The sequence below is a fragment of the Ostrea edulis genome, chromosome 1 (assembly GCF_947568905.1).
Source record: "Ostrea edulis chromosome 1, xbOstEdul1.1, whole genome shotgun sequence".
Classification (NCBI taxonomy): Eukaryota; Metazoa; Mollusca; class Bivalvia; order Ostreida; family Ostreidae; genus Ostrea; species Ostrea edulis.
This window is the reverse complement of record NC_079164.1, coordinates 25,831,460-25,903,548: the sequence shown is the minus strand read 5'-3', so window position 1 is coordinate 25,903,548 and position 72,089 is coordinate 25,831,460. Positions and strand designations below refer to the sequence as shown.

General features: G+C 35.1%; 4 protein-coding genes across 6 annotated transcripts in view; all 4 read right to left on the bottom strand.

Annotated features, from left to right (window-relative positions):
* The window catches only part of LOC130055208 (uncharacterized), a 1,466-nt gene extending 866 nt beyond the window's left edge, over nt 1-600 (bottom strand). Inside the window, exon 1 of the mRNA XM_056139170.1 lies at nt 502-600. Within this exon, the coding sequence (XP_055995145.1) occupies nt 502-581 (80 nt within the window). The 5' untranslated portion in view covers nt 582-600. The remainder of the gene's footprint in view (nt 1-501) is intronic.
* Nucleotides 601-16,525: 15,925 nt separating this feature from the next.
* On the bottom strand, nt 16,526-24,012 carry LOC125663986 (uncharacterized). Of its 2 annotated transcripts, none has more exons than XM_056162622.1 (6): nt 22,366-24,012; nt 22,022-22,071; nt 21,692-21,913; nt 18,732-18,867; nt 17,784-17,874; nt 16,526-16,866 (listed from the first exon to the last, which is right to left on the bottom strand). In XM_056162622.1, exons 1-6 carry the CDS (start codon nt 22,440-22,442, stop codon nt 16,729-16,731), a joined length of 714 nt encoding a protein of 237 aa, XP_056018597.1. In that variant the 5' UTR covers nt 22,443-24,012; the 3' UTR covers nt 16,526-16,728. The 2 variants fall into 2 exon arrangements, with proteins under 2 accessions (XP_056018597.1, XP_056018246.1); XM_056162271.1 differs by having other exon boundaries at nt 17,784-17,818; nt 22,366-24,010.
* Nucleotides 24,013-26,113: 2,101 nt separating this feature from the next.
* On the bottom strand, nt 26,114-41,326 carry LOC130046631 (uncharacterized). Of its 2 annotated transcripts, XR_008802061.1 has the most exons (7): nt 41,043-41,289; nt 40,161-40,213; nt 39,864-40,022; nt 31,847-31,994; nt 31,728-31,759; nt 29,309-29,521; nt 26,883-27,010 (listed from the first exon to the last, which is right to left on the bottom strand). XR_008802061.1 is itself a non-coding variant. In XM_056160535.1 (6 exons), the coding sequence occupies exons 1-6, from the start codon at nt 41,123-41,125 to the stop codon at nt 26,586-26,588; spliced, it is 900 nt and encodes a 299-aa protein (XP_056016510.1). In that variant the 5' UTR covers nt 41,126-41,326; the 3' UTR covers nt 26,114-26,585. The 2 variants fall into 2 exon arrangements, 1 of the variants encoding a protein (XP_056016510.1); XM_056160535.1 differs by lacking the exon at nt 29,309-29,521 and having other exon boundaries at nt 26,114-27,010; nt 41,043-41,326.
* Nucleotides 41,327-47,320: 5,994 nt separating this feature from the next.
* On the bottom strand, nt 47,321-60,361 carry LOC130053916 (N-acetylglucosamine-1-phosphodiester alpha-N-acetylglucosaminidase-like). The gene is made up of 5 exons (XM_056161767.1): nt 60,187-60,361; nt 59,890-60,048; nt 50,378-50,531; nt 49,429-49,463; nt 47,321-48,514 (listed from the first exon to the last, which is right to left on the bottom strand). The coding sequence occupies exons 1-5, from the start codon at nt 60,320-60,322 to the stop codon at nt 48,150-48,152; spliced, it is 849 nt and encodes a 282-aa protein (XP_056017742.1). The 5' UTR covers nt 60,323-60,361; the 3' UTR covers nt 47,321-48,149.
* Nucleotides 60,362-72,089: the final 11,728 nt, after the last annotated feature.

Below are 72,089 nucleotides of genomic sequence, written 5' to 3'. Positions count from 1 at the left end.
ATATATATATATATATATATATATATATATATATATATACATGTATATAGATAGATAGATAGATATATAGATAAATAGATAGATAGATAGATAGATAGATGCATTAACATATCCTTTGATATACATGTATGGACGTATCCAATGAAACGATGCTCAGTACTGTTACAGTTCTTTTGTCCAAGTAAATACTCCTAGAATAAGACTCTTTCAACCGCCCACAAAAATACACCCGATAAGAGCCCTACAGCCATCCCCACATAAAATTACATACGGTAATTCCCAGGGAAATACATCAAAAGAGTCTCTCAGGGTATAAATCTAAATACAACAGATTAATTTTAAGTTATCTGTCAGCCTCTATAGAAGAGTACATTAGATAAAAATTTATCAAGGATGCTACACATAAGACTACGGGGCACCTCTCTAACACAAAAGTGTTATTGTTACCTGCAAGACATTGACAAATTGACTACTGTCAAAGTACAAAAAGAGAAATCTTACCAATTCTGATCAGGACAATCGTCCGTACTTTCAGTACATATTGTAAAGAAACTGATTAGTATCAAATAAGTGGTAATCATCTTTCAATCGGGTCATCAAGTATTGTGATGCTTGTCGCATTTGATATCACGTTTATCAATTTTCAAATACATTATGAAATACTTTCTCTATGTGTGATGTACATCAATCTTGTTTAACATGTATACGAATCGAAGGCTATTTTTGTCCCTGTTGAGGGGGATTGGATAACCTACATGTGCTTTTCTTTGTATCTTCGTCTCATATTAGATTTTCGGGATGAAAGGTTTCCGCATTTTATTTTTCATATTGAAACGAGGAAATTGATAATTATTGGCCATAAAACGTGTCCATCTCCAAGGACTGGTGTATTTCTACTATAAATGATATTTATATGGTAGGCGTTCAAATCCGTGGTTACCATACACGGGTTAAGAGAGGTGCACAGAAAACCTTTAATGTTTAAAAAGGATATCTTACAAGCTCACACATAATTGCACCCAAACATGATGAACTCTGTCATTTGAAGGACTTTGAATTAATCATGTTGGGAAACAATATACAAAGATATATTGGATGTAAATATATACATATACATGTAGACTTCAAATATGATATCAAATGCCTTTCATATATGGGACACTAAATTAACATGAACTCTAATTGAAGATATCTTTAATTATTCAAATAATTAATGATATTATGAAATTTAATAATCGAATTTAATGGAATTGTTGATAGAATTAATTATTCTGCTGAATTAACATTAATTATTCTGTTGAATTGATACGCGCTATGAATGAATTGTTGCTCTCTTCTAGTGAACTGATTATATCAACAATTCAATTCATATGTGTTATAATTTAATTGAAGAGAACAATAGCTCAATTAATTTGCTCATTATTCAACTAATGAGCACAATATTTGAATTATTGCTCTACTGATTCGCGCAATACGTCTTTTTGAGAGAGAGAGAGAGAGAGAGAGAGAGAGAGAGAGAGAGAGAGAGAGAGAGAGAGAGAGAGAGATTATTTAATACGAGATATATTCAGTTCAACAGTAATTTCACCCTCACTTGATGTCATCAGATTTTGCAAAATCAATGATTTATTCAGATCTATGCATGATAGGAACATTATTTTTGTTAGTGTCTTCTCCGATAGGTATTGTTAAAAATCTTGTTAAAAATAAACTATTTCAGAAGTCCAAATTATGGTGTGTCAAGGGGTCCGTGTTTGTCCAACTATCTATTTTGTATTGCTATTAGGAGTTATGAGATTGATCACTGTTCGTTATCTTCACCTTTCATGCAAGAGCTTGTTCTGCGTATAGTCAGTTTTTAAATCGAGGTAAGTTACTGACAAACAAGTTGATGGACAGGGATTTCAACAGTCTCGATTGAAGTCAGCATTTCGAAAATTCTATGGTCGTTATAACGATCTAGTTCGTCAGTACAACATCGCATTGGGTCAAATGGTGTCTGACTGTTTCATACGGATTGTTAAGCCGTTCTTGGCACACTGATTTTGACTGCGGATAACTCCGTTTACCTGATCAGGATATAGGGCTCACGGCGGGTGTGACCGGTCAACAGGGGATGCTTACTCCTCCTAGGCACCTGATCCCACCTCTGGTGTGTCCAGAGGTCCGTGTTTACCCAACTATCTATTTTGCATTGCTTATAGGAATTATGAGATTGATCACTGTTCGTTATCTTCACCTTGCATGTTAAAAAATATTGAACCCAAGGGATATAACTCTTTTCATTGATTTCTATATCAAGTCTATTATGCGATATATTTCCTTTATATATTTTATTTTACAGACATTTTGTATATTTTTTGTGAAGAAACAGTTTCAGGAAATTGTTAGGAATTCTTTGATATCATCAGAACCAGTTTTTATGAAATTTTGATAACATTATTTAAAGAAAATAGCAACTTTTTGACGGTGATATGATTCTGTTTATGTTATCTTCACCTTGCATGTATATCTCGCATCTTAAAAAGTGTGGTGACCTATGTATTTTATTTGATAATTTATTAGTTTTAACTCTAATAAATGGAAATAAATACACTTTTCAAACTTGAAGCAGACAAAACTGCGAGCATGGAGTTACCTTAACTCTTCCTATATCGCACCAGGCAGTTTGATCGGTATAGCGCGTAAAACGATGTCTACGCAAAAGGAGTGCCTCTTAATCTTTGATAGAGCGGTCATAAGATAAATGATGTATATATCAGATTTGATTTTAAGTTTGCTTTATTTTTAATTACATGCATAGGTAGGTACCCGGTATAAGTACATAATTAAGTAAATAGACGCATTGAAAGATGTCTTTTGATGAAAGATGAAGATAACGAACAATGATCAATGCAAGGTGAAGATAACGAACAGTGATCAATCTCATAACTCCTATAAGCAATACAAAATAGATAGTTGGGCAAACACGGATCCCTAGACACACCAGAGGTGGGATCAGGTGCCTAGGAGGAGTAAGCATTCCTTGTTGACCGGTCACACCCGCCGTGAGCCCTATATCATGATCAGGTAATCGGAGTTATCCGCAGTCAAAAACTAGTCTGTAGCAGAAATATCCATAGCTTAATAATAGCTGAATATCTATTAGAATAGTTCATAAAACATGATTAAAACATCCAAGATATAGATCTACAAGTATATGTTAACAAGTAGAAAATGGTTCATTGTTCTACTAATAGACAATTGTATAAATAGTCTGTAACAGAAATATCCAAAGCTGACAGATCAGAGAGATCCTCCGGTGTAATGTATCAAAGTATCTGTGTGAATACTTAGTAACTAATAAAACAAACTATCTAACCCTCTTTAATTGAAATGACTTTGGGCAAATTATTTCTAACTTTGGAATCACTCATTTCTTAAACATGCGATTTTCTTTAAATATACGTGCTGTTATTGTCACTTAAGATATATCCTGGTTTCCCAAAATAAAGATAGCCTTTGAAATTTTAATGTTTTTGAATTGATTTATTCATTAAATATTGTTTAACGTCCCTCTCGAGGATCTTTCACTCATAATCATATGGAGAGGTCACCATTGCCGTTGAAGGGCTGCAAAATTTAGGCCTATGCTTGGCGCTTACAGCCTTTGAGCAGGGAGGGATCTCTATCGTGCCAAAACTGCTGTGACACCGCCCCATTTAGTCGCCCCTTCGACAAGCAAGGGATACTGAGTACCTACTCTTACCCGAATCCCCACGGGATGGAATTGATCATCTAAAACAAATAAATGTATATTTTCATTGTCCAAATCTATGACGAATACACATTGTAGAAAGTTTTTCTTTGTTTTACGTCGAGAAATTGTTCACTCCTGTAGAGACATCGCTGGGTGAAGTACCACAAAGTTAGACCTATGCACGTCACTCGGGGTCGTGGCAGTGAGGATTCTTTATCGTGACAACTTCCGCGGCGAAATGAGGGGGCGGATATAGGGGGTAGTCCTCTCCCCCTCCTCTGAATTGTAATAATTTGCATTTCATTTGGGTACTGAAGCGTATTGCATGCCAGATTACTATCCATATGCACTGCAACGGTTATAATACCTATACATATAACAGGCTGAAATTAATTTGGATTCAAGACCTGGACAGATACAAGCAGGATAGCAGAAAGGGCAGAATGGAGAGGAATTGTTCACTATTCTCTACAGGGAGAGAAGGAAATAAGTCAAGTAAGTCAAATATAACAGGCTTACTGCTCTGACCATGCTTTCCGCAAACTGAATGTAGCCTCAGTAGATTAAAATTAAAACCGGCATCGAATACGTATAGCCGGTGCGATCAGTTTGATGCAAATTAGTGGCGAAAAGGTGAAAGCGAAAGAAGTTATAGACAAGGAGTTTAAGAATCTCCCCACTAAACTTCTTTCTCTCCCTCCCACTGGGTTTATCCATATTTTATAAACTCTTTGTGTTTTTTATAATTCAATAAATTTTAGTTGTGAAGTATAAATAAAACGATTTTATGTACGTTACAGCAGCAGATATTGTATCAAATGTTTTTCGGTGAAATTGATTGTCCCCGACACACTTCAAACCTGTTTCTTCTTTCAACAGAAGTTATATCAAATAGACGTACGCAATGTGGCTATACTGTTGGGTTTTCTCCCTTGTAATTGTGCGGCACAGTGTACAGCAATGTTTGGCGTGAGAGGAAGATATTTCAGACGTGAAGGACTGACAACTTTCAACACGACACAAATTAAATTGCGTTTTTCCTGTTTCTGATAGGAAATATAAAAAAAAACAGACGCCGACAAAATGTGTTTTAAGGTTTATTGCATGGATGTTATTCATCAACCTTAACAAACTACCGGTATGTTCTGAAGTCACAGGTTCTGAGTTTACCGGGTGAGTGTCTGTTTGATTAATTGATTGAATATTGTTTAACGTCCCTCTCGAGAATATTTCACTCATATGGAGACGTCACCATTGCCGGTGAAGGGCTGCAACATCTAGGGCTATGCTCGGCGCTTGCAGTTTTTGAGCAGGGAGAGATTTTAATCGTGCCACACCTACTGTGACACGGGGCCTCGTTTTTTTGCGTTTTCATCCGAAGGACCGGCCCATTTGGTCGCCTCTTACGACAAGCAAGGGGTAATGAGGACCTATTCTAACCCTAATCTCCCTGGGTAAATCCTTTACGATATAAATTTTAAATCTTCTGAAATTTATATCGTTGTTTTATATCAAATCTCCTAACTGATTGGTATGATCAAAGTAAAAGAGCATGCACGTTTGCTTCGTTTTAATTAGATAATACTAAAATGTCTATAGCTCTCTCATATGAACGAGGAAAACGTGAAGATATTCACAGCATAGATAAATAAGATAAATGTCTACAAATTGGTGGAACAAAAAATATCAACCCACACACGCATATTTTAAACATGTTTTAAATTTGCATTTCTGAAAATGATCATAACGGTTTTCGTTTCTGATCAAAATGATTTGAAATGGATGTTCTCAATGTATCCTGGTACTCCGTAACTGCATGCTATGGTCAAAAACACATGTGCTAAATTCTGATAAGACGATTTTAAATAACAACTATAAGTAAAGTCTACATAATATATACATTAGATGATAGTTTGTCTCGATCATAAGAGTAAAGCACTTCATAAAAATTCACCCCGGTTACAGAGTTTTTTTTAAAATTTTGGATTGACGACAGGTGTATCAATTATTACATGCAGATGTGATGTTTTTATGGAATGAACACATCAAATAATACAAAATGATATTCGTCCATTTCGTTCAAATTACAAATTTCACATAATCGATGTTGTTTTGCTGTACTCTTCTATTCTAAGCTAACTGTCTACCACCACAACGTGGAAGGAGACATAGAAATACCGGTGTCCGTGCGTCCGTCCGTCCCACTTGACTTTGTGGATGCAACTCCTCTGAAACTGCTCAACGATTTTGTTCAAATTTTGTAGGATTATTAGTCACCATATTGCACCGCCATATTAATTCGACAAATTTTACAGGAGGTATGGGACTTTGTTGAATTTGTACATGCTACACTATAGGAACACTTTGTGGACGTAACTCCTCAGAGACCACTGTACGGATTTTGTTCAAATTTTGTAGGATTGTTAGTCACCATATGTACAATTGATCATATTCCGCCATCATTTTGATTCGACAAATTTTACAGGAGTTATGGAATTTTTGTGCTTCAACTTTTTTTCTGGCGGTGGGGGACATAGCTACGCGTATCAGTCTTGTTTTCCGGAATATATTTTGTCAGATAAAACTGAATGCTAGCATTATCAATAAGGTGTTGATATACAGAATATATGTAGATGAATTATCAAAAATTCATCACGTGACTCCATTACGTTGTCAGTTAACCGACTGTTTAAGACATTCTGAAAATAAAATTTCATTATCAACATAGTGGTTAAACCATACATCACCAAATCCTTTCGACAATAATAAACGCTAACTTGACACCGCCATTAATGCATGCAGGTCTTATGATTGGGAAAAAAACATGTCATCATACATGGACTACAGAATACAATTTTTAGTTTTGAGAAATTTTAATCAGTATTTAATAATTTTTATCATACGTCAATTATACAATGGCATATGACCACCATCTCAGACCTATACGCCTCTTTCATACAAACGCTCCCTGATGATGATGTAGGAATATAACTAGGGAATCCCGAGTTCTCTCGATCCCGGCAACCAATTCCAACCTCAAAGATGAGCTTCGATAGTGACTGTTTCTTTGTCAAGTGCCTGGCTACGATAACCAAGGATCTCTCGGATGTGACCTTCAAAAACCGAGGTCCCGTATCACGGTAGGCATTGACACGATAAAGAGCCCCCACTGCCACGGCGCTGAGCGCCAATCATAGGTCTAATGTGTGGTATTTTACCTACAGATTGTGACAATCCTTCATGAATGATTTAAAAACAAAATGAATATATATTAGACAAAACAATAGAGAAACACATACTTCTATGTTTTATCATGTATTCATCTTTCATCTTCACCTTTCAGTAGGAATATAAAGACATGCCATAGTTTTACTATATTGCATATTGAGATTTTTCAGGTTTGGACTGCTTGCTGTCTCGTGTGTAACAGAAGATGACAACTAATGGGGCCAACATACATATGTATAGCATAATCAAGTACATCTGCACATATATTTACTTTTGTAACGTGCCGGGCGTTTGCAGAGCATCTAGGCTCGTGCCCGGTTCATCCGAGTTTTGATGTACAATGATGAATCTGATAAATTTCACCTATCTGGTGTTTATCTCTCTAATTGCAAGAGGTACAACTAGTCGCAAAATATACATACATCATTAACACCTGTTTAGTGTTTAACCAAATACACGAGGTACAAAAAATTGCAATATACATAACATTCTTTACACCTGCCTCGTGTGTAACATTTAACTCCTATGTACAGCTGGCACTTGTCAGATTTATGACTGTTTATAGCCACTGGCCTTACCTCTTGCCACCTGCCTATAACAACTTAAGCTTGCCACTTGCATATGCCACATACCTAACCCACTTGCATATACATCTTGTCAGTAAGTCACTTGTACCTGCCAGTTGCATATGTCATTTCTCTTTACAACCTATCATTGGGTTAAATGCTGTCTGATGTGTTTCATACTGGTTGTTAAGCCGTTCTTGGCACGCTGATTTTGATTACGGATAACTCCGTTTACCTGATCAAGACATAGGGCTCACGGCAGGTGTGACCGGTCAGCAGGGGATGCTTACTCCCACGTCTGGTGTGTCCAGGTGTCCATGTTTGCTCAACTCTTTTGTATTGCTTATAGGAGTTATGAGATTGATCACTGTTCGTTATCTTCACCTTTATAGGAGTTATGAGATTGATCAATGTTCGTTATCTTCACCTTTCTTTAACCACTGGGATTAATATGACAGTCACTTGACTGTTTACGTTTCATAAACCAGTATCATTGCTATTGACACTTGATTGGATATTCAATTTATACCCGATATAGTATCTTAATCGATTTAGTTACATAGAAGTCCTTTAACAATCGCCTTAAATGGCTGCTCACTATATATGTCTCCGTATGTACCCATATCAACAGGCTATACGATTTGTCATATCTTAATTGAATTAGGAGCTCAAAAGTTTTCATGACTATCCACAACATGTATAGTTATTTCTGTTGTTGTTAGGGCAATATAATCAATGCACATATTAATCCCGATATTTGTGCTGATCTATGTTTACAATTATATTGTCAAAGGGAGATAATTCACTGTCTGTTTCACTTTGCTGATCGTTTGTGGATTTCATAGTTTACTAGGATATACGAACATGTACAAATGAATTATTTTAAAAATTAGTTATATCGATTTCTACAATTTACTTCCAAAATGTAAATGATTACAAGTTGTGGGTTATCTAGCATAAATCTGTAGTTTTGACTACTGGGAATACATAGGGATACACAGGGAATGTCCGACTATTCAAATGCAAATTGTTGATACAGCCATGAGAAATTATCATATTTAATATTTTCTGTAAAGTTTGTTTTAGTAACTTGTAATAATCTGAAAGAAAACGTGGCACACACATGTAGCGAGGGAAAGATAGTCAAAAATAATTTTGCCAATTTCATTAAAGAATATTTTCATTCTTCTCTGATAGTCGGTCGTCCAGTGAACATGCATGCTCATCTGACTCAAAATATTTTCTGTCGACACAGAAACAACAGTACCATAGTTATATATGATGAATATTCGTCAAAGAATGGAATGCACGTCATTGTTATACTGGTTACAGAGCTCATAGTCGTCGTATCCATCTTCCTTATACTTCTGATACACTTTCTCAGGAAAAGGTAAGAAGGCTGAATCCAGAAGTCTTTCATCTGTGTACAGATATATGAAAAATGTTTCAAAACGTTTCATTTGCTTAATGTCTTACAAAGCAAGCTTTCCGATGTATATTTTAAATCATATTTCATACAGGGACTCAAAATTCATTCTAAAAATTTCAGTTTTTTAGTGTTGTTTCCTAACAATAATGATTTCAACTTCTCCATCGTCAACTTCCCATAATTATGTAGCAATATTCCATTATCACTTACATATGGTGTTTACATCTTTTAACTGATTCGATACGCAAGAGCTTGTTCTGTGTATGGTCAGTATTTAAATCGAGGCAGGCTACTGACAAACAAGTTGATGATGCAGGGGTTTCAATAGTCTCGTTTAAAGTCAGCATTTCGCAAATTCTATAGTCGTTATAACGATTTAGTTTGCCAACACAACCTATCATTGGATGAAATGCTGCCTGACGTGTTTCACGCCGATTGTTAGGCCGTTCTTGGCATCTCGATTTTGACTACGGATAACTCCGTTTACCTGATCAAGATATAGGGCTCACGTCGGGTCGTCAGGGGATGCTAACTCCTCCTAGACACCTGATCCCACCTCTGGTATATCCAGGGGTTCGTATTTGCTCAACACTCTGTTTTGTATAGCTTATAGGAGTTATGAAATTGATCACTGTTCGTTATCTTTGCTTTCCTTAAAATGAAAATTGAAGAATGCTTCAAAGAGTAAAATCATTTGTTAATATATGGTATCAATATTACCAATTGATTTATCAATAAGTACAAAACACGTGATATCAAGCTGTGGGGAAATTTACAGAGACATGTTTAGATGTTCGACATATATTGATTAATTGACTGAGGTTTTACGCAGTGTTGGTAATATTTCAGCCATTTTACGGCAGTTCACTTATTGAACTATGTTTGGTTGTGAGTGTTTGAGTTTCTCCACCAGGGAATATATATATATATATATATATATATATATATATATATATATACAATGTTGTTTACTTTGATATCTTTATTAATTGTAATGATAACCATTTCCTCATGATTGTGATACACGTAGGATCGTGATAAGTATAGTTCGACTGGGAATTCTGTTTGATGCGAAGATTCTATGCAACGTTTACAGTAAATGCTAATAAATAACTATGTTTTTAAAGAACAAGCACGACTAATCATTTGTTTCTTTATAGACAGCAGAACTGCACGTGAACAGTTGAAATCAGAGACAAAACATGTAACATCAGGGGACGCCACTCAATGTTGGTGGAATGCAATTGACTTTATAAATATTCTGTAGCATTGTGAATAAATGAGCTAAAGATATTTAGACGTGTACACGATATTTAGATTGATATGAAAGGTACCCGATGATATTTATCTGTCATATCTTCCTTGCTGGTCACCTGTTGTGAGAGGCCACAGTGAACAGATGGTTTCAGTCTCACAAGACTACCTTGTACCGTTTAATTCTTTGAAGAAACTGTTTATGCCAGACCTTTGTAAAACATGAAATGACACAATAAACACGAACGAATATATTGTGTTTTTTGAGGAATCTTGTGAAATTAAGGATTTTCTTCTTCTTAATGATGGTATTAAGGTAGCTCACTACACTAAAACTTATACTCTGTATGACACCACGTCACAAGATGATGATTTAAATGTTTTGTGAAATCATTTGTATCGAACAATTTGTTTTTCTATCTTCGTAGGTCAGTGGTTAAAGCATTGGGCTGGTGAACCAGAGATCTTTTATTCAAATTGTGTTGAAATTATTTTTTTGGAAATCGTGTTTTTATCCAGATTTGTATATTTTTTGGCATATATACATATTGTATATCATCATATCTTTTTATAATTAAATCAATTCGTACTGATTTGAGAGACCGTTTCTGAGTGTAGTGAGCCACCTTAAGTATAAAAGTTATACATATATAATTAGTAATATATAGTAATATATATATAGTTACAAAGGAGGAATACTTTATAAAATTGTTTAATCCCAAACTTGATAGAAAATAAATGTTTAAAATTGAAACTACATTGAACTGAACTCTGTAATTGATTTCCAAGTATTGTCTGATATTGTGTGTATTATACCGCTACCAGTGTGATTTATTATGATGTCACAAAGGACAATTACTTACGTCGTGATATGTTGACGTTACTTAGCAATATTTTTTCATTTTATAACTGTCTGAAGAGGCAGTTTAAAAAGCCGAAAGCGCTAACAGTGAAATGTTATTCGAGTTTTGTGTTTCTTGACTTTTATTATTGGATGTATTTACTGTATCAAATACCGAATTCTTTTTTACAAACTATATATATATATATCTATATCTATAAAAGAAATACTAGGAATATTTCTTTAAAAGCAAGTATTTGGTAAGACAAACGACTAAATATAGAAATATCTTTACTAACTTTAGTCCTGATATTTCATTGCAATTAGAGAAACGTTAGTTTTCTTTCAACTACCCTCTTCCCTTCCCAATAAACCAAAGCTATACTCTGTTGATGCCCCAACATTGCCTCCTGCATTCTATTTAATGACGCTTTTCAAAGTGTTTGTGACAATCATCGACTCGATGTTATTCTGTTACTTTTCTTACGCATAATGAACCATTTTTTGTAGGGAAAATCTTATTTAACTTGATATTGTGATCTACAATAAACTCAATTGATTGTAACTGTATTGAAAGGGCTTGTCAAACGTCGTTCGCTATCATGTTTTCTTACAATGGTCCAAATATTGCAAATCTTTGAAGACACCGACCATGTACGTACATGTATGCATGCTGTTAACACAACATCGCTATAATGGTCTTTAATTAAACGATGTACACAACATACATGCATCCCAACTATTTTCAATCAATCTCCTTTTTCTTCAAATGAACGTCGACTTAATTCAGAAGAAGTTTCAGCAAGTTGTATTTGGTTTCAACCAGATCTTCTACCACGTCAACTGAAAACTTCATCAAATCCACGGGAGATAAATCCGGGCTGTAAATTTATGATAAAATCAATTCAGAAGTCCTGGTATATTGTAGACAATGACCTAGTATATGGTTTAGGTACATAGCGGATATCGTAGTTCTAAAGTGGTGGATGAAAATCGTACATGTAAGTTGCTGCTCTATCAAATCATTTATTGTCATCTATTTCTGATTTCAAAACATTTAATGCTTACATAACGGTACATTCAGTCATTCACTGTCATGATGGTCTAGATGCTGGGCATAATTATGAACTGTCACACAGGCTATGTATTCTATATGCCACAGTGACTAATCTGATCTACAAATGTTTGATTACGAGAGGTGTGACCAACTATATGATTATTATATCATAAACCTTGCACACGAGGAGAAAGAATTCTTGCTGTGGCCTTCAAATCGACATATAGATATTTCAGTGACGTTTTATCTATGACTAATTCGATATATCTCAGTGAACTGGAAATAAAAGACACTACAGAGTCTCCCATTTCAGAATCGTACTTAGAGATGTTATTTAACATAGATGTTAACGGCAAACTAACAACTCCACTTTATGACAAACGAGGTTACTTCAGCTTTAACATCGCTAACTTCCTATATTTATGTAGCAGTATTCCATTGCCACCTGCAAATCGTGTTCATATCTCTCGATTGATTCGATACGCATGGACATGTTTTGGGTATGATCTGTTTTTTAAATCGATGCAGGCTACTGACAAGTAAGATGATGTTACAAGGGTTTCCAAGGTTTGGTTTAAAGTCTGCAATTAGCATATTCTATGATCGTTACAATGATGTGAATCTACAAATACAACGTGTCATTAGGTCGAATGTTGTCGGACGTGTTTCAAACCAATTGTCAGGCCGTTCTTGACATGCTACTACAACGTAGATAATGTTGGGAATCTGACTAGTCTAAATGCAAATAACGTAAATGTGATTCGTTGATATACACAAATCCATAGTCATGAATTTCGTTGATACAAAAGTCCAAGTATTTACAAAGTATCACTTGAATTACTTTTACCTTTTGTCAAGAAACAATTAGGTCCACGTCATATTCGCATTGGCAGTCTTGATTACGTTATTTCAGGAAGCCAAAACTAGTCCATACTAGGATTTTTCAACACTAGAATACAGATTGGAATTCTAAGAGTATAGATGCTGCCCATTACCAGCTCTTTAAATCACCGCAGGTTACAAAATGAATATCCTTCCGAATAATGACGTCAGTTCCTTCAGCTTGAATGTTATAACAAAGGTATATATGCCTTTAGCATAAACAAGATTCTTCGTCATCAAAAAAATCATATATTGTATCATTTCAAAATTCATGTCCTGTAAATATACTTCTATTATCACATCCAAACTTTTTAATTACAAACATAAGATAATCTTAAACGTAATCCATCTACATGTTCTTGTTCTTCTTTCAACGTTGGTTTAGCTGGACATGTCATTACTGGTGATATCGACATAGTTGAAAACGACGAACTGAATTCACTTGTTTTAAAAGGTCTTAAATCTTCATCTTTCATAGCTCCGATTTTTCTGTTCACAACAGAACTTCATCTCTGGTATGAATTATATCGAAGATAATGCCAGATGATAAGGTAAATGTAAAAAGAAAAGCTTAGCTCCTTGTCAGAATGGATTGAGGCAAGACAAATATTGAAATCTCTGAGACACATCAAAACAAAGTACATACCATTTATCGTTCTGGGATTAGTAAACCAAAGGTAATAAAGGAACAAAATAGGTTGCACGAAGAATTTGTATTCGTTCCAGCTGACCAGAGACATATATAGCAGATATTAGTAATTTCCTCCAGTTTCGTTTTATCTTACGATCCTCTGTTGTTTTGGTAAAAATGTACACACTGATATACCATAAAAGTTCAGGTTAAAGATTTTTAGAGATATATATAAATATACATGTAAGTTTTTATTATTTCAATTAATACGTTTGATTTTTATTTATTATTAAATAAATATTATGAATTAACGATTTTATATGGAGCTTGTACAACAAGTACTCCCCGGAATGACAGTGTATAAAATATAGAAGCAACTCATTATAACATTCCAGATATCACAATGTAAGTAAATAAATGAATTGATTAGAATAATTTTTGTTGGTTTCAATATGCTACAGCCGCAAATATTTATATGCATGTATATTCGGTTATTGCTTTGCTTAAGATCCACGAGGTGCAATCAGAGTTGCAGACATGCGCAGTATAGCTAGTCCAGCGAGTAATATTGCCATCATCATGTGACATATATACGGGGTATGTCTTGCCATTTCATTCTATGACACATTCAGCACATTTGTGAAGCAAGTTTGGTTCTGCAATCTATTGAAACTCAAAATCTAATAATATTCATTTACTCAATCTGTTTTCCATCATGAGGGTGAATTTAAGCATTTTCAATGCAAATTTTCCAATGAGCAAGGGCAAATTGTGGATTTCAATTTAGAGGAGGGTGGAAAAAATATGTTGGTCGCTTTTAAGGTATTCCAAGTATAATGAAAGGATAATGAACAAATTTGAAGAATTTAGATCAACATAAATATTTATTGTTAAATAATGATGAAAGGGAAGCAGATGAAATTCACATGACTGGTAAATGATTAGAAGCTGACCTTTTTGCACTTAAGACTTTTTTTGGAAGAGTTGTCTGCCCTTTGTAAAAATTAGAAATATCTAATTTTCTAAAACTGTGTGTAGTCAATGATTAATTTTATTTTATATTTTCATTAAGAGAAAGTGTATGTAGCTTTCTACCAAGAGATTTGTATGAAAATATAATTTCTTTTAAAAATATTGTAATAAAACATGCTTTTCCCATATACTTCAATGTTAAATTCTAGGTGAAATAAATCAAGCGGTAAACAAAATTTTGAAACTCCCTATGGTGGATTATTTTTATTTGATGAACCCTTCAAAATGATACCATGATTACAAAAATTCCACCATCCATTTATTAGATATGAAATATGGTCATTATACGTTGAATACCTTAAGTCCCCATATCGTCCTGATGAGAACAAGAGGGCTTAACTGCATTTTAATAATAAAATATCTTGTGTAAAACTAATAGAATTTTCACATACACATGATGCTCTTATATGATTTGAGAATAAATAATGTTTCACTTTTCAAACTTCATCCAATCATGTTTGATAACCATGTTTGCTTCCTGTGTCTGGCATCTTATTCATAAACAGACTTAGAAAACGTCCGTATTTTTCATATGTATTTTGTAAACTTCCTCAATAGACATGATGAGGCACTTGTCAGTTTTATAATAGTTCGAAGCGCATCGGTTGATTTGAAAATCATTTATTTTAAGTTCTACTACAATTCCAACCGGACACATCCAATATCGAAACCTAAATATGGATATTTGATGCACTTTTAATTTGTTGTTGTTGAAAAATCTGAAGTGCTCTTACATAAATGATATGACATGTGCGGTGAATCAGGTTATACCCATCAAAGAAAATCGGGTGGTGTGGGGTTTTGTCATGGTGATAATATGTTTCCCTTGCAGTGAAATAGGTTGGGCAAATGCTATTTATATATTGGTCGACCGCAGATCAGTTTGTCTGATCTCCGCAGCGGTGCAGAGAACTCCTCAAAAGAGACGCTGAAAAGCCGATCCTTTATAAGTAAAAGGCTACGTTAGGGCTGAATAAGCCTTATGGTGTAGGTTGGCTAGCTGATTAACCATAGTAGCTTTGACACTTTGCAATAAAGTCTGAAAAAGTCTGTACCCAGTGTCAAAGTGAGCTGGAGACATCAGCTGGTAAGAGACATCAGGTCGCTTGCCTGAACCATTGGTAAAAGCCAATTGTCCGGGAACTTTGGATTTAAGAAATTGAAGTGTTATGTTAAATTAAATCCCTGTTGAATAACCACCGTAAATTTATTGAATAAGTTCATTTCTTGCTTTGTAGACAACATACATTTTTGTAAAACATATGTACTGCGAAATCCCAGGTGTAACCGGGTACGTGTCCACTGATAAATATCGACCCTCTGCTGAACACACGTTACATTGGTATTAGTTAATGCTTTTTTAAAGTGAGTACTGAATTTGAATTGTTTCTTGATTTTGTGTAAAATATTTCATCTTACAATTTTCGTGTTTCATGGAAGTAGTTTAGAATATTTTGAAATTTTAGCGGCCAGTTTGATGATTTGCATCAAAATTAGGTTGTTGAACATATATATTAACAGTAAACTAACAACTCAATTTTATGGTAAATGGGAAACATATGATGTCAGCTTCTCTATCATCAACATACCATATTCATATAACAATATTTCATCATCACCTACATATGGTGCTCATGTCTCTCAACTGATTCGATACTCAAGACCATGTTATGCGTATAATCAGGTTTTTTAAATCGAGGTAGACTAACGACAAATATTTTGATGTTACAATGCATTGTTTCAACAGTCTCGTTTAAAACCAGCATTTCGCAAATTATGTAAAATGTAGGCAGGGAAAGAGCTGGGAATTAACGGTAAACGTTAAAAGAGACATCTCATGCTTTAATTACATCAAACATGCCTTAATTTTCTTTGATTGCAATCTTTATTTAATCGTCAGATACAAGTTTCTGAACATTTTGTAATGGTATCGTCATAATCGCCAGATGACTGACTACTGGTTGCATCTTTTTTGGCAGTCTTTACAGTCGGTGTTAGATAATCATCGGATCCTCCACTTTTATAACTGACGCTGGTATCGTATCCCTTACTGTGTAATGATACTGATGTTAAGCTCTTCCTTTCCTCCGCTTCGTCATAGTGAACATCGGCATACAGACGAAAGGATCTTTCGCTGATGGTAAGGTACGAATGGAAATCTGGATTTTGTTCCGCGGTCTCAGACATCTCCTCGCTGTTCTTTGTTTCTAAACGATAGTTAGAATTGATGACACTCTTTATTCATGATACATATTTATCGTTATGATAATTTTACAAATATACAGTATTAATCCGTATTACAAAGTTGTATTTTTAAAATCAAAAACTTTATCTATTTTAAAGATTTATTTTGCGAATGGCATAATTTCAATTCAATCAATTTGGAATTTCATAAATTCTCATATTGTGTCTCTACATATTTATAGAAATATTAGAGTCTTTCTTAGAAACGGGGCGAAATTGCAACACTTTGTTATGAATAGATACATATTGCGAATGTTCAACAATCTATATGATATCTACTCAGTCACAGATTTAAAAATGTTTTGTTGATTATTACATAATTAATGATTGTTCTTTATCTTATCAGCAAATTTGAATCGGAAGTTGGCGATAAATATGGCATATTTACACTAGCCCAAACACTGAAGAATAGTGTCGCAGATGATGTTGTCATAATACAACAGAATAGGATTATGATGTCATAAAGAGAGAAAAGTTGGCGACTTTTAATGTTATTGATGATATCCCTCATTAATGAATCTGAAAAGTTTTAAACATTTTATCGCTGAATTATTCCGTTTGTGAGCCTGCTTCTTTGATTTCGCGGCAATTGACATTTCGTGTACCATACTAGATTTTGCATCTTACTGTTCATTAGTTTATGGTAACAATGACTACAGTGAGTTTATTTCAATAATGCTATCATTTCAGTAACAGCATGACAGCTTGATTAGCCTGCAAATGTTTGGGTGAGGCTTCATTGAAAGAATGGCATAACGTGGTCATCCAAGCTCACTTTTACTGAAACCACATGGCCAATCAGTGATTGAAATTTGCACGCTCCATCAAGCGAAGTGGCACGCTGTTATTTCAACGATAATAAAAATATTAGGACACTTACTCGTAGCTGTTTTTGTCCCCCTTTCCGAGTTTCGTCTACAGACAAATACAGTAGAAATGAATACATGTATCTATGCGTTGTTATTACAGCACTAAATAAAAATATAGTGAAAATAAATATATGTATCTATGTATTGCTAAATCTTAATTTCTTGTTGAGTCACCTTCCCGAAAGACAGAACAAAAATTTCAAATTCCTAGAGCCTTTTTAAAAATACATTGACATTTGATGTTTGTCACTTTTACAACTTGTCCTCCATATGAATTGATAATCATCTTAAATTTCTGATGGTTTTTATTAAACCTAAATTTCAGTCATACACACACACAATGAAACAAACACTGATGCACCCGAATTGCGACGTAGTCGATAAGGGCCAAGGTTAAAGTTTTTCAAAAGTATGTCAAACCCCAAAGTCAAGATTACAAACTTAGAAACGAAAACTATTATTACAAAGAAGACACATGTGAAATAGCAAAGCCTTAGCCCAGTCCGTTCAAAAGTTATGACCAAGGTTAAAGTTTCAAAAGCAGGTAATAGGGCAAGGTCATGAGGTAAAAACAAAATTGCTACTTAAAGAAAGGTCTTTTCAAAAGGAATATACATGTGGAATATAAAAGCTATATTACTAAACATTCAAAAGTTGTGGCTTTGGTCTAAATTTTTCAAAAGCAATTCAAACGGTCACGAGGTCAAATTCTTTGATAACCAAAGAAAGGTTATGTCACAAGGAATACATTACACTTGTAACATATGAAAGCTCTATCAGCATCTATTCAAATGTTATGACTAGTGTTAACGTTTTGCAGACAAACAGATGGACAAACCAAAAAATGTGTGCCTCCGAATCTTCAATTGGGGGCATAAAAAGAGAGATAAAAGTTTTACTACAATAGACAGAGATATTGTCACACAACAACTGATATTATAATAGATAATTATCATTACCTTACTACAATAACTATGCAGGAAATGCTCAGCGTAACCACTAAAACCAATGAGGCTGCCAAGGCAATAATAACAACGTTGAACACCGTTAATGGCGCTGCACTATTCTTCAGCACTGGTGTCGTATCTTGAGCATCTAGATAAATAAACAAATCAGTAGACGGATGATATAGTTGTGGTACATGTACGATACTGTCTGAATCATCATAGAGAAGCAATCACTCATTGTCGTTATATAGGAATCAGTTTGAAATATTTAATAATGCCATATACAGAATGATTTGCATTGCATATGACTCGATGTAATGAGTGATTATACGACCATCCATCTACAATTGTATGCTGACTGATAAACTGTGGCTGGTTCAAATTGACATTTCTTTTCAATCAAGGATATCACTTGGCATTATGCGTATCGTGTCACTTTGGGTGGTTCAAACTGGGATTGGCATAACATGAGTAAACTTAACACAATATTTAATCTGCATTGCGTTCAGACTACGGTTTTCAGTAAGATTAACTTAAACCACTACGGATTGAAATGGGTTCATGTTATCAATATTTATTCTACTCGAATGTGCTCTGCGACTATATATACCCGAAGTGGTGTAAATCAAATTCCAAAGAACTTTTAGTAAACTTGAAATCACAAAACTTTTCTTAAATCAACATCGAAACGTATGGCTTTTCAACTCTTTACACGACCATTCCTCACGACTAGAATTTTTGACATCATAGACAGTTGCTTTGTTAACAAAAATGGAAAACGCAAATATTCCTATCTAGTGATCAGTCATCCAAAAAATTATTTTGTAAAACGCCACTCTGATTCCAGGCACAAGTACACTGAAGTTGAAATTTTTAAAAAAAATATGCTAGAGTTCCTCATTGACAATATCTTCATGGTCTCTGGTGATCAGGTCTTCCAAGAGTCGGTTGGAATCCCCCTGGACACGAATTGTACTCCTTTGTTAGCTGACCTGTTTCTATTTTTTCCAATGAAGCAGAATTTATTCAAAAACTTCAACGTGAGAAAAAAAAATCTCTTGCTGTGGCCTTCAATTCGACATTTAGATATATGGACGATGTATTATCTATTAATGTAAAACTTATACGGTTAACAATTATAATTTTCATTCAGTCGATTCGATATACCCAGTGAACTCGAAATAAACGACACCACAGAGTCGTCCAATTCTGTTTCCTACTTAGATATTTTATTGAAAGTAGATATTAACAACAAATTAATAACTCAATTTTATGACAAAGGGGATGATTTCAACTTCTCCATCGTCAACTTCCCATATTTATGTAGCAATATTCCATTATCACCTGCAAATGGTGTTTACATCTCTCAACTGATTCGATACACAAGAGCTTGTTCTGTGTATGGTCAGTTTTTAAATCAAAGCAGTCTACTGACAAATTTGTTGATGATGCAGGAGTTCCAACAGTCTCGTTTAAAATCAACATTTCGCAAATTCTATGGTCCTTATAACGATTTAGTTGGAGTCAAATGCTGTCTGACGTGTTTCATGCCGATTGTTAGGGCGTTCTTGGCACACTGATTTTGACTACGGATAACTCTGTTTACCTGATCAAGATACAGGGATCACGGCAGGTGTGACAGAAATATCTTCTATGAAACATGCCAATCATTAATTTCATTTTAACATAATAATTTACACTGTATCTTATCTAGGTTAAGTTAACCCATTGCAGGTGTTTTGAAGTGGGTGAAATTAGTTAACACATTGTGAATTCTGCGAGTTGCCTGAGCTAATAAACTGGGAAGTGTGAACCCAGTCTTCGAGTCATTGTGTCTCTCGCTTACGACATTTAAATAAATATAGACCGTTATTCATTTAAGAAATAAGTTTCATTTTGAACTATACATGAGGGTCTACACTGCGAAGCTTTACGCCTGAATACAGATGATTGCGCGGAATTCAATACGCATACGCGTACGATTAACCATAAAAACATTGACCGCTTTGTTTAAGGTATGCCAACTGTGCTACTTCATAACATTTAATATAACACTATAAATGTTTCGTGCAAGTTAGGGTAAAACCTTTGTCATCCTTGGCTACTCCTCGGTTGACAATGATTTTCTGGGTTAACAATTTCCAACATTGCCCTCACTTACAGGCAATATTCATGCAATAACATCTCGTCAATCGTATCTGAAGCGGATTATTACATCAATATATAGTTATAAGATGGATGTAAGGAAAATAGCAATTTTTATGGCCCTGGAGTCAAAAAAGCTATTTTCTGAAGCCACCGAGGGAAAAGCTTTTATTGATGAGAATGACTATAATCTTTTTTTCGAATTACCCATTCTCTCAATGTTTTATTATTCCGAGACGATGTAAAAAGACTTTATATCAAACATTGTTTTAACATTGGCCGAATTGGCCAGTGCTAAAATAATGTTTGTAAATGTTGTGTAAATAATGTTTTAAAGAAACAGTTTCATGAAATTATAAGGAATACTATTATATCGTTTCAATCAGTTTCCGTGAAAGTTTGATAATGCTGTTTAAGACAAATTGCAAATTATTAATACCGCAAAATACTTATTTTATAATTTTTATTTGTTATTATGATGTATTATTTGAAGAATCAACAATCAAATATAAGATTGAACCTATAATTCTAAAAGGGTGGAATTACCTTAAGACTTTATTTATCATCGAACATTGGTGGAAATACCAAACTTTCCTTAAACCATGATTACAGTTTATCTATCATGACGTCTGCTAATAACAATATGTCATAGGCCTCAGGATGGAACGCTCCGAGCGCCTAGCGAGTATTTTAATTGGTTAAAAATATCAATGAATATTAGATATAGAGTAGTGGTGATTTTGCATTTTCTGGGAAATAAACAGTTTTATTGTATTACTTTTATAAAGAGATAAATCAGTAGACGTGTAATAATGAAGAATATAAACCTGATGATGATGATGATGATGGTGGTGGTGGTGATGCTGCTGAAACCGATGTTTGTTGTGTAAATGTTTTGTACGTTGAAGTGATGTTGAAGCTAACACATCCTACTGCTGGGTCACAAAGTTCATCCACAGAACAATTACACTTGAAGTAGCAGTTCAAACCATATGTATTGACGGTGCAGTCCTGGGAGCAGTTACACCCATATTTACCGGCTTTGCATGCTGAAATGAGTTGTCAGTTCAATGTAGTTTTCTATTTCTTAGAGCCGTGTTCACACGATTTGTTACATAAATTCTCTGTGCCAATTATTTTGGTAGTACTTTACTTACGTTCACATTTATCGGGCCCTACTTTGAAGTTGGCTTCACATGACAATGGCCTGTGTATGATAATTGGCTGTGTTAAAGTTCATTTTTGTGGAAAATACATGCACATGAATATGTCTCCATATCAAGAGTCCTAAAAGGAAATCTAAATTTGAGATAATATGAAGAGGTACATGTATGATCATATAGGTACATTGTTAAGTAGATTGATAAAAACTTCTATTCAGGTAAATTCAAAATACAGGAAATAGATCAAACAATTAGATTATGTAACATTTAAACTTCATGATAAATATCTTGCAATCTTTTTTAAACAATATTTAAAATTTGTAGAATAACTGAATTACCAGTTGTTTACGTGACAGTCCCCTTCAGCAGGATGCACAAGTTTAAGGAGAATCGTAATGAAGACGAAACCTGACATGTCGGGTAAACATTCGATGACATTAATATTAAGTACATATATTCTGCAAATTTTTACTTTCAGCTTTTGCTCGATTTTGAACTCTAGAATTGTTTCCGGAATTCACACCAATATTTACAAGCTTCATTTCAATTAGTAATGAATAATTCTGCACACACATTTCATAATTTGCGGAAGTATATCCATTATATTAAATATTGTAAAATATAATCAGACCTTCATCGGACATCGTTAAACCTTAATTGATTCTACTCGACCTAGTATATTACAAAAGCATAATTAATCATTAATTAAAGAATCCGCCTGATAGATAAAACAAAAAAACTGGCTGTAATAACAGTCCATGACTCATTGCAGTGATAACAGACACAAGCAACGTTTACCAATTTATTCATATAACAGCAATGACACATTCGGGATATACTGAAATGGACAATATCGGTCGCATGTGAAAATTTTGTGGGGTAACTGGGGAGTCGCCCAGTGAGCCAGTTTAACTTAACTTGTAAGGGGTACACTGGGGGGACCGAGTAAAACATTCAGTGCCCAGACCTGAACGGACGCCAGCGTTCTAAGGAGGTAAGCGAAACCCGCCCTTCTCACCCTGTCTCCTGCAGTGCTACCTGGTATGTACATTATCATGTTGGACATAAGCCCCAAACATGCATCAGACTGTAGCATCCCCTCACTGAAGTGAGATGGATGTAGGCCCAACCGTCCCCGGTGGTGGCCCCACTATTAGTACTGTAAATTGCCCCCTGCTTTAGAAGCAGGTGGGGGAAACAACCAGGTCTTGGAGCAGAAACAGTCATCACATACCATTACCGACTCCCCAGTCTCTCCCCCCCCCCTTAAAGATGCGACAGTCTAATTAATTAGACTCAAATACACTGTATCAACAATTTGCCTTAAAATTAAAAATTCCCCCTTAACATTTAAAAAAGTTGTTATTAAGGCACTTCATCTCGAATGGCAATGCAGTCACACTTGGTGTGGTCCAGGCTTTACCATTTACTTATCCAGGTAACCTGTTGGGAGTCTTCGTCTGTTGCGAAACCTATGAAAGAGAAGGAAACAGCAGAACCAAAAGGAAAGAACATGTATATACAAATTAAAATTGGGTGAGGGTGGGTGGGTGCTTCGGTTGGAAAAATTGTAATGAATGGGTTCGATCACAGGGAGTACCGAGTGTGACGTAGTGCATACAAATTAACTTCTACCATCTAGCCGCGAAAGTCACGTAGACCCGACCTACAGGGTGTATCAAAATTAATACGGACTATTTGATATAAACTCAAATAATCTCGATTAATTAAAGAATCCGCCTGACAGATAAAACAAAAAAACTGGCTGTAATAACAGTCCATGACTCATTGCAGTGAATAACAGACACAAGCAACGTTTACCAATTTATTCATATAACAGCAATGACACATTCGGGATATACTGAAATGGACAATATCGGCCGCATGTGAAAATGGGGAGTCGCCCAGTGAGCCAGTTTAACTTAACTTGTAAGGGGTACACTGGGGGGACCGAGTAAAACATTCAGTGCCCAGACCTGAACGGACGCCAGCGTTCTAAGGAGGTAAGCGAGACACGCCCTTCTCACCCTGTCTCCTGCAGTGCTACCTGGTATGTACATTATCATGTTGGACATAAGTCCCAAACATGCATCAGACTGTAGCATCCCCTCACTGAAGTGAGATGGATGTGGGCCCAACTGTCCCCGGTGGTGGCCCGACTATTAGTTTACTTGTTTTAACTTTTACGACTTTTAGTACTGTAAATTGCCCCCTGCTTTAGAAGCAGGTGGGGGAAACAACCAGGTTTTGGAACAGAAACAGTCATCACATACCATTACCGACTCCCCAGTTCGGCCACAGACATTGGAACAATGTCCCCCACGAAAAAACAATTGGCAAACAGCAACAAGCACGAAATGATAAATTACTTGTGCGGCAGGTAAGAAAAACCTTGACATTTGAAGAAGAAAAAAATTCCTTGATATTGTTGAGAAATAATTGATTTCCCAGGACCAACATACAGATGAGTGCCATCTGTTCGGAACAACTCAATCTCAGTAGCCTTGATGACATGGTTGTGTCCAATGTACAAACCTCTAACCTGGTTAGCCATGAATTTTTATCATGCAACTATGGTCAACATGCCTATATCTTCTAGGTACTGAAAACGTGTCGTAGGAGTGCCATCCGCATGAAAAGAGCAATATATAAGTAATGGGAGGGGGGCTATAAATATGCCTTAATTGGTAGTGTTGGGCAGATAATTTGACAAACTAGGGGTTTGCCGGTTTGGTTGGTCTTGGACCTAGGTGAAAATACCAACACTTGACCTAGCTGGTTTTGAGAAACTTGTGGAATCGACGATGACAAAAATTACTGACTGCGCAAACCGTAAAAATGCCAATGAAAAGACTGCTGAAAAAATAAAACATGATGACAAAAAAAGGCGAGCGACATACTGCTGTTAAAGCACGAAAGATTTTAACAAATAATTGGTAAGATATAGGAAGTCTTGATATATTGAGACACCTATAAACCGCTTGACACCTTCTAGGGATGAGAGAAATTTGATTGGTTGTTATGTACATCAACCAGAATTCGCTGTGAATTTTGCCCCAAGACATAGCAGGGTTGGAGGCCTTACGGAGTCGGAATTGCTCGTCATACTTTTGCCAATTTTGTGAACGATTAGCTGCAAGCCTTATATCTCGCATGTACTTAAGCATTTCTTGGGCCGTTTGACTATGTTGAAGTACAATGCTCATGTAAATCATGAAGGCTGATGTCGACTTTTCTATGCTCAAAAAGGAGTTAAGTTTGCGCTTGACTACGCATAGCTTGCCATTGACAAGTTGTAAATCCCCGTGGGACTCAAATTGCTCCAATTCCGTAGCCGATTTGAGTAGGACAGACAGATCAATAAATCCCCCCCCCCCTCCCATATTTTTTGCTTGAGTTTAAGTGGGACATGACTGCCGATATCATCGCATGTAGATGTAATTTGACAAGGTAAAGCCAAGGGTAAATATGCCGTTTGGTCCAACAAAAAATTGCAAGACTCACCCGGGTTATCCGGTGTATTATCGATTGGGAATCGAGGGACCTCCTGAGGGGGCTGTGGCTGCCCATCTGCAGGGGCTAGTCGATCCGTCCAAGGTGTGGCCGTGTGATTTGGACTTCGTTCCCAGAGTTGAGCTGTTGTCCGACGATTACGTTTCATCCCGACCCCCCTGGCCGTGGATCTCTGAGTCGCTGCTCGTTTTTTAGGTGGCATTCCTAATGCAGGAAAAAATTGTCAAAAACCTATGTGTAGGGAATAAATCCAAAAAAGGGGAGAAAAAACTCGGCCACGTGCTTGGTTTCCGCCTCAAATACAAGAGCCACATTGCTGCTTCGGTTGGAAAAAGTGTAATGAATCGGTTCGATCACAGGGAGTACCGAGTGTGACGTAGTGCATGCAAATTAACTTGTACCATCTAGCCGCTAAAGTCACGTAGACCCAACCTATAGGGTGTATCAAAATTAATACGGACTATTTGATATAAACTCAAATAATCTCGATTGTTTGTATTGTTACATAGAACACATATATCCACCATTATCCTCCAATTTTTACAAATCGAATATGAATAACAAGCCATGGTGTATGTTGTACTTTGTCACCACCGTGACTTTTATTATGGCTGATAAGACAAAAAGTGTTTTTCATGTTACGCCAAAGATGACATCAAACAAATCTTTTGTCTTAGAATGATATGATACATGTACACAAGTGGAGATGAGATGGAATATCATTTTAATTTTCCTTCATAGATACATGTATGTACCTAGATTCTTCAAATATTGGAATTATCAAAAACTGTACTAAAGTTACGTGTACAAGATTTCTGAGATTTGTTTTTGAGAGGCAAACTCAATCATGTTTTTATTGTATGGACTTCTAATTATGTATTCCAATCAAAAGCAACATCCTCCTATGAAACGTAATGCAGCATACAGACATGCAGACATGCATGTATTCATGATTTTGGGTTTTTAAATAACCACTTTCTCTTTGTTCGCGGCACAACTAGACACGAAATTCCTGTTTTTCAGGACATGACGCAGTATGTCGCTATCACCATATGCTTGACTTTGGTCTGTTGATACTTGTAGTCGGTGATTTAGGATTAGTTTCCTTTTCCCATTTGGTATATATTACTTTTTGACCTTCGTCCTCGTGAAATAGGTTGATCAAACATTCTGGTTCTATCCCGACATTCAACTCCTCGACTTTAGATTTTGACATACTGTAAGATGAATGTGGAAAACTGCATGAAGCCACATCACACCCCTCGTCATTTTCATTTACCATTGATGATCTGGTTCTTAGAGATAAGATGTTGTAGCTTCCTCGTTCCGAATGGTCGTACGTGTTTTCTTCATTGCTATGGCGTAGGCTATTGCTGAATATACTCGAATCTGTATAGTTGTAGGAAGCATATTCAGAATCATCTTCAGTTCTTCTTGTTTCAGCCATGTGCAAGTTATTTACCAGTTTTTCTGGAGAGAAAAAAGATACGATCATATAGAATTTCAAACAGGACAAATTATTCTTTTGTTTTTGTTTCGATGTTTTCTACCACACTCAACAATTTTTACAGTTATATGGTGGCGCCCAGTTTTTATTGGTGGAAGAGAGAACCCAAATACAATGTACCTGGGAAGAGAACACCGACCTTCCGAAATTAAACTGGGAAACTTTCTCACTTACCGGCGCGAGCGGGACAAATTATTCAATGTGTAATAAAATCAAATATTCTGTGTTACTGTACATGTATGAAACAAAAGTAAATTAACATTGACGGTGGACATAGTATAAATCGAGATAAATCAGTTTGAATTCATGGTTTCATTTCTGTATGAGTGTTACGTTATTTACAATGTTCATGTCACTATGTCTTTACTTCACTAAGTGTATAAACCGGTCACGGTAGCTCAGTGGTTATGTTTTTCGTCAAAAGTTCGGCATTTAGAAGTGATAATCACAAGTCTTTGAGATATAACCATAGAAATGGAGGTCTCGTGTGAAAGAATCCTCACTGCAACGTCCTTCAGCATTAAACATCCATCTACATGTGTGGTACTTCACCTACAGCCGGTGACGTTTCATGAGAGAGAGAGAGAGAGAGAGAGAGAGAGAGAGAGAGAGAGAGAGAGAGAGAGAGAGAGAGAGAGAGAATTTGATGTATTACACATTGACTCTATTTATCTTATATACTGATAAGACATTGATTTTCTTGCCAAATATTTCCGGGGGTTGTTTTTGCTTTTTGATTCTTGCTATTGTTTTGTTGTACAAGTATTCCTTTTAATTTGTACCAGATAAAACCTCACACAAGTGCGGGAAATCACACTTAAATGATATTTGCCTTTTCAAAAGATGAATTCTTCAAAACCATGCTTCAGTTGTAGACACATTTGATATCTCAGTCAATGGATCGGATGAATATGAGTTATTGTACCTATACTAGATTCCTAAATTTCATAAAAACCCTTACAAATAAAGATACATTGCTGGATCCAGTAAATGTTCTATAAAGGCCCTGTCTTTGCTCCTCACGAAAACATTAACAGCTGTGAAGGAGAAACCTCAAAAGTATTGTGCGACTACATATACCAGAAGTGGTGTAAATCAAATGTGGATTCTAAAAACTTCTGAAGAATTTTTAGTGAATTTGAAATCGCAAAACTTTTCCCAAAATAAGTAAATCAAAAGGTATGACTTTTCAACACTTTACACTACCATTCCTCACGATTAATTAAAGACTAGACGTTTTGACATTATAAACAGTTGCTTCTTCAAAATAATGGAAAACGGAAATATTCGAATCTAGTATTCAACCATCCAAAAAATTCCTCTGTTAAACACCATTCTGATTCCTCGCACAAGTACTCTGAAGTTGAAATACAAAATATGCTGGAGTTCCTAATTGACAATAATCATCTTCGTGGTCTTTGGTGCTCAGGTCTTCCAAAAGTCTGTTGGAATCAACATGGGCACGAATTGTGCTCCTTTGTTAGCTGACTTGTTTTTATATTCCTATGAAGCAGACTTTATTAAAACACTTTTACATGAGAAGAAAAAATATATCTTGCTGTGGCCTTGAATTTGACATTTATATATATCGACGATGTATTATCTATCAACAATGATAATTTTCATTTATATGTCGATTCGATATATCCCTGTGAACTCATCCACTTCTGCTTCATACTTAGATATTTTATTGGAAATTTATATTAACGGCAAACTAACAACTCCACTTGACAAATGACAAACGGGACGATTTCAACTTCTCCATCGTCAACTTCCCATATTTATGTGGCAATATTCCATTATCACCTACATATGGTGTTTATATCTCTTAATTGATTTCATACGCAAGAGCTTGTTCGGCGTGTGATCAGTTTTTAAATGGAGACAGGCTACTGATAAACAGGTTGATGATGCAGGGGTTTCAACAGTTTCGTTTAAAGTCAGTATTTCGCAAATTCTATGGTATACATGTATTATCCTTAGACGAATTTGATTTTACTTTGTAAGCACTCTGTTTTCCCCAATAATAGCTCTAGCAAGTTCATTCGGATTTCAAACATTTCGGTTGAGCACAACTCAAGAGACATAATTTGTCGAAATGCGCATCTGGTGCATCAAAATTGGTACCGTATAAGTTTTACATATACCATTTAATTTGCCAATACAACCTATCATTCGTTCAAATACTGTCTGACATGTTTCATACCGATTGTTAAGCCGTTCTTTGCACATTGATTTTGACTACGGATAACTCCGTTTACCTGATAAAAATATAGGGCTCACGGCGAGTGTGACCGGTCGACAGGGGATGCTTACTCCTCCTAGGCACCTAATCCCACCTCTGATGTGTCCAGAAGTCCGTGTTTACCCAACTCCATTTTGTATTGCTTATAGGAGTTATGAGATTGATCACTGTTCGTTATCTTCATCTCTCATAGAAGAGTTTGTATCATAAGAATGCAAAACCGGGTCACCTAAGATAGGAACACAATTTGTAAATACTGAAAACCCGATATTTAAAAACTACATGAATATTGTTAACGAGAAACACGGGAATGGCATTTAACAAAGTAATTTTTGGATGACTCATCAAAAGATATTATTGTTTCTGAGGTCCATTTTTACTGAAGAAATGGTGATAAATCCATTGTAATTTTTATTTAAAGACGGAACTATTTACAGTGAACAAGTAACACGAGGTAAACAGCTCTTTAACCGACTATATAAGCATAAAACATATAGCGCAAATGATAATTATATATATACATATGCATGCCCAGTCATAAAACAGACAAATCATTAAACAAAAACACATATATGTATATTGACACCACACGTCATATAAACAAAAACACATATATACAGAAGAAGCAGGAATGAGAAGGAGGTAAAAGTATAGGTGTAAAAAGGTGTAAAGTGTTGAGAAGCATGATTTCATGGTGTTGATATCGAGGGGGGGGGGTGTTATTTCAAATTTATTAAATGTTCTTTGGAATATTTGAGAATTTACAGTTGATTCAACCCACTTCTTGCATGCATGTCGTGGAACAATGCGTCTAAAGTTTCTCCATGACAGCAGTTTATATTTTAGGAAGATTAAAGATAGGATATTTGTAGAACATTTGTCGGATCCAGGAATGTATCTTTGTCAGGGCTTTTGTGAATTTTAAAAAAAAATCCTATATAGACCTGGTAGGTCAAATTCATTCAGCCCCTTGAATGCGATATTACAGGTGTTTTAAACTGAACATGTGATTTCGAAGAATTTCATCTTTTAAAAGAGAATAGTTAGTATATTTTTGATTAAAAAATATAGAATTAAAGTCAACTTCTTTTAAATTACAGTTGTAATAATGACCCTTACAGACGATGCAATATTGTTTCAACTTTTGTCAGCTGGAACCAGTCCTCATATAACCTATTTCATCATATTCCTCATGTAACCTATTTCATCATATTTCTCATGTAACCTATTTCATCATGTTCCTCATGTAACCTATTTCATAATTTCTGGTTTAGTAAACAGAGACGGATATATGTATATAGTAGACATTTTTAACCTGACTAATATTTGTATTTTCTATCCATTCTGACAGAGTGTTAAGTTCCCCCATCTAGATTTAGTTCATCTGGTATAATTTTTGACAGAATTCATAATAGAGATTAAATTATGTCTGCAATTGACAAATCGGTGCTCTGAATTTCGAACCTCTTAAAATGAGTGACTTCAGATTGAAGGTTTTAACTATATTTACATCCCTAATGGCATGTCCAGCTTGACTATAGTTAAAAGTATAAAAAGAATATGTAGGAAATTTTTGAATAAGATCGTCTATATCTAAGTACTGTAAAGCGTGTTTGTAATTTTAAAAATGGATGCAATAGTAGAGGTATACTTGTGGGTAATACAGGGTGTTGACCTGAACTTGGAATACAAGTCTGAACTTTATTATGACCAACAATGTTGCTTATGTTGATAGCATATATGATCACTGTTCGTTATCTTCACCTTGCATTCCTTTGTTAATTAGGTTAAGTTTAAGGGACGGGCGGTGTGTTTCGAATTACCATTCGGTGGCATGCAAGGTGAAGATAACGAACAGTGATCAATCTCATAACTCGTACAAGCAATGCAAAATAGATAGTTGGGCAAACACGGACCCCTGGACACACCAGAGGTGGGATCAGGTGCCTAGGAGCAGTAAGCATCCCCTGTTGACCGGTCACACCCGCCGTGAGCCCCATATCCTGATCAGGTAAACGGAGTTATCCGAGAGTTGGGCAAACAAGGACCCCTGGACACACCAGAGGTGGAACCAGGTGCCTAGGAGGAATAAGCATACCCTGTCGATCGGTCACACCCGCCGTGAGCACGACGATGTCCATGACTACGTTTAGTTTACGTAAATTCTCATCACATTCACATTATTTCTATGTGGACTTTCAAGATTTCCCACAATTTTTATATTATAATTGTGCCCATATGTAAATAGCGACTAGTGTCTCAATCGAGTGATAATCTCATTGGGGTTATTTAAAGATGGGTTTTTAGTATGATAGTTGTTTTCTAGAATTCTGACCCTCATAGATAAGATGATTTGAAAGCATATTAAATCCTAAATTAATTCTACACAGATTGGGTGGATTTTTAAAAAGTACTCTAAATCAAATTTTACTCACTGTATTCACGTTGGTATACTCTTTTGTTCAATCTGAAAATGTTTTAGAAAGAAATAAAATTTGAGGCATGTGTAGAAATAACAATTTTAAATGAACCAGATTATAGTGTTGTGTAATACCGTATCAGGATAGCAGCACAGACTATGCTGAAGAAAACTACAGTTGCCGAAGACACCAGCAGCGACAACGGAAATTTGTTCAGACGATTGTTTTTATGAGAATCCTGAATCGATCTCACTGGAGGACTTTTTGGAAGGTCGGAGGAATCTGAAAGCATATCTCACAGAAAGCCACAAGAGTTATGGAAATGCATGTATGTGAATATCTGCTAAACGTTATTTCACAAAAATATTAGATTTAATTTGCAGTAATTCCACATTTAGTAATTGAACTTATATATATACAACAACTGCCTTTCAAAAGATGAAATTCTTCAAAACCGTGTTTCAGCTTTAGACACATTCAATATCCCAGCCAATGGGTCGGATGAATATGAGTTACCGTACGTATTCTGGATTCCTAAACTTCATAAAAACCCTTACAACGATACATTGCCGGATCCAGTAAGTATTCTACCTACCCTCTATCTTTGCTCCTTACGAAAATATTAACATTTGTGAAGGAGAAACTTCAAACGTATACGTACTGTGACACTATATATTCCAGAAGTGGTATAAATCAAAATGTGGATTCTAAAATGTTCTAAATAACTTTTAGTAAATTTGAAATCGCAAAACCTCTCTTAAATCAACATCAAAACGTATGATTGTTCAATACTTTACACGACCATTCCTCACGATAAACTAGAGACTAGACTTTATGACATCATAGATAGTTGCTTCAATAAGAATTGAAAAAGGAAATATTCATATCTAGTGATCAGTCATCGAAAAAATTACTCTAATTCCACGCACAAGTACTCCGAAGTTGAAACATATGCTGGGGTTCCTCATTGACAATGTCTTTGTAGTCTTTTGTGATAAGGTATTCCAACAGTCTGTTGGAATTCCCTTGGGCACGTATTATGTTCCTTTGTTACCTGACCTGTTTTCATATTCTTATGAAATAGAGTTAAAGCTGACATGAATTAATAAATACGTACACCTTTCTCATCTTATCCGCCATATTTCTCTCAGGTAGCCTAATTTACTCTACCCGTATATACCCTAAATGTTATTGTCACACCTGAGTGATTTTTCTAGGTGGACTCGACCAGTGCACCTCTCCGATAGTAAAATATAGGGAATGAAAAACAAATAAAATCACATTTCAAAACATTATGCTTTGCTCAAAATTACAAAATATTTATTGTATACCAATATAACATTCTGAAAGTTTAGATAATTTTGACAAAAATGCAAAAAGGAGTTTTTCTTGCATACTTGCAAATGCATGCAAGTATTTGCAATTTCTTATGAAATAAATGCGGAAAATCATTTGCCAATTACATACTGATAGAATGGAATAAGCAAAGAGCATAAAATCTATTATTTATATCAATTGCAAAATACAGGTACATGCCATATGCATAATATGTAATGCACATGGCATATTCGCCAAAAAAAAAAAAACCAGTATCAAATATGGACGTCTACTCAACAGGTATCGGAGATGTGCACTTACCGAAAATATTAGATTCTCTTTATAATGATGAATCCTCGAAACAAAATGATAAACTCCATTTTGATCTCGTAGAACTTTACAACACGTTGTCGTTCCATTATACAGACTGTGACACACTTCACCCGTGCCAAACAGGGTGTTTTCAATCAGGGGAGATGTCAGAGTCGAAATTTGTTTTCCTGTATTGAATGCTTGTCTGGTCGAGGTTTTGCAGTTTATAGAAATCGGGAATCTAATGATATACACCTAGCATCTGGTTGGATATATTGCGTGCACAATTCAAAATTTATTGATGATTATATACAAACTTGGATATACAAATAAGGGAATAATGATAGAAATATACACCTGTATGAAAATGCGGGTATTGCATTTGCAATCAATAATAAACAATTGATTACACAAAGACACATATAAAAGGAAATATATCAACGAAAATATAATTTTATTGTTTCTTTGGTGACCATATACTTATTTACGGTCTATGTATGTCCATATTCATTGATTTAACAGGAGAGAGAGAGAGAGAGAGAGAGAGAGAGAGAGAGAGAGTCTTACTTGTATGAACAATGTATCATTTCACAGAAGGAAAGAAAATCGATCACTGATATAAATGTAAGCTTACAAGCATTAAAAATTTCCAGCTATTTAAAATTTGTGAATTACAATATATTGGAAACTTACAGGACTTCATGCTTATAATTGAATTCATTACAATTTTTAAAAAAAATAGTTTTGTTTGCCGAACTATCTATTTTGTATTGCTTGTAGGAGTTATGAGATTAATCACTGTTCATTGTCTTCATCTTGCTTTGAACTGCGCATGTAGAAAATACTGACTTTGTATGTTAGAATAACGGAAAGAAGTAAATTATCAAAAACGTGGGGAAAAGCAGACCAGCCTCCCTGCCCACCCAACCCCCTGTATACGTGCCTAAAACAACATATCCATTCGTGTTAAAAGAAATGGGCATACCTGCATTTCATTAAAATCCAAAGGAAATAGAATTTTTTTGTTCCCCTATTAATTATTTTGTATGTAAGATTCGTTCCCGACTTTACAATCATGCATATGCTTTCAGTCAGAGCAGAAATGAATTCATTTTGAAATACATTTAGTTTGAATGTAAATATGGGGTTCCTTCTTTTAATTTCATCAGACCCATTAAAACCCCCTCCCCAAACCATGCAGCTTTGTTTTTATTGATATCTAAATCGGTATATGAATCCGGATATAAATTATATCGTGTTTTTTCGTGATCATATAGATATTGATACTAATAATGAAAAAGGAAAATGTTTATACTCTTGTCTTTTGCATATCTTACTAGTGCATTACAGTATATTGACACTATCATATCAAATAAAACCTCGACACGAATTTTACTGATTTATGAATACTAACATCTTATATATATCGAATACATTTGAAATTGAAATTTCGACGTACAGAGGTATGTCTATTTTCAGTATATATCCATTGCGCCAGATCTACGAAATGAAAATATTTATGAATAAATTACACTCAAGCCTGAAAGTAATCATTATGGCATGTTATAGAAACGTTAAAACACACATATGATATAGTCCTGCAATGCATGCATGCGATTTTTCTGAAGACATGTATTTATGTATTCGTGAATGAAGTTCCTACGTTTAAAAATAGCTTGGTCTTTATGCATTTTGTTTTGTGATTTTAGTTTACCATTCCTTACACTGCGTAAATGAAGGAAAACTTGGTAAAGGGTGCAATTCTACACCATACAATCAGTATACATGCATATGTTGCAAAGCAAAATGTACATGTAATAACCAGACATGCATTGTCATTTTTCATGGGGGAGGGGATACAACAGGATGAAAAAAATTGGAAAAATGGATTCTTCAAAATTTCTTGCCATTCGAAATAATAATTTAAAAAGATGAACGAAAACAGCAATAAAATAAAAAAAAAAACCCAAGATGTTTGGTCCGATGTTCAGTCCTAATGTGGGTGTGAAGGGTTAACGAGTCTTTTACTTTGACTGCCTCAATAATTTCCCCCTACACTTCATTTTCTTCAATCGTTGGGGGTGGGATGGGGTGGTTAGAGTCCTCTACTATGAGTACCTCATAATATCTTCATTTTCTTAATTGGTGGTGGTGTGTGTCTTCTACTATTATATCAGAACGTTTAAGCTGGGGTCAAGTGAGGGGAGGGGTTGTCACCCAATATATCTTTTATTTGGATTACAAAATAACAAATAATGGATATTGTTATTAAAGGTGGGGGATAGTCACTCTTGTCCCCTCACCTTGATTCTATGTGTTTGATAGCGACGCATAATATGATAAACTCAATTATTGCATTTTGCATTAGTATAATTAATTTGCGTCGAGTTCAACGCAGAATGCAATAATGCAAAATAGCATAGATATATAAAAGATCTATTGAATGCCAAATCAGCATAAAAGGAAGTAATTGAAAATAACATTATTTAAAGATATGTTTAATCTTTAATTATTGCGTGCTTTAAATGAATCAAATAAATCTGTATTATCTATCAATGAGAACAATATTGAGTTATGGTTCTATTTTATTGAATTAACGATATAATTTGTCTTGATAAAAGCGTGATTATTACAAGATCACCGGTTGAAACCTACCCCTCTCTCTCTCTCTCTCTCTCTCTCTCTCTCTCTCTCTCTCTCTCTCATCCCATGCACTCGTACAGTGTTTTATATGCAAATTATATATGCATAAACAATTTATGTACCTAAATAATTTCCTGATTTATAAATCTGCAATACTCTGACCAGTAAGTCATGCGATATAAAGATTCATGCACAATACAGGGTAAATATTATACTCTCATACTTCCCCTGATCGAAGATAGCTGATCGGCACGAGCTAGGTGTGTCGCAGTCCGTACAATGAGCAATGACATTTACTGTACAAATACAAATGAAGTGTATCGTTTTGTTTCATGGATTATGCAAATAAAGGGAGTTTTACTACTACTTAGAGTATTTTCGACAAGTGTACACGTACATCTGCGATCCTTTACATATGTTACGAGTAGACCCAGGTAAATAATCGTCCGCATTCGATGCATTTTCATGGCGAGCATACATGTCGCGTGCATAAGTAAAGTAGTATTTATGTATTTACTTTTTTCTTGAAGTGTGAATAATATAAATTTTATACCCTTTGCTTATTCCATTTTATCAATAGATGATAGAGGAAATATTTCTCCGACTTTTTTGTATAGTTTTGACATATTTACTGCAAATGTACGAACATTCACGTAAAGAAAAGGCATTCTACATTTATTTATCCAAACCGTTAGAATGATTTACTACTATACGATATGCTTATTATAAATTTTAGCACTGCGTGGTGTTCCAAAACTTGATTTCATTTCGTTTTGATGTCCTATAAATTAGTATCGGAGATGTACGTGTTTACCTGTCGAAGCTACCCACACAGGTAAATCGAAGACACTGATGTGAAGTGAAGCGTAAATACTCATCCCCTTATATACCATGCGAACCCCGATACATATAACAATAGAATATCCAAATAATATGGCGGATTAGTAAAGAAATATGGCGGACTTATAGAATTATATTATACTACTCAAAATTTGATAAGGATCACTAGGTTATATGTGTGTAATTTACCACTAACATAACAAAAGCCATAAATTTGACTCAGAAACGTGTTTACTCAGGTTATGAATGAAAATTCATGAACGGCATGCACTTTGATCGATAAGGAATGCTTGAAATCTGATAACAACACCAAAAGGCATTTCATTACAAAAAGGTAACAGCAAACCAGAGAAAGAATTACAGAGTTTTTGGGGATAGTCCATCATTACACTTAGTCGATGAAGTGTCAATACCGGCCTCCCCTTGCGTCAATGACGGCTTGACAACGTCGAGCCATGGTGTCAATAAGCACCCGGATGTTTCCAATGGGAAGCTTGTTCCACTCTTCCACGAGGGCGTTTCTGAGCTCTTCCAAAGTCATGGGTTGTGCTCTACGGTGTGAAAGGGTAACCTGCAGCATCCATCAGGATGAACTCAGGGCCAACAGCACCAGCGTAGGGTCTGACGTAAACATCGAGGATCTCATTACGGTACCGCACCCCCGGCATTGTTCCTCTCTCCGGGACATGAAGATCTGTTCTTCCATCCCTGCTGATTCCACTCCAGACCATGATGGAACCACCACCATAACAGTCATGTTCACTGATGTTGGTATCATGGAAACGTTCAAGTTGTCGTCTCCACACTCGGTGCCTCCTGTCTGTAAAGTCCAAACAATACCCGGACTCATCTGTGAACAGAACTTGAACCCAATCGTTCTGTGTCCAAGTGACATGATCTTCAGCCCAGTCCAATCGCTCCCGCCGGTGTCGAACAGTCAGAGGGACTCGAACAGGTGCCCTTCTCGAGTTGAGACCTGCATTGTGAAGCTGATTCCGTATCGTCTGAGTGGAGACATTCATCCCCGAGGCGTTCAGGAGATCGTTACGTACGCTGGTTGCTGTCCCGAAGGGATGGTGTCGTGCCTGAAGAGCCACAAAATGGTATTGGCGTTGGGTTGTCGACCTCTGACGACCACCCCATGTCGGTGTGCTGCTGTACCAAAAGTTTGCTGTCGGTTCCAGGCCCTGTTTACAACGCTCTGGCTGACGTTTAGTGCATTTGCAACGTCACGTTGTGAATAGCCAGCGTCAGGCATTCCAATACATCTGCCCAGTTGTTCTATCGTCAGGCGACGCCTTACACGTTGAGGGGGCATTGTGTTGATAAACGTAGTGTAAACACTCAAGTGAGTTTAAAATTTTATAAAGAATCAGACACCGATGCCTGAGTGAAAATCATGCAATGGTAGCAAAAGCATAAACTGTGATGAGCAACGCATTTCCCATGGCATGAAATGCACGTGCGAGTTTGTTGAAGACGTTTTTTATTTCATTTGGTCACAATATTGCCAGTTATCCAGTTATTAATTTTTTAAACAGAAAAATATCTATCATCCTTATCAAATTTTGAGTAGTATATATTTATTAATTCATGCCAGGTTTAATTCAAAAATTTCTAGATGAGGACAAAACAACCATTTTCATTCGAATGTCGATTTGATATATTTCTGTGAACTCGAGATGAAAAACACCATGAGTCTTCCACATCTGCTTCATACTTGGATAGCTATTAGCGGTAAACTAAAAATCGAGTAAAGCTACTGACAAACAAATTGATAGTGCAGGGGTTTCAACAGTCTCGTTTAAAGTCATCTTTTCGCAAATTCTATGGTCGTTATAACGATGCAGTTGGCCAATACAAGTTTTCATTCGGTCAAATGCTGCCTCACTTGTTTCATACCGATTGTTGGGCTGTTCTTGGCACAGTGATTTTGACTACGGATCACTCTGTTTACCTGAGCAAGAGATAGGGCTCACGGTGGGTGTGACCGGTCGACAGGGGATGCTTACTCCTCCTAGACACCTGTTCCCGTCTGTGGTGTTTCCAACAGTCCGTGTTTCCTTAACTCGCTATTTTTTTGTATTGCTTATAGGAGTTACGGAATTGAATACTGTTCGTTATCCCCACCTTTGATAATGCATATGTTGCCACGAAATCGGTAAAACGTAACAAAATTATTATATCATCTATTAACTTACAAAATTAATTTTAATAATTCATAGAATACTTTTGAGAAAGAAAATATCGGTATCTAGTGGTTTTGGTCTCCAAATCAGGTTGCTCAACGAGGGTTTTACTTCACGTTTTGTATATTTAGAGAAAATATAATCACCATTTTAATTGTAAGTGATAGGATAATGTCCTCATAGGGAAATCTGCCTGTTGTATAAGTCATGGGGATATATGTTGTATAACTCACAGGGAAAATCTACCCGTTATATAACGCATGGAAAATCTACCTGTTATATAACGCATCGAAAAGCTACCCGTTTTATAACGCATGGGAAATCTACCCGTTATATAACGCAAGAGAAATCTTCCCGTTATATAACACATGAGAAATCTACCTGTTATATAACGTGTGGGAAATCTACCAGTTATAGAACGTATGGGAAATCTACCCGTTGTATAACGCTTGGGAAATATACCCGTTATATAACGCATGGAAAATATACCTGTTACATAACGCATGGGAAATCTACCCGTTATATCACGCATGGGAAATCTACCTGTTATATAACGCATCGGAAAGCTACCCGTTATATAACGCATGGGAAATCTACCCGTTATATCACTCATGGGAAATCTGCTTGTTATATCACTCATGGGAAATTTATCTGTTATATCACTCATAGGAAAGCTTACCGTTATATAACGCATGGGAAATCTACCTGTTACATAGCACATGGGGAAATATGTTGTCTAACTCTGGAAATCTATTGTATAGCTCATAGGGAAATCAATCTGTTGTTCAACTAATATAAAATATTACCCGTTTCATAACTCTGTTATATAAATGTTTATAGAGAAATTTACCTGTTGTATATGAGGAAACATTGGTGTTGCTAGTACATCCTGTTGCGGGATCACAAATCTCATCAGCAGAACAGTTACATGTGGAGTAACAGCCTACACCAAATATATTGTTGGGACAGAGTAGAGAGCAGTTACAACCATATCTACCAGCCTGGCAAGCTGGAAAGAAGAAATATATCTATACCTTTCCTCAAAAGAGGTACCTTATTAGATTTGATATAAAACCTTTTAACAGCGCGGCAATCTAGTACGCTTCTCTGATGGAGTCATTTTTTTTAAATTTAGGATTGAATTTACCTTCACATTTTCCAGATTCCAACAATCTGGAATTTTCTCCACATGGGTTAGACCTGGAATGAAAATAGCTACATGTGCCGTAATGTATAAAAATACAATTTATGTAAACGCGGTTATATCTAACCCTTTTTATCATTACACGTAAGTCATAGATACTTATATTTTCTTGTGCTTGTTATAGATATCGAGTTAACGTTATATGTACTTTTAGCTATTCTTGATATTTCTGCTAGACTTGCAACTAATTTGATTGATAATGTTAAATTTTTATCATCTTCTACCTCAGGAGAAGGTTTATGTATGCTCTGCCTACTTCTACACAATAAAATACATGTATGGTCAAAATGAACATGGAACTTTTGAGTTTTTGTGGTTTTTCTAGTTGTTTTTATGCCCCTCTCTCTCTCTCTCTCTCTCTCTCTCTCTCTCTCTCTCTCTCTCGCCGTAAGCGCAAATTGAATTTCATTTACCATTCAATTCAATTCGCTAATATGCAAGGTGTTTATAATGTCGATAAAATTAACCGATTTAGAATTCCTTGAAAACCAACAAAATATTCCTGGCACATCTGTATATTACAAAACGACAGAAAATCGGCACTTGAAAGACTTGCAGAAGACGTAAATTACTCCTTAAATTTTCGCTTCTTATTTTCTATCCGTTACAATTGTATGAACTGCCACACCTCCCAAGCATATATGTAACATATGACAAATGTACATTGTAATGTAAAACTCAAACTCACCTACAAACTTATGAAAGTAAATAAAGGCAATGCAACACACAGCATAGTATGAATTTATACAATTAAATATGTGCAGTATACATTTGAAGTTGATAGAAGAATAATCTCCAGCTGTCATAATTAGCATGGTTACTTACCCGTTTTTGTCACATCCTGCTGTAGAATTATATACCGGAATCGCGGTCAAAATAACACATACGATTAAATTACATGTATACATAACTATTGTTTCTATATGTCAAACATTATATGTAAGCTATAACAAGATCTCGAAAGGTTTTACATCCAAATGTGCATGTTTATATTCAAATTCAATTTGGTTTCATCATAGATATTGTACACTTAGCATTATGCATTTTAATGGCAATTTTCCGGAATTTCCTGCATCAACAACATTCAGAAATAAAACCACACTTAATAATGATGTGAGTAATTTAACGGGAAGTTTATATATCAGCCTGCACACATCCATTACAATACGAAGATGCATGTATATCACTTTCATCATTTAAAACTGCTTTAAAAATTATATCGCTTACAATCTAGTAAACTTTTTGATTCTGGTAAACGCAAAGGAAACATTTTGTATTGTCAACATAAAAAAATGCAAGCAATCTAAATGCAGATCATAAAAATCACTTCTTAGGAGATAATTCCATTTATTGTCACCATACTGAAAATGCTTGTCAATTTTTCATCAAATGCCCTGAGTTTACTCATAATAGATTTAATCTAATCTCATCTATCAATGACATGCAACTTGCTGTTCCTTTATCTATATGGTGAAAATGTCTACGTTTTAAAGAGATTGTGTTTTGTTTTTAATTTTTGAAGAGTATATCTTGGATACTAAAACGTTCTTATAAGTGTCTTATTACATACAGTTGAATACAGAAAAACTTAACAATTCTATCGCTCTAAATAAATTTATTCAACAGAAACAAACAAATATCGAATATAAATAATAAGTAAGCAAATAATTATGCAAAATAAAATAAAATGACTATTTGAAAATAGAAACAGAAATAGCACACGTCTGCTTCTGCAATTCTGATAGTCAGATGTACTCAACCGGGGATGACAATTGTCCAGTTTACACCCTGCGACAACTTCGTCATGTCACAGACATGAATCACTGTTTAAAAGCTGGACTGGTGTCTCCACAACAAGAGAATATGTGGTTCACGGTAATGTCTGTCATTTGAACCGTAGAAATTCTGGTTCTCAAAATACATCGAACACTGCCTCAGAGCGACTGCAATATTCAAACCTCTAACGACGACGGTTTCGAACTCCGGCATATTACGTTCATGAGTGGACATGGGAACGAAGTTTCCGTACGAATTTAAAACAGGCACTGCAATGACCATCAAAAGCAATGTCTTAGCAATTCACCTTCAAAACTTGCATTACCCTTTACAACACTCTCTTATATCCACCTTTGGAAGCTGTGACAACCCTCCAGGAAACTAAGCTACATGCGCTATCCGCAATGATACAGTTTTCGGGGGGGGGGGGGTTCGTGGTACATATAATGTACCTCCATCAATGAAAAAATACTCCGTTTATCCGATGAAAACATAGTGCTCACAGCGGAAGTGGACGATCAACAGGGGATGTTTACTCCTCCTAGGCACCCATCTCTGGTATATCCAGGGGTCCGTGCTAGCCCAGCTCTCTATTTTGTATTGCTTATAGGAGTTATGAGGTTGATAACTATTCGTTATCTTCACCTTCCTAATTTATTCAGTTCAGTTTACCTGATAAAGATAGAGAGCTCATGGCGGGTGTGACCGGTCAACAGGGAATGCTTACTTCTACTAGACGCCTTATCCCACCTCTGGGATTTGTCCAGGTGTTCGTGCTTTGTCGTACTCTTAATTGCGTATTCTTTATGGAAATTATGAGATTGATCACTGTTCGTAATCAGTATACAAAGAACGACCTCAATTGGCCAGACAGCATTTTACCCAATGACAAGCTGTATTGGTAAATCAGATCGTTACAACGACCATAACGACCATCAAATTTGCCTATCAGATACACATGAACAGGCATCAACACAACTCTCGTCACTCTTCTGGCAATTATTTATTTAGTTGTTATTTGTTTAAGGGTTAGATTGTTTGTATTGGTAGGGAGGATCCACTAGGCCGCCCTGCGTCATAGTCATTAAGGTGACACCATGGGTTTTTGCTTTTTACGAAATTATTATGCTGATATTTGCACTATTGCTATACCTCTTACACAACAATTTCCTGATTTATATATAATATACTGTTAAATAATAAAACGTTACGTAAAATTTCTTATTCATTTTAAGATATTTTATAATTGGTTTAATGATAATACAAAAATGATGTAAACGCTGGGTTAGAAATCAAAGTGTAATTGAGTATATCTCAAATTGTTTTTTCTTATTATGATATTTTTGTGTCATTTTAACACATATCTATCTAGCTGCAATAATGTAACCATCTCCTATTTTTTTTATTCTGACATTTTCGGGAGGGGGCTACAATATCATAGAATGATCGTAATGGTGCAAAATATTTTTATGAATGACCTGTAATAAGCTCCGAATACTTGTCTCCAATGTTTACACTAAAATGAGTACCAACTCAGTGCTTGGCCACGTCTAATAAAGGTGTTTTTAAAAACTTCTTCGTCTATTATCAAGATATCTCGTAGGTGGATCTACTGAAAAACCTAAACATTGACAATCAGCTCGAAAATGTAGTTACTTGAGCCATTCCGACAAAATAAAGAAAACCATACGGTGGCAGAAAAAAAATACAATCTGCTGTTCGTTTTTAACTTGATTTCAAATCTGAACTCTTTCAATACCGACAAAATAGCATTCTCCTCCGTAATCGTCCATGATGTAAAACACTATCTTATATGATCTTATATCGGAATATGCAATTACATTTAACTTGGCAACCGGAAGTTCAGCTCAAACATGGCGCATAATATGAATTAATCGAGAAATTGGAATATGTCGGAATTGTTAAAAAGGTAGAATAGAACCTCACAAATTGTAATGTGCAGGTTGTAAATTTATATATGGACTAAGAAACATAGAATGTCATTTTATTTACGTAAAGAAAGTCAGAAAATGTTTAGAATGATCGTAAATGTTGCGGGGGTGAATCACTTTATGATCACTCCTGCATCTGCACCATTACGAGGATCCTAAGTTCTAGCCTCCATTCCAAAAAACAACAACAACAAAACAAAACAAAACAAACAAAAACAAACAAACAAACAACCAAAATCGGAAAGGGCTACATTATTGCATCTAATATATACGCATCGATTTGGTGGCAATTTAATATCTAGTTCACCCATTCCAAAATATTTGACCGTTTAGCTACAGACTGCCAATTCTGCAGTTAAATTCAAGACGAAGTTTTATGAATATTAATAAAAATCATGTTTTCATTCTTCTCTATCCTACAGGTGCTGAGTACAATGTTTTGGTTGCTGACTTAGTCTGAATACAGTATATAGTAACCACTGTAAGTACTTACATAGGGACAATCTACTAGATTATTGGTCAGTGTATGATATCCTTCAGGTACTGAGTACAGTACTTGGGTTGCTGACTTAGTTTGACCATTATCATATGGTAACCACAATATGTACAATACTTACACACAGGGACAATTTAGTGTATTGGATCCTCCACAACGGCAAAGCACTGCTTTCCAGTGTGCAATCAGGGAATCTTTAAATTCAATTTGAAATCAAAGCCTATCAGACACTTATCGACAGACATCACCAGAACTCCATCGCTCCTCTGGAAATTATTGCTCTCGTATGCTACCATGAGTCGAGGTTATACATTTGTTGTCAGTTAGAAAAATGGAAGTATCGGGTATCTGTAACTTGTATTATCTTATCTTACATGAAACCCGTGCTTCCATTGTTTATAATATATTCCCTTACTGCATTAACTTAATATTGTGATCTACAATAAACTCAATTGATTGTAACTGTATTGAAAGATAATTGATATTTGATCTCGGGTCGAAAACACGAACAGGGCTTGTCAAACGTTGTTCGCTATCATGTTTTCTTTCAATAGTCCAAATATTGCATATCTTTCAAGACACCTACCATGTACGTAAATATGTGTATGCTGTTAACACAATATCGCTAGTTTTAATTAGACGATGTACATAAGATACATGCATTTTCAGAAGAAGTTTCAGCAAGTTGATCAATTTGTATTTGGTTTCAACCAGATCTTCTACCACGTCAACTGAAAACTTCATCAAATGCACGGGAGGTAAATCCGGGCTGTAAATTTATGATAAAATCAATTCAGAAGTCCTGGTATATTGTAGACAATGACCTAGTGTATGATTTAGGTACATAGCGGATATCGTAGTTCTGAAGTGGTGGATGAAAATCGTACATGTAAGTTGCTCCTCTATCAAATCATTTATTGTCATCTACTTCTTATTTTAAAACAATGAATGCTTACATAACGGCACATTCAGTCATTCACTGTCATAATGGTCTAAATACTGGACATACTTATGAACTGTTACACTGGCTATATATTCCATATGCCACAGTGACTAATCTGATCCACAAATGTTTGATTACGAGAGGTGTGACCAACTATATGATTATTATATCATAAACCTTGCATACGAGAAGAAAGAATTCTTGCTGTGGCCTTCAAATCGACAGATAGATCTGCAACCAGTATAACGATGACGTTTATCTATTACTAATTCGATATCTCTCAGTGAACTCGAAATAAAAGGCACTAGAGAGTCTCCCATTTCAGAATTGTACTTAGAGATGTTATTAAACATGGATGTTAACGGCAAACTAACAACTCAACTTTATGACAAACGAGGTTACTTCAGCTTTAACATCGCTAACTTCCTATATTTATGTAGCAATATTCCATTGCCACTTGCAAATCGTGTTCATATCTCTCGACTGATTCGATACGCATGAATGATTAGGGTTTGGTCTGGTTTTTTTCAATCGATTCAGGCTACTGACAAGTAAGATGATGTTACAAGGGTTTCCAAGGTTTGGTTTAAAGTCAGCATTTAGAATATTCTATGATCGTTACCATGATGTAAATCTACAAATACAACGTGTCGTTAGGTCGAATGTTGTCGGACGTGTTTCAAACCAATTGTCAGGCCGTTCTTGACATGCTACTGCAACGTAGATAATGTTGGGAATCTGACTAGTCTAAATGTAAATAACGTAAATGTAAAATGTAAAAGTTTTACATATAGCAGATATTAGCAATTTCTTCCAGTTTCGTATTATCTTACGATCCTCTGTTGTTTTGGTAAAATTGTACACACTGATATACTATAAAAGCTCTGATTAAAGATTTTTAGAGATATGTATAAATATACATGTAACTCTTTATAATTTCAATTAATACGTTTCATTTTTATTCGTTATTAAATAAATATTATGAATTAACGATTTTATACGTATCTTGTACAAGTATTCCCCGTAATGACAGTGTATGAATTATAGAAACAACTCATTATAACATTCCAGATATCACAATGTAAGTAAATAAATGAATTGATTAGAATAATTTAAGTTAGTTTCAATATGCTACAGCCGCAAATATTTATATGCATGTATATTCGGTTATTGCTTTGCTTAAGATCCGCGACGTGCAAATCAGAGTTGAAAACATCCGCAGTATAGCTAGTCCAGCGAGTAATATTGCCATCATCATATGATATAGATAGAGGGTATGTCTTGCCATTTCATTCTATGACACATTCAGCACATTTGTGAAGCAAGTTTTGTTCTGCAATCTATTGAAACTCAAAATCTAATAATATTCATTTACTCAATCTACGTACCATCATGAGGGTGAATTTAAGCATTTTCAATGCAAATTTTCCAATGAGCAAGGGCGAATTGTGGATTTCAATTTAGAGGGGCGTGAAAAAAATATGTTGGTCGCTTTTAAGTCCCCATTTCGTCCTGATGAGAACAAGAGGGCTTAACTGCATTTTAATAATAAAATATCTTGTGTAAAACTAATAGAATTTTCACATACACATGATACTGTTATATGATTTGAGAATAAATAATGTTTCACTTTTTAAACTTCATCCAATCATGTTTGATAACATGTTTCCCTTGCAGTGAAATAAGTTCGGGAAATGCTATTTATATATTGGTCGACCGCAGATCATTTTGTCTGATCTCCACAGCGAAGCAGAAATGTCCACAAAAGAGACGCAGAAAAGCTGATCCTTTGTAAATGTAAGGCTACGTTAGGGCTGAATAAGCCTTACGGTTTATGTTTGCTAGCTGATTAACCATCGTAGGTTTGACACTTGGCAATAATGTCTAAAAAAAAAAAAAAAAAAAAAAAAAAAGACTCTATACCCCAGTGTCAAAGTGAGCTGGAGACATCAGCTGGTAAGATACATTAGGTCACTTGACTGAACCATTGGTAAAAGCCCATTGTCTCGGGACTTTAGATTTAAGGAATTGAAGGATTATGTTAAATTAAATCCATGTTGAATAGTCATCGTAATCATCGTAAATGTATTGAATAAATTCATTTCTTGCTTAGTAGACAAGAAACATTTTTGTGAAATATGTATTGCAAAATCCTTGGTGTAACCGGGTACGTGTCCACTGATAAATATCAACCCTCTGCTGAACACACGTTACTCGTGTAGTAGTTAATGTTTTTTAAAGTGAGTACTCGAATTGTTTCTTGATTTTGTTTAAAATATTTCATCTTACATTTTTCGTGTTTCATGGAACTAGTTTAGAATATCTTAAAATCTTAGTGGCCGATTTGATGAATTGCATCAAAATTAGGTTCTTGAACATGGATATTGACGGTAAACTAACAACTCAACTTTATGGTAAAGGGGATGATTTCAGCTTCTCCATCGTCAACCTACCATCTTTATTTAACAATATTCCATCATCACCTACATATGGTGTTTATGTCTCTCAACTGATTCGATGCTTATGAACATGTTATGCGTATGAACAGTTTTTTAAATCGAGGTAGACTAACGACAAATAGTTTGATGTTACAATGCATTGTTTCAACAGTCTCGTTTAAAATCACCATTTCGCAAATTCTGTAAAATGTAGGAAGGGAAAGAGCTGGGAATTAACGGTAAAAGTTAAAAGAGACATCTCATGCTTTAATTACATCAAACATGCCTTATGTTTCTATGATAGCAATCTGTATTTAATCGTCATGCTCAGATACAGGTTTCTGAACATTTTGTGATGGTATCGTCATAATCGCCAGATGACTGACTACCGGTTGTATCTTTTTGGGCAGTTTTTACTGTCGGTGTTACAGATGACTGACTACCGGTTGTGTCTTTTTTGGCAGTCTTTACTGTCGGTGTTAGATAATCATCGGATCCTTCACTTTTATCACTGACGCTGGTATCGTATCCCTTACTGTGTAATGATACTGATGTTAAGCTCTTCCTTTCCTCCGCTTCGTCATAGTGAACATCGGCATACAGACGAAAGGATCTTTCGCTGATGGTAAGGTACGAATGGGAATCTGGATTTTGTTCCGCGGTCTCAGACATCTCTTCGCTGTTCTTTGTTTCTAAACGATAGTTAGAATTGATGACACCTTTTATTCATAATATATATCTATCGTTATGATAATTTTACAAATATACAGTATTAATCCGTATTACAAAGTTGTATCTTTAAAATCAAAAACTTTATCCATTTTAAAGATTTATTTTGCGAATGGCATAACTTCAATTCCATCAATTTGAAATTTCATAAATTATCACATTGTTTCTCTACATATTTATAGAAATATTAGAGTCTTTCTTAGAAGCGGGGCGAAATTGCAAGACTTTGTTATGAATAGATACATATTGCGAATGTGTAACAATCTATATGATATCTACTCAGTCACAGATTTAAAAATGTTTTGTTGATTATTACATAATTAATGATTGCTCTTTATCTTATCAGCAAATTTGAATCGAAAGTTGGCGAAAAATATAGCATATTTACACTATCTCAAACACAGAGAATATAGTCGCAGATGATTTTGTCATAATACAACAGAATAGGATTGTTTCGTCATAAAGAGATAAAGGTTGGTGACTTTTAATGCTATTGATGATATTCATCATCAATGAGTTTGGAAAGTTTTAAAAATTTTAGAGCTGAATTTGCGAGCCTGCTTTTTTCATTTCGCAGCAATTGACATTACGTGTTCCATACTAGATTTTTTTTATCTTACTGTCCATTAGTTTATGGTAACAATGACTGCAGTGAGTTTTATTTCAATAATTAATGCAATTATTTCAGTAACAGCATGACAGCTTGATCACCCTGCAAATGTTTAGGTGCGGCTTCATTGAAAGAATGGCATAACGTGGTCATCCAAGCTAACTTTACTGAAACTACATGACCAATCAGTGATTGAAATTTGCACGCTCCATCAAGCGAAGTGGCACGCTGTTATTTCAACGATAATAAAAACATTAGGACACTTACTCGTAGCTTTTTTTGTCCCCTTTTTCGAGTTTCGTCTACAGACAAATACAGTAAAAATAAATACATGTATTTATGCGTTGTTATTACAGCACTAAAAATATAGTGAAAATAAATACATGTACAATGTATCTTTTCGTTGCTAAATCTTATTTTCCTGTTGAGTGACCTTCCCAAAATTTCAAATCCCTAGAGTCTTTTCAAAAATACATTGACATTTGATGTTTGTCACTTTTACAAGTTGCCCTACATATGAATCGATAATTATCTTAAATTTCTGAAGGCTTTTGTTAAACCTAAATTTCAGTCATACAATCACACAATGAAACAATTTGTGCTTCTAAAACACTGATGCACCCGAATTGCGACGTAGTTGATAAGGGCCAAGGTTAAAGTGTTTCAAAAGTATGTCAAACCCCAAGGTCAAGATTACAAACTCAGAAATGAAAACTATTATTACAAAGAAGACACATGTGAAATAGCAAAGCCTTAGCCCAACCCGTTCAAAAGTTATGACCAAGGTTAACATTTCAAAAGTAGGTAAAAGGTCAAGGCCAGGAGGAATTTAAAAATATGCTACTTAAAAAAGGTCTTTTCAAAAGGAAGTACATGTGGAATATAAAAGACATATTACTAAACATTTAAAAGTTATGGCTTTGGTCTAAATTACTCAAAAGCAAGTCAAACGATCACGAGGTCAAATCCTTTGATAACCAAAGAAAGGTTATGTCACCAGGAATACATTACACATGTAACATATGAAGCTCTATTAGCATCTATTCAAAAGTTATGACTAGTGTTAAAGTTTTGCAGACACACAGACAGACAAACCAAAAATATGTGCCCCTGCATCTTCAAGTAGGGGGGATAAAAAGAGAGATAAAAGTTTAACTACAATAAACAGGGATATTGTGACACAACAACTGATATTATGATAGATAATTATCATTACCTTAATACAATAACTATGCAGGAAATGCTCAGTGTAACCACTAGAACCAATGAGGCTGTTAAGGCAATAATAACAGCGATGAACATCCTTAATGGCTTTAATGGCGCTAATGGCGCTGCACTATTTCTCAGCACTGTTGTCGTCTCTTGAGCTTCTAGATAAATAAACAAATCAGTAGACGGATGATATGTGGTACATGTACGATATTGTCTGAATTATCATAAAGAAACAATCACCCATGGTCGTTACATAGCAGTCGGATTGAAATATTTAATAATGCCATATACAAAATGTTTTGCATTTCATATGACTCGATGTAATGAGTGATTATACGACCATCCATCTACAATTGTATGGGGACTGATCAACTGTGTCTGGTTTAAATTGACATTTCTTTTCAATCAAGAAAATCACTGGGCATTATGCGCATCGTGTTACTTAGGGCGGTTCAAACTGGGATTGGCATAACATGAGTAAACTTAACACACAATATTTAATCTGCATTGCGTTCAGACTACGATTTTCAGTAAGATTAACTTAAACTACTACGGATTGAAATGGATTCATGTTATCAATATTTATTCTACTCAAACGTACTGTGCAACTACATATGCCCGGTGTGGTGTAAATCAAATGTGGATTCTAAAAACACTTCCAAAGAACTTTTAGTAAACATGAAATCACAAAACTTTTCTCAAATCAACATCAAAACGTACGACTTTTCAACTCTTTACACGACCATTCCTCGCAATAAATTAAAGACTAGACTTTTTGACATCATAGATAGTTGCTTTATCAACAAAAATGGAAAACGCAAATATTCCTATGCAGTGATCAGTCATCCCAAAAAATATTTTATTAAACGTCACTCTGATTCCATACACAAGTACTCTGAAGTTGAAATAAAAAATATGCTGGAGTTCCTCATTGACAAAATCTTCGTGGTCTTTGGTGATCAGGTCTTCCAACAGTCTTGTTTTTAATGTTTTATTTTTGTATTTTCAAAACATTTATACATACAAACTGTAATCTTCACTCGCTCATTCACATTTGCAATTACTCCGTGCACCTTGTAAATCAACAATTACAATGAATTCTATATATAGTATATACATACACACACATAAATATAAATACACACATAAAAGTACATATATACACATGCAAATTTAAAGATAAAGGTAATTGTTTTATTTTTCATATAAATGTATAGTGATTTTCAACAAACTATTTGTCCATTATATTATCATACAATGCCCATTTACCAAGCATTTTCGATTTGCTATGAAATACATTTTGACAATATTTTTATAAATTTCTATAGTATTTAAACAAATCAATTGCATCTGACAATTTGAGCCCTGTGATCTGGAGTAATAAATGTGCTCTATTGCTAACAAAAGAAGAAAATTTTCCAAACAGCTTCCATCAATATTGGCTAGTAACACAATTCTTTTTGTGATTTTATAATCTTTTTCAAGTGCATTGTACCATTTCACAAAATCTCTCCAGAAAGCAGATACATACGCACAGTCATAAAAAATATAAGTGAATGTTTCTCTTTCGCTTTTGCAAAATGAACACAAGTCATTGTCTACAAGTTTAAGTTTGTGAAGGAAAGAGTTTGTAGCTATATAACACATACTACGGTATTGAAAATCAATTAATTTTGTTTCTTTTGTGCATAATGATGCGTTCATACAGTAAAATTAAGTATAACATTTTCCTGAAATAGTTTCACTGAGATAAGTTTCCCACTTCTCTCTTTTGAGTTGTGGGGCTATGAACTCCTTTTCCTTCAAAACTTGATATAACAATTTAACATTAGAACTAGAGTTCATTTCTGTACAATGCATTTATGTTTCCTCATGCTGCACAAACTCACCGCAGCTCCGTTTATGCTGAGTTTAGATCAATAACATCAACACCACTGTAGAGATAAAATATGTCATTTATTCAAATGACGCAAATAAGGAAAAATATATACATAATATAATAAGGGGATCAGACCAAAAACTATTCACACAATACATAATGACATATCAATCTGCTGATCTCCTAAATTTACGGAAGAACAACATATGCAAACATTCTAAAATTGATTAGGTCTACAGCAAAAAGATGGCACATCAAAAATACATTGATTTGGACTCAAAAATTCATGATGTGCTTTGTTTTTAAAATCAGCAATTTGTCTTTTAATCTTTTTGGGTAATTTTGAAATAAGACAATAATAGCTTAAAACGTTCTTTGTACCAACCACATCTTTTACATCAGTAAAACATTTGAATGTTCCATTCTGTAAAACTTATCAAATACGTATCAAATACGGATGTCTACTTAACAGGTATCGGAGATGTGCACCTACCGAAAATATTAGATTCTCTTTATTATGATGAATCCACGAAACAAAATGATAATATACATTTATTGCATGATAGTGAGGGAGATATGAAGATTTATTCACCCAAGAAAAATCATATTCCCCAAGGGCAACGCCCGAGGGGAATATGATTTTTCTTGGGTGAATAAATCTTCATATCTCCCGAACATTCATGCAATAAATTGTTTATTATACCGAAACAAAGCAAGACTACAAAAGTACGTTTGAAATTGGAGTCCGCTCATCTACGTTGTATGTAGCTGGGATCGTCCTAACGGTAACACCGCGCCGTCAACGTATTACTGTAGAAGGTACAAACAACGAAATACAGTGATATGATAACCAGTTTTTGTATTTCCATTCTCCTTGAGTGCTGATTTAATTGCTTGTTTTTGTATCAACCAAAACCAAAACCATGCGATTCAACTGTGTATCAGAGACCTGCATATTGTGTGCCTTACGAACTATGAAAGTAGAATGACTCGGACTTATTGTGAAGTCACAATACACTTCATCTACCTTGACGTTAAATTTATGGAAAATACACGAGGCTGTCCAAGGGGTAAATATGATAGGGAGATATGATTTCTGAGAGGGAGATATGAAGTTTTGTCCTCCCTGGCACGTGACCGTCTAGACCAATCAGATTACGCGTTGCATGGCATTCTTATACTGAGGTATAATTAAATCCATTTGTATCTCGTTAGAACTTTACAACACGTTGTCGTTCCATTATACCGACTGCGACACACTTCACCCGTGCCAAACAGGGTGTTTTCAATCAGGGGAGATGTCAGAGTCGAAATTTGTTTTCCTGTATTGAATGCTTGTCTGGTCGAGGTTTTGCAGTTTATAGAAATCGGGAATCTAATGATATACACCTAGCATCTGGTTGGATATATTGCGTGCACAATTCAAAATTTATTGATGATCATATACAAACTTGGATATACAAATAAGGGAATAATGATAGAAATATACACCTGTGTGAAAATGCGGGTATTGCATTTGCAATCAATAATAAACAATTGATTACACAAAGACACATATAAAAGGAAATATATAAACGAAAATATAATTTTATTGTCTCTTTGGTGACCATATACTTATTTACGGTCTATGTATGTCCATACTCATTGATTTAACAGGAGAGAGAGAGAGAGAGAGAGAGAGAGAGAGAGAGAGAGAGAGAGAGTCTTACTTGTATGTACAATATATCATTTCACAGAAGGAAAGAAAATCGATCACTGATATAAATGTAAGCTTACAAGCATTAAAAATTTCCAGCTATTTAAAAATTTGTGAATTACAATATATTGGAAACTTACAGGAGTTGATGCTTATAATTGAATTCATAACAATTGAAAAAAAAAATAGTTTTGTTTGCCCAACTATCTATTTTGTATTGCTTGTAGGAGTTATGAGATTGATCACTGTTCGTTCTCTTCACCTTGCTTTGAATTGCGCATGTAGAAAATACTGACTTGGTATGTTAGAAGAACGGAAAGAAGTAAATTGTCAAAAACGTGAGGGAAAGCAGACCAGCCTCCCTGCCCACCCAAACCCCCTGTATTCGTGCCTAAAACAACATATCCATTCGTTTTAAAAGAAATGGGCATACCTGCATTTCATTAAATTCCAAAGGAGCTCGAATTTATGTGTTCCCCTATTAATTATTTTGTATGTAAGATTCGTTCCCGACTTTAGAATCATGCATATGCTTTCAGTCAGAGCAGAAATGAAATCATTTTGAAATACATCTAGTTTAAATGTAAATGTGAGGTTCCTTCTTTTAATTTTATCAGACCCATTAGAACCCCCCTCCCCAAACTATGCAGCTTTGTTTTTATTGTTATCTAAATCGGCATATGCATGAATCCGGATATAAATTATATCATGTTTTTTCGTGATCATATAGATATTGATACTAATAATGAAAAAGGAAAATGTTTATACTCTTGCCTTTTGCATATCTTACTAATGCATTACAGTATATTGACACTATCATATCAAATAAAACCTCGACACGAATTTTACTGATTTATGAATACTAACATCTTATATATATCGAATACATTTGAATTTGAAATTTCGACCTACAGAGGTATGTAAATTTTCAGTATATATCCATTGCGCCAGATCTACGAAATGAAAATATTTATGAATAAATTACACTCAAGCCTGAAAGTAATCATTATGGCATGTTATAGAAACGTTAAAACACACATATGATATAGTCCTGCAATGCATGCATGCGATTTTTCTGAAGACATGTATTTATGTATTCGTGAATGAAGTTCCTACGTTTAAAAATAGCTTGGTCTTTATGCATTTTGTTTTGTGATTTTAGTTTACCATTCCTTACACTGCGTAAATGAAGGAAAACTTGGTAAAGGGTGCAATTCTACACCATACAATCAGTATACATGCATATGTTGCAAAGCAAAATGTACATGTAATAACCAGACATGTATTGTCATTTTTCATGGGGGAGGGAATACATCAGGAAGAAAAAAATTGGAAAAATGGATTCTTCAAAATTTCTTGCCATTCGAAATAATAGTTTAAAAAGATGAACGAAAACAGCAATAAAATAAAAAAAAAAAACCAAGATGTTTGGTCCGATGTTCAGTCCTAATGTGGGTGTGAAGGGTTAACGAGTCTTTTACTTTGACTGCCTCAATACTTTCCCCCTACACTTCATTTTCTTCAATCGTTGGGGGTGGGATGGGGTGGTTAGAGTCCTCTACTATGAGTGCCTCATAATATCTTCATTTTCTTAATTGGTGGTGGTGTGTGTCTTCTACTATTATATCAGAACGTTTAAGCTGGGGTCAAGTGGGGGGAGGGGTTGTCACCCAATATATCTTTTATTTGCATTACAAAATAACAAATAATGGATATTGTTATTAAAGGTGGGGGATAGTCACTCTTGTCCCCTCACCTTGATTCTATGTGTTTGATAGCGACGCATAATATGATAAACTCAATTATTGCATTTTGCATTAGTATAATTAATTTGCGTCGAGTTCAACGCAGAATGCAATAATGCAAAATAGCATAGATATATAAAAGATCTATTGAATGCCAAATTAGCATAAAATGAAGTAATTGAAAATAACTTTATCTAAAGATATGTTTAATCTTTAATTATTGCGTGCTTTAAATGAATCAAATAAATCTGTATTATCAATTAATGAGAACAATATTGAGTTATGGTTCTATTTTATTGAATTAACGATATAATTTGTCTTGATAAAAGCGTGATTATTACAAGATCACCGGTTGAAACCTCTCTCTCTCTCTCTCTCTCTCTCTCTCTCTCTCTCTCTCTCTCTCTCTCTCTCTCATCCCATGCACTCGTACAGTGTTGTATATGCAAATTATATATACATAAACAATTTATGTACCTAAATAATTTCCTGATTTATAAATCTGCAATACTCTGACCAGTAAGTCATGCGATATAAGGATTCATGCACAATACAGGGTAAATATTCTACTCTGATACTTCCCCTGATCGAAGATAGCTGATCGGCACGAGCTAGATGTGTCGCAGTCTGTACAATGGGCAATGACATTTACTGTACGAATACAAATGAAGTTTATCGTTTTGTTTCATGGATTATGCAAATAAAGGGAGTTTTACTACTACTTAGATTATTTTCGACAAGTGTACACGTACATCTGCGATCCTTTACATATATTACGAGTAGACCCAGGTAAATAATCGTCCGCATTCGATGCATTTTGATGGCGAGCATACATGTCGCGTGCATAAGTTTATGTATTTGCTTTTTTCTTGAAGTGTGAATGGTATAAATTTTATACCCTTTGCTTATTCCATTTTATCAATAGATGATAGATGAAAGATTTCTCCGACTTTTTTGTATAGTTTTGACATATTTACTGCAAATGTACGAACATTCACGTAAAGAAAAGGCATTTTATATTTATTTATCCAAACCTTTAGAATGATTTACTACTATACGATATGCTTATTATAAATTTTAGCACTGCGTGGTGTTCCAAAACTTGATTTCATTTCTTTTTGATGTCCTATAGATTAGTATCGGAGATGTACGTGTTTACCTGTCGAAGCTACCCACACATATAAATCAAAGACACTGATGTGAAGTGAAGCGTAGATACTCATCCCCTTATATACCATGCGAACCCCGATACATATAACAATAGAATATCCAAATAATATGGCGGATTAGCAAAGAAATATGGTGGACTTATAGAATTATATTATACTACTCAAAATTTGATAAGGATCACTAGGTTATATTTGTGTAATTTACCACCAACATAACAAAAGACATAAATTTGACTGAGAAATGTGTTTACTCAGGTTATGAATGAAAATTCATGAACGGCATGCACTTTGATCGATAAGGAATGCTTGAAATCTGATAACAACACCAAAAGGCATTTCATTACAAAAAGGTAACAGCAAACCAGAGAAAGAATTACAGAGTTGTTGGGGATAGTCCATCATTACACTTAGTCGATGAAGTGTCAATACCGGCCTCCCCTTGCATCAATGACGGCTTGACAACGTCGAGACATGGTGTCAATAAGCACCCGGATGTTTCCAATGGGAAGGTTGTTCCACTCTTCCACGAGGGCGTTTCTGAGCTCTTCCAAATTCGTGGGTTGTGCTCTACGGTGTGAAAGGGTAACCTGCAGCATCCATCAGGATGAACTCAGGGCCAACAGCACCAGTGTAGGTTCTGACGTAAACATCTAGGATCTCATCCCGGTACCGCACCCCCGGCATTGTTCCTCTCTCCGGGACATGAAGATCTGTTCTTCCATCCCTGTTGATTTCACTCCAGACCATGATGGAACCACCACCATAACAGTCATGTTCACTGATGTTGGTATCATGGAAACGTTCACGTTGTCGTCGCCACACTCGGTGCCTCCTGTCTGTAAAGTCCAAACAATACCCGGACTCATCTGTGAACAGAACTTGAACCCAATCGTTCTGTGTCCAAGTGACATGATCTTCAGCCTAGTCCAATCGCTCCCGCCGGTGTCGAACAGTCAGAGGGACTCGAACAGGTGCCCTTCTCGAGTTGAGACCTGCATTGTGAAGCTGATTCCGTATCGTTTGAGTGGAGACATTCATCCCCGAGGCATTCAGGAGATCGTTACGTACGCTGGTAGCTGTCACGAAGGGATGGCGTCGTGCCTGAAGAGCCACCAAATGGTCTTGGCGTTGGGTTGTCGACCTCTGACGACCACCCCATGTCGGTTTGCTGCTGTACCAAAACTTTGCTGTCGGTTCCAGGCCATATTTACAACGCTCTGACTGACGTTTAGTGCATTTGCAACGTCACGTTGTGAATAGCCAGCGTCAAGCATTCCAATACATCTGCCCAGTTGTTCTATCGTCAGGCGACGCCTTACACGTTGAGGGGGCATTGTGTTGATAAACGTAGTGTAAACACTCAAGTGAGTTTCAAATTTTAGAAAGAATCAGACACCGATGCCTGAGTGAAAATCATGCAATGGTAGCAAAAGCATAAACTGTGATGAGCAACGCATTTCCCATGGCATGAAATGCACGTGCGAGTTTGTTGAAGACGTTTTTGATTTCACTTGGACACAATATTGCCAGTTATGCAGTTATTAATTTTTTAAACAGAAAAATATCTATGATCATTATCAAATTTTGAGTAGTATATATTTATTAATTCATGTCAGCTTTAATTCACAAATTTCTAGATGAGGACAAATCAGCCATTTTCATTCGAATGTCGATTTGATATATCTCTGTGAACTCGAGATGAAAAACACCATGAGTCTTCCACATCTGCTTCATACTTGGATAGCTATTAGCGGTAAACTAAAAATCGAGGAAATCTACTGACAAACAAATTGATGGTGCAGGGGTTTCAACAGTCTCGTTTAAAGTCAGCTTTTCGCAAATTCTATGGTCGTTATAACGATGCAGTTGGCCAATACAAGCTTTCATTCGGTCAAATGCTGCCTCACTTGTTTCATACCGATTGTTGGGCTGTTCTTGGCACAGTGATTTTGACTACGGATCACTCTGTTTACCTGAGCAAGAGATAGGACTCACGGTAGGTGTGACCGGTCGACAGGAGATGCTTACTCCTCCTAGACACCTGATCCCGTCTGTGGTGTGTCCAAGAGTCCGTGTTTCCTTAACTCGCTATTTTTTGTATTGCTTATAGGAGTTACGGAATTGAATACTGTTCGTTATCCCCACCTTTGATAATGTATATGTTGCCACGAAATCGGTAAAACGTAACAAAATTATCATATCATCTATTAACTTACAAAATCAATTTGAATAATTCATAGAATACTTTTGAGAAAGAAAATATCGGTATCTAGTGGTTTTGGTCTCCAAATCAGGTTGCTCAACGAGGGTTTTACTTCAAGTCTTGTATATTTAGAGAAAATATAATCACCATTCTAATTGTAACTGATAGGATAATGTGCTCATAGGGAAATCTGCCTGTTGTATAAGTCATGGGGATATATGTTGTATAACTCACAGGGAAAATCTACCCGTTATATAACGCATGGAAAATCTACCTGTTATATAACGCATCGAAAAGCTACCCGTTTTATAACGCATGGGAAATCTACCCGTTATATAATGCAAGAGAAATCTACCTGTTATATAACACATGAGAAATCTACCTGTTATATAACGTGTGGGAAATCTACCCGTTATAGAACGTATGGGAAATATATCCGTTATATAACGCATGGAAAATCTACCTGTTACATAACGCATGGGAAATCTACCCGTTATATCACGCATGGGAAATCTACCTGTTATATAACGCATCGGAAAGCTACCCGTTATATAACGCATGGGAAATCTACCCGTTATATCACTCATGGGAAATCTGCCTGTTATATCACTCATGGGAAATGTATCTGTTATATCACTCATAGGAAAGCTATCCGTTATATAACGCATGGGAAATCTACCTGTTACATAGCACATGGGGAAATATGTTGTCTAACTCTGGAAATCTATTGTAAAGCTCATAGGGAAATCAATCTGTTGTTCAACTAATAGAAAATATTACCCGTTTCATAACTCTGTTATATAAATGTTTATAGAGAAATTTACCTGTTGTATATGAGGAAACATTGGTGTTGTTAGTACATCCTGTTGCGGGATCACAAATCTCATCAGCAGAACAGTTACATGTGGAGTAACAGCCTACACCAAATGTATTGTTGGGACAGAGTAGAGAGCAGTTACAACCATATCTACCAGCCTCGCAAGCTGGAAAGAAGAAATATATCTATACCTTTCCTCAAAAGAGGTACCTTATTAGATTTGATATAAAACCTTTTAACAGCGCGGCAATCTAGTACGCTTCTCTGATGGAGTCATCTTTTTTAAATTTAGGATTGCATTTACCTTCACATTTTCCAGATTCCAACAATCTGGAATTTTCTCCACATGGGTTAGACCTGGAATGAAAATAGCTACATTTGCCGTAATGTATAAAGATACAATTTATGTAAACGCGGTTATATCTAACCCTTTTTATCATTACACGTAAGTCATAGATACTTATATTTTCTTGTGCTTGTTATAGATATCGAGTTAACGTTATATGTACTTTTAGCTATTCTTGATATTTCTGATAGACTTGCAACTAATTTGATTGATAATGTTAAAATTTTATCATCTTCTACCTCAGGAGAAGGTCTATGTATGCTCTGCCTACTTCTACACAATACAATACATGTATGGTCAAAATGAACATGGAACTTTTGAGTTTTTGTGGTTTTTCTAGTTGTCTTTATGCCTCTCTCTCTCTCTCTCTCTCTCTCTCTCTCTCTCTCTCTCTCTCTCTCTCTCTCCGTAAGCGCAAATTGAATTTCATTTACCATTCAATTCAATTCGCTAATATGCCAGGTGTTTATAATGTCGATAAAATTAACCGATTTAGAATTCCTTGAAAACCAACAAAATATTCCTGGCACATCTGTATATTACAAAACGACAGAAAATCGGCACTTGAAAGACTTGCAGAAGACGTAAATTACTCCTTAAATTCTCGCTTCTTATTTTCTATCCGTTACAATTCTATGAACTGCCACACCTCCTAAGCATATATGTAACATATGACAAATGTACATTGTAATGTAAAACGCAAACTCACCTACAAACTTATGAAAGTAAATAAAGGCAATGCAACACACAGCATAGTATGAATTTATACAATTAAATATGTGCAGTATACATTTGAAGTTGATAGAAGAATAATCTCCAGCTGTCATAATTAGCATGGTTACTTACCCGTTCATGTTACATCCTGCTGTAGAATTATATACCGGAATCGCGGTCAAAATAACACATACGATTAAATTACATGTATACATAACTATTGTTTCTATATGTCAAACATTATATGTAAGCTATAGCAAGATCTCGAAAGGTTTTACATTCAAATTTACATGTTTATATTCAAATTCAATTTGGTTTCATCATAGACATTGTACTCTTAGCATTATGCATTTTAATTGCAATTTTCCGGAATTTCCTGCTTCAACAACATTCAGAAATAAAACCACATTTAATAATTATGTGAGTAATTTAACAGCCTGCACACATCCATAACAATACGAAGATACATGTATATAACTTTCATCATTTAAAACTGCTTTAAAAATTATATTGCTTACAATCTAGTAAACTTTTTGATTCTGTTAAACGCAAAGGAAACATTTTCTATTGTCAGCATAGAAACAATGCAAGCAATCTAAATGCAGATCATAAAGATCACTTCTTACGAGATAATTCCATTTGTTGTCACCATGCTGAAAATGCTTGTCAATTTTTCTTCAAATGCCCTGAGTTTACTCATAATAGATTTAATCTAATCTCATCTATCAATGACATGCAACTTGCTGTTCCTTTATCTATATGGTGAAAATGTCTACGTTTTTAAGAGATTGTGTTTTGTTTTTAATTTTTGAAGAGTATATCTTGGATACTAAAACGTTCTTATAAGTGTCTTATTACATACAGTTGAATACAGAAAAACTTAACAATTCTATCGCTCTAAATAAATTTATTCAACAGAAACAAACAAATATCGAATATAAATAACAAGTAAGCAAATAATTATGTAAAATGAAATAAAATGACTATTTGAAAATAGAAACAGAAATAGCATACGTCTGTTTCTACAATTCTGATAGTCACATGTACTCAGCCGGGGATGACAATTGTCCAGTTTACACCCTGCGACAACTTCGTCATGTCACAGACACGAATCACTGTTTAAAAGCTGGACTGATGTCTCCACAACAAGAGAATGTGTGGTTCACGGTAATGTCTGTCATTTGAACCGTAGCGGTTCTGACATTTCTAGAAATTCTTGTTCTCAAAATACATCGAACACTGCCTCAGAGCGGCTGCAATATTCAAACCTCTAACGACGACGGTTTCGAACTCCGGCATATTACGTTCATGAGTGGGCATGGGAACGAAGTTTCCGTACGAATTTAAAACAGGCACTGCAGTGACCATCAAAAGCAATGTCTTACCAATTCACCTTCAAAACTTGCATTACCCTTTACAACACTCTCTTATATCCACCTTTGGAAGCAGTGACAACCCTCCAGGAAACTTTGCCACATGCACTATCCGCAATGATACAGTTTTCGGGGGGGGGGGGGGGGTCGTGGTACACATAATGTACCTCCATCAATGAAAAAATACTCCGTTTATCCGATGAAAACATAGTGCTCACAGTGGAAGTAGGCGATCAACAGGGGATGTTTACTCCTCCAAGCACCCATCTTTGGTATATCCAGGGGTCCGTGCTAGCCCAACTCTCTATATTGTATTGCTTATAGGAGTTATGAGGTTGATAACTATTCGTTATCTTCACCTTCCTAAATTATTCAGTTCAGTTTACCTGATCAAGACAGAGAGCTCATAGCGGGTGTGACCGGTCAACAGGGAATGCTTACTTCTACTAGACGCCTTATCCCACCTCTGGGATTTGTCCAGGTGTTCGTGCTTTGTCGTACTCTTAATTGCGTATTCTTTATGGAAATTATGAGATTGATCACTCTTTGTAATCAGTATGCAAAGAACGACCTCAATTGGCCAGACAGCATTTTACCCAATGACAAGCTGTATTGGTAAATCAGATCGTTACAACGACCATAACGATCATAAAATTTGCCTATCAGATACACATGAACAGGCATCAACACAACTCTCGTCACTCTTCTGGCAATTATTTATTTAGTTGTTATTTGTTTAAGGGTTAGATTGTTTGTATTGGTAGGGAGGATCCACTAGGCCGCCCTGCGTCATAGTCATTAAGGTGACACCATGGGTTTTTGCTTTTTACGAAATTATTATGCTGATATTTGCACTATTGCTATACCTCTTACACAACAATTTCCTGATTTATATATAATATATATAATATACTGTTAAATAAGAAAACGCTACGTAAAATTTCTTATTCATTTTAAGATATTTTATAATTGGTTTAATGATAATACAAAAATCATGTAAACGCTGGGTTAGAAATCAAAGTGTAATTGAGTATATCTCAAATTGTTTTTTCTTATTATGATATTTTTGTGTCATTTTAACACATATCTATCTAGCTGCAATAATGTAGCCATCTCCTATTTTTTTATTCTGACGTTTTCGGGAGGGGGCTACAATGTCATAGAATGATCGTAATGGTACAAAATATTTTTATGAATGACCTGTAATAAGCTCCGAATACTTGTCTCCAATGTTTACACTAAAATGAGTACCAACTCAGAGCTTTAGCACGTCTAATAAAGGTGTTTTTTTTAATAAATATAATGTACAGCATGCAAAATTCTTCGTCTGTTATCAAGAGATCTCGTAGGTGGATCTACTGAAAAACCTAAACATTGACAATCAGCTCGAAAATGTAGTTACTTGAGCCATTCCGACAAAATAAAGTAAACCATACGGTGGCAGAAAAAAATTACAATCTGCTGTTCGTTTTTAACTTGATTTAAAATCTGAACCATTTCAATACCGACAAAATAGCTTTCTCCTCCGTACTCGTCCACGATGTAAAACACTATCTTATATCGGAATATGCAATTACATGTAACTTGACAACCGGAAGTTCAGCTCAAACATGGCGCATAATATGAATTAATCGAGAAATTGGAATATGTAGAAATTGTTAAAAACGGTAGAATAGAACCTCACAATTCGTAATATGCAGGTTGTAAATTTATATATGGACTAAGAAACATAGAATATCATTTTATTTACGTAAAGAACGTCAGAAAATGTTTAGAATGATCGAAAATGTTGCGGGGGTGAATCACTTTTTGATCACTCCTGCATCTGCACCATTACGAAGATCCTGAGTTCTAGCCCCCATTCCAAAAAAACACCAAAAAACAACCAAACAAAACAAACAAAAACAAACAAACAAACAACCAAAATCGAAAAGAGATACATTATTGCAGCTAATATATACCCATCGATTTGGGGGCAATTCAATATCTAGTTCACCCAATCCAAAATATTTGACCGTTTAGCTACAGACTGCCAATTCTGCAGTTAAATTCAATTCGAAGTTTTATGAATATTAATAAAAATCATGTTTTCATTCTTCTCTATCCTACAGGTGCTGAGTACAATGTTTTGGTTGCTATCTTACTCTGAATACAGTATATAGTAACCACTGTAAGTACTTACATAGGGACAATCTACTAGATTATTGGTCAGTGAATGAGATCCTTCAGGTACTGAGTACAGTACTTGGGTTGCTGACTTAGTTTGACCATTATCATATGGTAACCACAATACTTACACAAAGGGAAAATTTACTAGATCCTAAGTCAGTGTACTGAATCCTCCACAACGGCAAATCACTGCTTTCCAGTGTGCAATCAGGGAGTCTTTAAATTCAATTTGAAATCAAAGCCTATCAGACACTTATCGACAGACATCACCAGAACTCCATCGCTCATCTGGAAATTATTGCTTTCGTATGCTACCATGAGTCGAGGTTATACATTTGTTGTCAGTTAGAAAAATGGAAGTATCGGGTATCTGTAACTTGTATTATCTTATCTTACACGAAACCCGTGCTTCCATTGTTTATAATATATTCCCTTACTGCATTAACTTGATATTGTGATCTACAATAAACTCAATTGATTGTAACTGTATTGAAAGATAATTAATATATGATCTCCCGTCGAAAACACGAACAGGGCTTGTCAAATGTCGTTCGCTATCATATTTTCTTTCAATAGTCCAAATATTGCATATCTTTCAAGACACCTACCATGTACGTACATGTATACATGCTGTTAACACAATATCGCTATTTTTAATTAGACGATGTACAAAACATACATGCATTTTCAGAAGAAGATTCAGCAAGTTGATCAATTTGTATTTGGTTTCAACCAGATCTTCTACCACGTCAACTGAAAACTTCATCAAATCCACGGGAGGTAAATCCTTGCCGTAAATTTATGATAAAATCAATTCAGAAGTCCTGGTATATTGTAGACAATGACCTAGCGTATGGTTTAGGTACATAGCGGATATCGTAGTTCTGAAGTGGTGGATGAAAATCGTACATGTAAGTTGCTGCTCTATCAAATCATTTATTGTCATCTATTTCTGATTTTAAAACATTTATTGCTTACATAACGGCACATTCAGTCATTCACTGTCATGATCGTCTAAATGCTGGGCATAATTATGAACTGTCACACAGGCTATGTATTCTATATGCCACAGTGACTAATCTGATCTACAAATGTTTGATTACGAGAGGTGTGACCAACTATATGATTATTATATCATAAACCTTGCATACGAGAAGAAAGAATTCTTTCAACGTAGATAATGTTGGGAATCTGACTAGTCTAAATGCAAATAACGTAAATCTGATTCGTCGATGTACACAAAGCCATAGTCATGAATTTCGTTCATACAAAAGTCCAAGTATTTACAAAATATTACTTGATTTACTTTTACCTTTTGTCAAGAAACAATTAGGTCCACGTCATATTCGCATTGACAGTCTTGATTACGTTATTTCAGGAAGCCAAAACTAGTCCATACTTGGATTTTTCAACACTAGAATACAGATTGGAATTCTAAGATTATAGATGTTGTCCATTACCAACTCTTTAAATCATTGCAGGTTACAAAATGAATATTCTTCCGAATAATGACGTCAGTTCCTTAAGCTTCAAAGTTATAACAACGGTATATATGCCTTTAGCATAAAGAAAATTCTTCGTCATAATAAAAATCAGTCATGTATTGTATCATTTCAAAATTTATGTCCTGTAAATATACTTCTATTATCGCATCCAAACTTTTTAATTACGAATATATCTACATGTTCTTGTTTTTCTTTCAACGTTATTTTAGCTGGATATGTCATTACTGGTGATATCGACATAGTTGAAAACGAAGAACTGAATTCACTTGGTTTAAAAGGTCTTAAATCTTCATCTTTCATAGCTCCGATTTTTCTGTTCACAACAGAACTTCATCTCTGGTATGAATTATATCGAAGATAATGCCAGACGATAAGGTAAATATAAAAAGAAGAGCTTAGCTCCTTGTCAGAATGGATTCAAGACAAATATTGAAATCTCTGAGACACATCAAAACAAAGTACACACCATTTATCGTTCTGGGATTAGTAAACCAAAGGTAATAAAGGAACAAAATAGGTTACACGAAGAATTTGGATTCGTTCCAACTGACCAGAGACATATATAGCAGATATTAGCAATTTCCTCCAGTTTCGTATAATCTTACGATCCCCTGTTGTTTTGGTAAAATTGTACACACTGATATACCATAAAAGTTCTGATTAAAGATTTCTAGAGATATATATAAATATACATGTAAGTTTTTATTATTTCAATTAATACGTTTCATTTTTATTCATTATTAAATAAATATTATGAATTAACGATTTTATACGGAGGTTGTACAACAAGTACTCCCCGGAATGACAGTGTATAAAATATAGAAGCATCTCATTATAACATTCCAGATATCACAATGTAAGTAAATAAATGAATTGATGAGAATAATTTTTGTTGGTTTCAATATGCTACAGCCGCAAATATTTATATGCATGTATATTCGGTTATTGCTTTGCTTAAGATCCGCGACGTGCAATCAGAGTTGCAGACATGCGCAGTATAGCTAGTCCAGCGAGTAATATTGCCATCATCATGTGACATATATACGGGGTATGTCTTGCCATTTCATTCTATGACACATTCAGCACATTTGTGAAGCAAGTTTGGTTCTGCAATTTTTTGAAACTCAAAATCTAATAATCTTCATTTACTCAATCTGCTTACCATCATGAGGGTGAATTTAAGCATTTTCAATGCAAATTTTCCAATGAGCAAGGGCAAATTGTGGATTTCAATTTAGAGGGGCGTGGAAAAAAATATGTTGGTCGCATTTAAGTCCCCATTTCGTCCTGATGAGAACAAGAGAGCTTAACTGCATTTTAATAATAAAATATCTTGTGTAAAACTAATAGAATTTTCACATACACACGATGTTCTTATATGATTTGAGAATAAATAATGTTTCACTTTTCAAACTTCATCCAATCATGTTTGATAACCATGTTTGCTTCCTGTGTCTGGCATCTTATTCATAAATAGACTTAGAAAACGTCCGTATTCTTCATATGTATTTTGTAAACTTCCTCAATAGACATGATGAGGCACTTGTCAGTTTTATAATAGTTCGAAGCGCATCGGTTGATTTGAAAATGATTTATTTTAAGTTCTACTACAATTCCAACCGGACACATCCAATATTGAAACCTAAATATGGATATTTGATGCACTTTTAATTTGTTGTTGTTGAAAAATCTGAAGTGCTCTTACATAAATGATATTACATGTGCGGTGAATCAGGATATACCCATCAAAGAAAATCGGGTGGTGTGGGGTTTTGTCATGGTGATAATATGTTTCCCTTGCAGTGAAATAGGTTGGGCAAATGCTATTTATATATTGGTCGACCGCAGATCAGTTTGTCTGATCTCCGCAGCGGTGCAGAGAACTCCTCAAAAGAGACGCTGAAAAGCCGATCCTTTATAAGTAAAAGTCTACGTTAGGGCTGAATAAGCCTTATGGTGTAGGTTGGCTAGCTGATTAACCATCGTAGCTTTGACACTTGGCAATAAAGTCTGAAAAAGTCTGTATCCAGTGTCAAAGTGAGCTGGAGACATCAACTGGTAAGAGACATCAGGTCGCTTGCCTGAACCATTGGTAAAAGCCAATTGTCCGGGAACTTTGGATTTAAGGAATTGAAGTGTTATGTTAAATTAAATCCCTGTTGAATAACCACCGTAAATTTATTGAATAAGTTCATTTCTTGCTTTGTAAACAACATACATTTTTGTAAAACATATGTACTGCGAAATCCCAGGTGTAACCGGGTACGTGTCCACTGATAAATATCGACCCTCTGCTGAACACACGTTACACACATATTAGTTAATGCTTTTTTTAAAGTGAGTACTGAATTTGAATTGTTTCTTGATTTTGTGTAAAATATTTCATCTTAGAATTTTTGTGTTTCATGGAAGTAGTTTAGAATATTTTGAAATTTTAGTGGCCAATTTGATGATTTGCATCAAAATTAGGTTGTTGAACATATATATTAACAGTAAACTAACAACTCAATTTTATGGTAAATGGGAAACATATGATGTCAGCTTCTCTATCGTCAACTTACCATATTCATATAAAAATATTTTATCATCACCTACATATGGTGTTCATGTCTCTCAACTGATTCGATACGTAAGACCATGTTATGCGTATAATCAGGTTTTTTAAATCGAGGTAGACTAACGACAAATATTTTGATGTTACAATGCATTGTTTCAACAGTCTCGTTTAAAATCAGCATATCGCAAATTCTGTGAAATGTAGGCAGGGAAAGAGCTGGGAATCAACGGTAAAAGTTAAAAGAGACATCTCATGCTTTAATTACATCAAACGTGCCTTAATTTTCTTTGATTGCAATCTTTATTTAATCGTCAGATACAAGTTTCTAAACATTTTGTAATACTATCGTCATAATCGCCAGATGACTGACTACCGGTTGCATCTTTTTTGGCAGTCTTTACTGTCGGTGTTGGATAATAATCGGATCCTCCACTTTTATCACTGACGCTGGTATCGCATCCTTTACTGTGTAATGGTACTGATGTTAAGCTCTTCCTTTCCTCCGCTTCGTCATAGTGAACATCGGTATACAAACGAAAGGATCTTTCGCTGATGGTAAGGTACGAGTAGAAATCTGGGTTTTGTTCCGCGGTCTCAGACATCTCCTCACTGTTCTTTGTTTCTAAACGATAGTTAGAATTGATGACACTCTTTATTCATGATACATATCTATCGTTATGATGATTTTACAAATATACAATATTAATCCGTATTACAAAGTTGTATTTTTAAAATCAAAAACTTTATTTATTTTAAAGATTTATTTTGCGAATGTCATAACTTCAATTCCATCAATTTGGAATTTCATAAATTCTCATATTGTGTCTCTACATATTTATAGAAATATTAGAGTCTTTCTTAGAAACAGGGCGAAATTGCGAGACTTTGCTATGAATAGATACATATTGCGAATGTTCAACAATCTATATGATATCTACTCAGTCACAGATTTAAAAATGTTTTGTTGATTATTACATAATTGATAATTGCTCTTTATCTTATCAGCAAATTTGAATCGGAAGTTGGCGAATAATATAACATATTTACACTATCCCATACACAGAGAATAGTGTCGCAGATGATTTTGTCATAATACAACATAATAGGATTGTGACTTCATAAAGAGAGAAAGGTTGGTGACTTTTAATGTTATTGATGATATCAATCATCAATGAGTTTGGAAAGTTTAAAAATTTTTAGCGCTGAATTTGCGAGCCTACTTCTTTGATTTCGCGTCAATTGACATTACGTGTTCCATACTAGATTTTTGATCTTGATGTTCATTAGTTTATGGTAACAATGACTGCAGTGAGTTTTATTTCAATAATGCAATCATTTCAGTAACAGTATGACAGTTTGATCATCCTGCAAATGTTTAGGTGCGGTTTCATTGAAAGAATGACATAACGTGGTCATCCAAGCTAACTTTACTGAAACTACACGGCCAATCAGTGATTGAAATTTGCACACTCCATCAAGTGATGTGGCACGCCGTTATTTCAACAATAATAAAAACATTAGGACACTTACTCGTAGCTGTTTTTGTCCCCCTTTTCGAGTTTCGTCTACAGACAAATACAGTAAAAATAAATACATGTATCTATGCGTTGTTATTACAGCACTAAAAAAATATAGTAAAAATAAATACATGTACAATGTATCTATGCGTTGCTAAATCTTATTTTCCTGTTGAGTGACCTTCCCAAAATTTCAAATCCCTAGAGTATTTTTAAAAATACATTGACATTTGATGTTTGTCACTTTTACAACTTGTCCTCCATATGAATCGATAATTATCTTAAATTTCTGAAGGCTTTTGTTAAACCTAAATTTCAGTCATACAATCACACAATGAAACAATCTGTGCTTGTAAAACACTGATGCACCCGAATTGCGACGTAGATGATAAGGGCCAAAGTTAAAGTTTTTCAAAAGTATGTCAAACCCCAAGGTCAAGATTACAAACTCAGAAATGAAAACTATTATTACAAAGAAGAATGTGAAATAGCAAAGCCTTAGCCCAACCCGTTCAAAAGTTATGACCAAGGTTAAAGTTTCAAAAGCAGGTAATAGGTCAAGATCATGAGGTATAAAAAAAAATGCTACTTAAAGAAAGGTCTTTTCAAAAGAAATGTACATGTGGAATATAAAAGCTATATTACTAAACATTTAAAAGTTATGGCTTTGGTCTAAATTACTCAAAAGCAAGTCAAACAATCACGAGGTCAAGTCCTTTGATAACGAAAGAAAGGTTATGTCACCAGGAATACATTACACATGTAACATATGAAAGGTCTATTAGCATCTATTCAAAAGCTTAGTGTTAAAGTTTTGCAGACACACAGACAGACAAACCAAAAATATGTGCCCCTGAATCTTCAAGTAGGGGGGGGGGGCATAAAAAGAGAGATAAAAGTTTAACTACAATAGACAGAGATATTGTGACACAACAACTGATATTATAAAAGATAATTATCATTACCTTACTACAATACATATGCAGGAAATGCTCAGCGTAACCACTAAAACCAATGAGGCTACTAAGCAATAATAACAGCGTTGAACATCGTTAATGGCTTTAATGGCGCTGCACTATTTCTCAGCACTGTTGTCGTCTCTTGAGCTTCTAGATAAATAAACAAATCAGTAGACGGATGATATGTGGTACATGTACGATATTGTCTGAATTATCATAAAGAAACAATCACCCATGGTTGTTACACAGGAGTTGGATTGAGATATTTAATAATGCCATATACAAAATGTTTTGCATTTCATATGGCTCGATGCAATGAGTGATTATACGACCATCCATCTACAATTGTATGGAGACTGATCAACTGTGTCTGGTTTAAATTGACATTTCTTTTCAATCAAGAAAATCATTGGGCATTATGCGTATCGTGTTACTTAGGGCGGTTCAAACTGGGATTGGCATAACATGAGTAAACTTAACACACAATATTTAATCTGCATTGCGTTCAGACCACAATTTTCAGTAAGATTAACTTAAACTACTCTGGACTGAAATGGGTTCATGTTATCAATATTTATTCTACTCAAACGTACTGTGCAACTACATATGCCCGATGTGGTGTAAATCAAATGTGTATTCTAAAAAACTTCCAAAGAACTTTCAGTAAACTTGAAATCACAAAACTTTTCTCAAATCAACATCAAAACGTACGATTTTTCAACTCTATACACGACCATTCCTCGCGATAAATTAAAGACTAGACTTTATGACATCATAGACAGTTGCTTTATCAACAACAAGAGGCCCATGGGCCACATTGCTCACCTGAGTCACCTTGACCCATATTTGAAGACTTTCCATATATATTTGCATGTAAAACCTTAGTCCCTATTATGGCCCAAACTACCCTTTGCAAACTTGAATCTACACTATGTCAGAAAGCTTTCATGTAAATGTCAACTTCTTTGGCACAATGGTTCTTGAGAAGAAGATTTTTAAAGCTTTTTCCTATATTTGTATGTAAAACTTTCACCCCCCACTTGTGGCCCCATCCTAACCCCCGGGGG

Bases quoted from the DNA above. Each gene is read 5' to 3' on its own strand.
- LOC125663986 (XM_056162271.1), bottom strand. From the start codon at position 22,442: ATGTCAGGTTTCGTCTTCATTACGATTCTCCTTAAACTTGTGCATCCT. The intron at 22,072-22,365 runs GTAATTCAGTTA...TATCATACACAG, and splicing joins GACTGTCACGTAAACAACTG to GCCATTGTCATGTGAAGCCA. The intron at 17,819-18,731 runs GTAATGATAATT...ATTTGTCTGTAG, and splicing joins TGCATAGTTATTGTAGTAAG to ACGAAACTCGGAAAGGGGGA.
- LOC130046631 (XM_056160535.1), bottom strand. From the start codon at position 41,125: ATGTATACATGTAATTTAATCGTATGTGTTATTTTGACCGCGATTCCG. The intron at 40,214-41,042 runs GTAAGTAACCAT...TTTTCATTCCAG, and splicing joins GCAGGATGTGACAAAAACGG to GTCTAACCCATGTGGAGAAA. The intron at 31,995-39,863 runs GTAAATTTCTCT...ATATGCTTTCAG, and splicing joins TGTTTCCTCATATACAACAG to ATTCCTCCGACCTTCCAAAA.
- LOC130053916 (XM_056161767.1), bottom strand. From the start codon at position 60,322: ATGATAAAAAGGGTTAGATATAACCGCGTTTACATAAATTGTATCTTT. The intron at 60,049-60,186 runs GTAAATGCAATC...TCTTCTTTCCAG, and splicing joins GGAATCTGGAAAATGTGAAG to CTTGCGAGGCTGGTAGATAT. The intron at 48,515-49,428 runs GTAAGTGTCCTA...ACTATCGTTTAG, and splicing joins GGGGACAAAAAAAGCTACGA to AAACAAAGAACAGCGAAGAG.